Source organism: Mustela nigripes, chromosome 3, assembly GCF_022355385.1.
Source record: "Mustela nigripes isolate SB6536 chromosome 3, MUSNIG.SB6536, whole genome shotgun sequence".
In the NCBI taxonomy this organism is placed as follows: Eukaryota; Metazoa; Chordata; class Mammalia; order Carnivora; family Mustelidae; genus Mustela; species Mustela nigripes.
The window spans coordinates 8,700,918-8,773,006 of NC_081559.1; the positions used below are offsets into that span (position 1 = coordinate 8,700,918).

At 39.9% G+C, this 72,089-nt stretch overlaps 2 protein-coding genes across 3 annotated transcripts; both read right to left on the reverse strand.

Annotated features, from left to right (window-relative positions):
- Positions 1 to 4,469: 4,469 nt before the first annotated feature.
- GTF3C3 (general transcription factor IIIC subunit 3) lies at positions 4,470 to 43,261 on the reverse strand. 2 transcript variants are annotated; one of them, XM_059393111.1, is made up of 18 exons: positions 43,053 to 43,261; positions 41,860 to 41,971; positions 38,920 to 39,110; positions 37,650 to 37,773; positions 29,710 to 29,901; positions 29,043 to 29,208; positions 25,203 to 25,350; positions 24,583 to 24,652; positions 22,656 to 22,759; positions 21,577 to 21,748; positions 19,154 to 19,356; positions 18,522 to 18,623; positions 16,711 to 16,846; positions 14,679 to 14,916; positions 13,904 to 14,094; positions 11,858 to 11,982; positions 8,171 to 8,323; positions 4,470 to 6,582 (listed from the first exon to the last, which is right to left on the reverse strand). In XM_059393111.1, the coding sequence occupies exons 1-18, from the start codon at positions 43,152 to 43,154 to the stop codon at positions 6,460 to 6,462; spliced, it is 2,652 nt and encodes an 883-aa protein (XP_059249094.1). In that variant the 5' UTR covers positions 43,155 to 43,261; the 3' UTR covers positions 4,470 to 6,459. The 2 variants fall into 2 exon arrangements, with proteins under 2 accessions (XP_059249094.1, XP_059249095.1); XM_059393112.1 differs by lacking the exons at positions 4,470 to 6,582; positions 8,171 to 8,323; positions 11,858 to 11,982; positions 13,904 to 14,094 and having other exon boundaries at positions 14,740 to 14,818.
- A 7,155-nt stretch (positions 43,262 to 50,416) lies between these two features.
- Positions 50,417 to 52,756, reverse strand: C3H2orf66 (chromosome 3 C2orf66 homolog). The gene is made up of 2 exons (XM_059392630.1): positions 52,628 to 52,756; positions 50,417 to 50,596 (listed from the first exon to the last, which is right to left on the reverse strand). Exons 1-2 carry the CDS (start codon positions 52,745 to 52,747, stop codon positions 50,417 to 50,419), a joined length of 300 nt encoding a protein of 99 aa, XP_059248613.1. The 5' UTR covers positions 52,748 to 52,756.
- Positions 52,757 to 72,089: the final 19,333 nt, after the last annotated feature.

Sequence of the window (72,089 nt, forward strand, 5' to 3'; positions counted from 1 at the left end):
GATTTCAAACTAGATTACAAAGCTATACTAATTAAACAGTATGGTGTTGCCATAAAACCAGACCTAGAGATCAATGGAACGGAATGCAGAGTCCAGAAATAAACCCAGGAATATATGGTTATTTTACATTGACAAGAGTGCACAATGTAGAAAACACAGTCTCTTCAATAATTAGTGCTGGGAAAATTAAACAGCCACATGCAAAAGAATGAAACTGGACTTTACACCATACACAAAAATTAACACTTGCATGTAAGACCTGAAACCATAAAATTTCTGGAAGAAAACACAGGGGGAGGGAGCCTGGGTGGCTCAGTGGGTTAGGCCGTTGCCTTCGGCTCAGGTCATGATCTCAGGGTCCTGGGATTGAGGCCCACATCGGGCTCTCTGCTCAGCAGGAAGCCTGCTTCCCTCTCTCTCTCTGCCTGCCTCTCTATTTACTTGTAATCTCTGTCTGTCAAATAAACAAATAAAATCTTAAAAAAAAAGAAAACACAGCGAGTAAGCTCCTTGATATCAGTCTCTTGGTGATGATTTTTTTCAATCTGACACCAGAAGCAAAGGCAACAAAAGCAAAAATAAAACAAGTGGGATTATGTCAAACTAAAGAGCCTGGGTGACTCAGTTGGTTAAACATCAGACTCTTGATGTTCCATGCTCCAGTCATGATCTCAGGGTTCTGGAATTGAGCCCTGCATCAGGTTCCACCCTCAGCATGAATCTGCTTAAGATTCTCTCTCTCCCTCTTTCCCGCCACCGCTTACTCACTCTCTCAAAAAGAAAAAAAGTTTCTGTACAGCCAAGGAAACCATCAACAAAATGAAAAGGTGACCTACAGAATGTTTGCAAATCAGAAAGGATTAATATGCAAAATATAAAAAGAACTGAGAACTCAACAGTAAAAAACAAAACAAAACAAAACAAACCTCATTAAAAAATGGGCAGAAGCTCTGAATAGACATTTTTCCAAAGAAGACAGATAGATGGCGAATAGGTAAATAAAGAAATGCTTAACAATCCACTAAGTGTCAGGAAAATGCAAATCCAAACCACCATGAGCTATCACACCTGCCAGATGACTAGGATAAAAAATAAATAACAAATGTTGGTGAGGATGTGGGGAAAGGGGAACCCTTGTGCACTGTTGGTGGGAATGCAAAGTGGTGCAGCCACTATGGAAAATAGTATGGAGGTTCCTCAAAAAATTAAAAATAGAAATACCATATGATCCAGGAATTCCACTTCTGCATATTTACCTAAAGAAAACAAGAGCACATATTTGAAAACATATACACCCCTATATTTATTGAAGCATTATTTACAATAGCCAAGATATGGAAACAACCTCAGTGTCCATCAATATGTGTTTAAAGAAAACATGATATATGTACACATACAAAAATATTCAGCCATCAAAAAGATTAAGAGCTTGCCTTTGGTGATGACAGACTTCGAAGGCGTCATGCTAAGTGAAGTAAGACAGACAAAAAAAAGATAAACACTATATGATTTCTCCCACCTGTGGAATATAAAAAAAAAAAAAAACAAAAAAAGAATAGATTTGTGGTTTCCAGAGGGTGGGCAAAATTAGTTAACTGTTTTGGGGGTTTTTTGTTGTTGTTCTAATTAACTGAATAAAAAACCAAAACACACAGGAGAACACCAGCATGATCTGGAGGTAAGCAAAGATTACAGAAACAGGCCACAAGAACCACTAACAATCAAAGCTCGGTATTTGAAATAATACGTGTAATTTTTAAAGATTTTATTTTTAAGTAATTGCCACACGGGGGGCTCGAACTCACAATGCCAAGATGGGGCTGCATGCTCTACCATTTGAGCCAGCCAGGGGCCCCTGAAATAATAACAATAATATGATTATTATTATTTTAATGAAAAATAGGAGTTTCTTGGGCCTCTTGAGAGACCGGAAGCTGGCCCACAGCTGCCAGTCCTTACTCACCGCCCCCGCCCCGCCCCTGCCCCGCCCCGCCCCTGCCCCGCCCCCGCCCCGCCTTCCTCAACACGGAGCTTCCCGACTGGCCCACCCGGCGGCTTCCGGCCTCGCGGGGAAACTAGGGTCACGTGTGCCGCACGGCCAAGCCGGAAGTCCGCGCGAAGCCGTCAGGGAGTGGAGCGCACCGACCAGTGCCCTCTCTGTCCCCGCACCTGGTCTCAAAGGCGAGCCGTGTAAATCCGGCAGCTTCCACCCGTGCTTCGGGGTGTCCGAGGGCTCCACCACACCTTCCCGGCCGCTGCTGCGCTCCCAGAACTCGGGAGCGTCCCCCCCACGACCGGACACGTCCTGCTGTTCCCGACTCTGGCAGTCCAGACGGAGATGGGGCCAGTCGGCCTTCCCCTGTGATCGTCCTAAGAACCACCGGGTTTTCCAGAACTTTCTCACTTTCCTAAATACTTTGTTCTGAAGTTTCACATCAGCCAAGAAAGAAAACCGAGTTTTACAAAGAGACACCATAAAAACGGTGAAAACACAAGTGACCAAGACGTACTTCCAGATCAGGTGAGGGGTGCCTACACCTCAGTGAGAAAAACAGGGCCCAGTGTTTTTAATACGGGAAACAAAAGCGATTGGAAGGGAAAGCTCGGCAAGGTCTGTGAGCACGTGCGGAGGCAGGTTGCAACCTCCCAGGTCTGCAAATGCAGCAACCGCTTCCACCTCGCCGCTGGGGACGGCACAGGGCCACGGTGTCCCCGCGCAGCCGGTGAAGCACGGGCGAGAGCACCGCGGCGACTCACGGCCGTGCTGGCCCCAACGGCGCCCCGACTCCAGGCCGACAGGCGCGCGCAGAGCTCGATTTCCCCGCGGGGGTGACAGCAGACCCTACACGTCCGTCGCCTCCGGGCAAACCTACGTCCTGCCCCGCGAATCACCCACAAGACGCACAGACTAGTTGTCAATAGTGACGGGCCCGGCGGGACATCAACACGGCCCAGCCGAGCGGGTCTCCTCGGGTCGGAGGCTCGCCGGAAGCCCCCTCGGAAACGGGGCCAGCGCCTGCTCGAGGCGGCGGGTGTGGCCTCCTGGAACCCGCGGCATCGGAACTGCCTCCCCGGCCCCTTGCACGCAGCTGCGGTCGCCGAGCCGAGGAACCCGCGTCTCGGCGGCCTCTCCTGTGCACGTGTTTGAACTCCTTCTGCGGAGCGCGACACCGGACTCTCCTGAAGTGGCAGGCGGTGCGGCTAGTCCCCGTCCTCAGCCTCTTGCCGTGAGCCTGCAAGCAGGGTACCCGTCGGGCACGGCCTTCCGGTGGCGTTGGAGACTGTGCGCGTGACGGCGTTACCCCGACCTCTGCCGGACGTGTTTCGGCTCGAGGCGAGACCATGCGCGGTGACCCGCAGACGCTGCGGCTCCACTGTCCTCCCGTGTGACCGAGGGCAGGCAGAGGGGCAGAGTTTGGGGAGTGACTGCCAAAACTTAGAGATGGACTTTCTCCCCAAGTAAAAGATACTTGGAATGACAGTGTATCAGGAGTACTTCTGGTGCAAATAACAGAAAAACTCCAGCTAGTATGAATTTTAAAGTGGAATTATAGAAGAGGGCATATCTTACACAAAGAATACAAAGGTAAGAACACAGCTGTAGAAAGGATGGGAGTGGAAACTGGAAAAATCTCTAGAACCACGGAGTCTCCTCTCCATCTCAGTCCTGCGTAATGCATCGGTTCTATTTTTCTTGCTCAACAGGGGTTAACTGCTAGTTGGCCCACAGGGAAAGCAGTAATTTTCCTTGTTCCAAACCTACAGAAGAACTCCATCTCAATCTAAAATTCCCAGGGAAGGTCCGAGGAAACTCTTGATTGGTCCAGCTTGGTTTAGGAGACACTCCGCTGAATCAACAGAGACCAGTAGAAAAAGATCTTACTGTATAAAGTGGCTGTCAGGATCCCGTGGCTGGAGTGAGGATGCCTGCTAATGAGTATCAGCTTTTTCTTTGACCAAGAGCGATCACAAGTAGGCAGAGTGGCAGGCAGAGAGAGAGGAGGAAGCAGGCTCCCCGCTGAGCAGAGAGCCCGATGCGGGACTCGATCCCAGGACCCTGAGATCATGACCTGAGCTGAAGGCAGAGGCTTAACCCACTGAGCCACCCAGGCATCCCCAGAATCAGCTTTTTAAAAGACACCTCCAAAGATGTTTACTACAGGGGCTTTTTAAACAGGCTGATGGCCTAGCAAACAGAAAAAATACTGCCATTCTCCTTTTTCTTTCTAAAATAAACTTACGCTCAACTTCTATGTTGTTACTCTGAATTGGAGTAAGTATGTTCCTGTGAACGAACTTGCCAGTGATCTTGAAAATGACATTTCTCATACATAAGAGGGAGAAGATCAGCAATAACCTGTACCTTGCAGGTGATTCTCTAAGAGGAGCAGAAATACCGTATCTGGAGTATCCAGCACTATACTTAGCATACAGTAACATAGTAAACACACAGCAAGTGGTAGCTTTGATTTTATTTTATTTATTTATTTATTTATTTATTTTTTGGGTGGCTTTGATTTTAAATGCTAAACAAATTCATGCAACATCAACATTTTTTCTTAAAAGACTGCTAGAGAGGGATGCCTGGGTGGCTCAGTCAGTTGGGCACCTGCCTTCAGCTCAGGTCAGGATCCCAGGGTCCTGGATTCAAGTCCTGCATTGGGCTCCTTGCTCAGTGGGGAAGCCTACTTCTCTTGCCCCTCCACCTGCTTGGAGTGTCTCACAAATCATTCAATAAACTCTTTAAAAAAAAATGAAAGATCAAGTTTCAATCAACATTTATTTTAAAAAAAATACTGCTAGGGAGATTTATTGTTTCCTACAAGGCTGTTAAGCACTTCAACTGGAGTCATAGCCCAGTGAGGTTTTTTTTTTTTTAATTTTTTGAAGAGCCAAGACAGAGGGAGAGCACAAACAGGAGGGAGAGGGAGAAATAGGCTCCCTCCTGAACAGGGGCTTGATCCCAGGACCTTGGGATCATGACCTGAGCTGAAGGCACACACCCAATCGACTGAGCCACCCAGGCGCCCCAAGAGCCCACTAAGTTTAATTCAAAAGAAAAACTCAGAACACAGAATATCCAATTCCATAGGATTCAAAGATATAACTCTAACTTACAAACTATCAGCTTTATTATTACCTGCAAATGGCAGGAAATAAAATATGTAAGCATGTGAAAGAATTAATTTTTAATTATAAAAATAGAATTTATTTAAAGTATATATACATTTAAATACACACATGCAGAGTGCATGATACATTTACTTAATATATACAAATTTTGCTTTTCAACTACAAAGTTGTATACAAAGGATAAAGAGCAGTTAAGAATTCCTAAAAAGCCCTCACTGTATGTCTTTGATCCTAAGTCTCTTGTTTCCCTCCCACAGTTAGACTAGGTCTCATAATCCATATGTACATTTATTACAACATTTTTCCCCTAAAAAGAAAGGAGCTGTTAGTAAACCTGTAGTGTATCTTAAAAGTATTGTTATCTTAGATTCAAAAACATACCATATTTAATAAAAAAAAATAATCTAGTTCTTGTAGTTTATCACAGCAATACTTTATTCCATACATACAATTCCCTAGTCTTCCTACATTCCTAGTAATCTTGAAATGCAAACTAAGTCACATTATTGAACACTGTCCTCTTTTTCCTATTTTTTGGTCTGAAAACCACCAACACTGGTAATGCATGTTTTTAATCTGCCTTGGAACAGGATGTTTTGAATTATGCCAGTCTCCCAGGTCTCGATCTATACAATTAAGATACATGCAGGTGGTAAGTAAAAGATTAACTCAATTATGTGTCTTCCTACTACATAACCATTTCAAATCATTTTCATAGGAGCCAAGTGAATCACACAATTGTGTTGATATGAAAAAGAGCCCCAACTGGTCTTTCCTTCAATAAGCAACACCCTTTTCTATTGTTATCTGAGAAACTGCCCGTGCAACAGCCGCGGAGCAAAAATAAGAGGACGACTCAACAATGAGAATGTCGGCGGAAAACGCAGCAAACATCTCTTTCAAATGAACGTATACTCAAGTTCTGTAGTTAAAGAACCGTACTGAGAGGTCACGTCTGCCCTACTACTGTATTCCAAGGACCCATCACAGGGCCTGGTACACAGGTGTTTAGTATATAGTACTGAACGCACAGATGAATAAACGGTATGAGTGAAAAATCAGCACAGTCAACCCAAGCTGGCTTAAAGGCTAACATTCTCCATTTCACTTTTGGGGACAATTTTACTAAAAAGAAAATGACAGAAGAATGTACAAATTCTTAAAGGAACGATAATTTTGCATACCGAAAGATCATTATCACATATTAAAAGTTAAATACACGGATAATTCTGAAATTGTCATTTCCAGTTGGGGGTTAATCCTAAGCCCTTGGAGAACACTGGTCCACACACAGAGCACCGATGATTCTCTCTCAGTTGAGGTACTTTATACACAGCAATAGGTATACAAAAGCTTTTGAGCCATTCCAATATTCCCGCTGCTCTGATAAATGAGAGACAAATTGTAGGCAATATCTCTTCGTAAGTCTAACTGGTCAACTTCTATACCCTAGGAGGAAAAATATGTATTCATATAAATGAGTTATATTTCAAACTGACAACCAGGACAATTTCATGAGAATACTAAATAAATAATAAATAATAAAATTCATGATACTATAAAAACCATATAAAACTAGGCATATACCTTGGATCTAAATTTTTATTAGGTAATGCTGATTCAGTTAATCGCTGTAATAATTATATTATTAAATAATTAAAAATGTCTAACCAGTAAGTTAAAAAAAAAAGTTTCACCCCAAAATAATAGCAGAATAAACTCCAGACGAATTAAGAATCTAAGATTAAGAAAACGAAACCATAAAAGAAAAAAATTATGGCTAAATAATATAATAATATAATCTTGGGTAGGAAAGGCACTTCTAAGTATAATAGCAAAAGTAGAAACTATAAAGGAAAAGCTTAATAGATATGAATTCATTAAAAACATAAAACTTACTCATTTAAAAAAGAAAATATTATAACACAAATGACTAGATGGGGAAAAAATACCTGTACTATATAACAGAAAGGCATTTAAAGGATAGGTATAAGAAGACATATACCAATTTAAAAAATAATAATTACCCTAGGGGTGTTATTACCTTTTTTTCTACTTAAATAGCAAAGCAATGAACTCAATGGAGTAAGTTAGATCTATGTTCTAAATCTTCCCCAATACAAAATTTTGGGGTCAACTGTAAAAATACCTACAACAACGAAAAATGACCTATAAAGCTTAAGGAGCAATACCTAAAGGTATTTATGAAATAAAGAACACAAAAGTGTATGTATCTCATCAGCATAACTATAAAAGTATGTATTCATTTGCTTAATGACTAACATTGAACAAGGGGGATACAAAACCGTTGGGAGGGCATGTGAGGATGAAAACAGTATTTTTCTTAGGAAATTTAAATAGGAATGAGACTTTAAACACAGATTATCGTAGTACTAGCAACACTTTACCCTGTATTACCTTATCTTAAACAAAACTATATTTATACTGGTCTTCCATCTTTATAAAGAAATACTTCAGTTATATTTGAACTTGAAAATGAACAATGGCTACATTACTCAATACTCGGGCTTTGTGTCTACCAGCTCATACCTATAAACCACAGGGGCTACCTTAAGGGAACTGAGATGGTCATAACCACAAGCTGTGTATACCCACATGGTTGCTGATCAGGTCACAAGGCCAGAATGATGAAGAGCTACTTGTTGCTGAACACAATTACATAAATACATTCAATAAAGAAAAAAATGCATTCTAATACACAATTTATTTCACTGTCTGGACTATGACATGGGCTAACTGTACTTATTGATAGATGAAATGAAGTGACTCATCAGTTTTTAAAATTAATCATACAGAGGCCCCTGGGTGGCTCAACTGGTTAAGCACCAACTCTTGACTTCGGCTCAGGTCATGATCTCAGGGTCATGAGACCAGGCCCCACGTCAGACTCTGTGCTTAGCAAGAAGTCTGCTTGAGATTCTCTCCCTTCTTTTCCCTCACTCCCCCTGCTTGTGAGCTCTCTCTAATAAATGAATAAAATCTTTTAAAAAAAAAGCAGAAGTAAATCATAAAATACCTCTACCACAAGTGGAGGGAGTTCCAGGGCCTTCTGATAATAGTGGATCGCAAGATGAATCAGCCCCAGTTGGTGAAGACCACGGCCCAAATTGTAGAATGATTCCTGGCAAGGTCCACGTATACTGAGGTATCGATTAAGAAAAGAAAAGCCCTACCAAAAAGATAAACAATTCAGTATTGTAATCACTGGACAAATACGTATTTGAACCAATATAAGTGCCAGGTATACTCTGCACAAAATACAATAAAAAAAAGAGTCCCATCCTCAAAGAACATAGGTCTGTAGTGTAGTTCCATATCACAGTATAGTCAAGGTATAAAAGATTTTTTTTTAAGCTAAGGATAAAATATTCACAGAAAACAAAGTCAAATGTCACAATTGTCAAAGATCCATAATCTCTAATAAGACAGGATTTTTTTTTCTTGAAGATTCCAAGTTGGCTTTTGTGACGTTAGAGGCCAATAAACTTTTTGATTCAAGATGTCTAAAACCTTAAGCAAAATATAAAATCTGAGCCCTTAAAATAATTTTAGAAAGGTTTCTTCTCAGGGAGAAGCAGCTTTCTGGGTAAATAGTACCTTTTTGTAAGTTGCCTCTCTTATTAACTTCTTAACCAAAAAAAAAAAAGTCATTTTTTCCCCCTGAATGCTTCTGACTCAGACTTTACAGAAAAACTGGTTATTTCAGAGTGCAGCTATAATAATGCAGACTCCATGTGTATTACAGTGTCCAAAAGCAACTTGCTTCTTCATCTCCCTGTATTAATTTCCACCTTTCATGTAGCTTCCAGTTACCAGCCACAGAAAGTTACAAACTGCAAAAGTACAAGCGTCCTATGTTAAGTAATTAAACAAATATATTATCTGTGAATACGGAATATAAAATGCAACTATTCCCTGGGTGATCTGCTTTCAAATATATAGTTACAAATTTTTCTTCATAAACAAATAATAAAAATTAATTAATCTTTAGAATTAAAGCATTTTAGGGATAAAATAATTATGCTCACTAAAAAAAATCACTTGCTGAATAACAAAAGAACCTACTTCTATATATAAATATGACCTCTATGATACTGAAAATTATGGTTCTTAGTTAAGTAAAACAGACAAACTATTAGTCTCAAATATCAAATCTTATTTTAAAGTAATAAATTGCAAAAATCAGAGGAAGAATAGTAAATAATCCCAAAAGAACTGCTGCAACGTAAATAAACTTGCAAGGCTTTTGATACAATAATAGGATTTGAGCTACCTGCTACATCTTAAGAAATTTTTAACAAATTTAGGAGACCCCTGAAACACTCAGTAAGTAATTAGTGATTTAAAAACTAGGTAATGGGGTCGCCTGGGTGGCTCAGTGGGTTAAAGCCTCTGCCTTCAGCTCAGGTCATGATCCCAGGGTCCTGGGATCGAGCCCTGCATCCGGCTCTCTGCTCAGGAGCCTGCTTCCCCATCTCTCTGTCTCTGCCTTCCTCTCTGCCCACTTGTGATCTGTCTGTCAAATAAATACATTAAAAAATAAAAAAATAAAAACTAGGTAATGGGGATAGACACTTATCTCTTAGGTACTATGAATGATCAAATACAAAAACTACAAAAATATGACAAAAAATTTTAATGACATAGAAACAAAAGAGTTTTAACATTAAGAATGTTACATTTCAAACATTTTTATCACATTTTTCACTAAAGGGCCCAAGTATACACTGCTTATAAAATATTAAATACAGAGAGAAGAAATCATAAAAGATTTTAGTAAAACATATGAGATTTTTTTTTTTAAGTACTCTAAAGGGAAACAAACTGGTCACATAGCATGAAGAAATAGATTCACGAGAAATTAAAACAATTTAAGAATCATGGTATTTACGATAAAATTTGTTTTTGGAAACTTTTTTAATGGAAATGTTTAAAATACACAAAAGTACAAAGATTAGGACAAAAAACACCTATATACCCATCTCTTATTGCTTGATCTCTATCCCCAACAAATAAAAAACTGCTGTTTAATGCTAAGTGCTTTGAAATTTCGCTTCTAAATTACTTTGAAGTATATAAAATTTTTTCCTTACCAGGTCAAAAAACTACGTATTTTAACTATTTAATATAAGTCAATCCATAAAAATTTCGTATCAGGATTTACCAGAACATAAGCTTAGTGAGGGCAAGGAATTTCGGCCTGTACACTCACTGCTACCTGCCCATCTCCAGCACAGCGCACCTTCATTACATATTTAATTTATACGCAATCCTACATACTTCATACAGCAAAAGTATCCGTTAAGAGAGAAAAAAAGCACAGAGCAAGAAGTAGACAAGTATCACAAATAAATACCCAAGAAAAGGAAAATTTCTGGGCTTTCATTTTTACTTTTTATTATGAAAATTTTCGAATATACAAAAGTAAAGAGAACATTATAACAGATCCCAATACCCAGCTTCAACAGTTATCATCTTTTGAATTTAGGCTTTCTATTAACCATTTTACTTTTGAAAAACAAAACAAAAAATCCTTACTCAATCCTGCTACTCCATTCAAACCAACATATTCTTTCCTTCCACACTACTTGAAAAAAAGTCTTTAAAATGCATCAAACATATAACCCTCTCTGCAAATAAATACATCCAGTGGTGAAAAGAAAATAAGTAATCAAATAAAATGCATCAAACATACAAACATAAAAACAACACAAAAGTTTTAAAAACAGAACTTTTAAAAAGTTTTGTTCACAGTGGTGAACAAAACAGATGACTCCCTCATCTTTTGAAATATATATAAATATATATATATATATATATATTTTTTTTTTTTTTGCGAAAGAACATGCACCTTGTGAAGAGGGCAGAGGAAGAGAGAGAATCTTAAGCAGGCTCCACTCCACTTCTCCAAGATCATGACCTGAGCTGAAATCAAGAGTCGGATGCTTAACCAACTGAGCCACACAGGCATCCCTGGAATTTATATTCTTATTAGAGAACACGAGCTACATAAAAAAGTAAACAAGAATATGAAAAGACTAATTTCAAATTTCTGTTAAGAACCAGAAAGCTTGGGGCGCCTGGGTGGTTCAGTGGGTTAAAGCCTCTGCCTTCGGCTCAGGTCATGATCCCAGGGTCCTGGGATGGAGCCCCACATCGGGCTCTCTGCTCCACAGGGAGCCTGCTTCCTCTCTCTCTGCCTGCCTCTCTGCCTACTTGTCATCTCTGTCTGTCAGATAAATAAATAAAAATAAAATCTTAAAAAAAAAAAAAAAAAAGAACCAGAAAGCTTTAAAAGCAATCTGTTGGTGATGATGTAAGGAAATAGTCACACAGCCACATACACTCACATTATTGTATATATTTTCATACATGTATTTTAAATGGATTTACAATAAATCAGTCTTCAGGACCTAGAAGGCTGGAGGCCTCAGGGGCTCTAGAATTTACGGAAGCCTCCAGATTCTGCTATCTTCTTTCTGTTATGATCTGGCTGTAAACCCATTCTACATGGCTACTTAAGTCTTAGCCAGGAGCACCACCACATGTTAAGTCCGTGAGTGCTGAACACAGGGACAGGTGTTGGGAACTCTCATCATGTACACTAAGCAGGTATTACTTTTGAAGCAAGACAACAGAAGCATTAAGTATATTCATTTTTAAAGAATGTAAAACCAAGAAATGAGAAAGCCAAATGAATTACCTGCACAGTGAGAGCATGTCTCCTTAAGACATACTTCTGAGACGCCATGTGAATAAATGTCAGGCCTATACAGAGGCTGTAGAGAGGTTCATGGGGATGGGTGCGAAAGGCTTGCACATATTGTCCTGAAAAAAGAACAGTGATGTCAAACGGTGTGACATGAGCATGGCTCCTTGTTTCTTCACTTATTCAAATGTATTTTATGGCTAAACAGAACTGATTTTTAACATATGCAAGGTATGTTTTCTAAAATATCAATCAGATGCACATTAGTTTGGATTTTAAAACAATGCATAAAATATAATAAAATTTGGAGGTTTTACATCTATAAATGTATCCTGACTACAAAGATGAAATGTGAGCAACTGAAAGTAACTTTCTTCTAGGCACAGCTAGACACTTCCATGTAGAATAGTATTTATTAATTTATTAATTGTGATAATTTATTAATTATGATCATAAACAATTTATTAATTATGCTACTTTATGATCTTAAATCTATTTTAAAAGAAACAAGAGAAGGTGTCTTTTGGCAAATTCGTCTGTAAAATTAAATGACCTGTTTTTTATGAATTCAAATATGATGGATCATGGAGGCGAGAAAAAGAAAAATAGTTCTGTTCTGTTTTTTAGATTATGGTGTTGTTTCCTGAGAAAAAGATGTTTTCCGTGTTTCCATGTATTCTATATATGCAATTATTTCATGTCAAAAACTTAACCATATGAGACAGGGGAACTGAAGAAAATTTTTAAGCAGATTTTTCTTCTAAAGGGATGATCTAGAATTTGTCATACATAAATAAGAACCTCCATTCTCTCCAGCTTCTATGCCAGAAGGTTCTGCACCCCAGAACCTCTTTAGCAGCACAGACGGTAGACTGCCTTTTGCACTTCCTATTTTTACCCTTGTAAAAGGTCCTAAATATAAGACAACAACATAAATCTCTCCTTTATATTTCTTAACATTAAACAATTCCCCACACAACAGACGAGTTTCAACGTCTGATGTGCAAGGTTATTGGCTGAACGATTATAAAAATTCCGGCTATACGTGAAGAAACACTGAAAGTATTAAACAGTCAACATCCCAGTTTATCCAGAAGTAAACCTGGCATCATTAGCTTTTAGCCAGCAAGAGACACATGCCTCAATTTAAGTTTTAACATTTGGCCAAATATTTTTCTACTTACTTGCTTCTGACTCATTATTACAGAAGATTTCAAGTGATTAATTTTCCCTGAGTTTAATTATAATTAGCAGGCACCATGTAAATAAATCTTGACATAAAGACTTGTCTCCTCAAGGAACTATCAGCAAATCTTAAATCCTTTTTTGTACTACAGCAAATTGAAATCAGGTGGCAATGCATCCATAATTAATGAAAATTATTTTAAAAACAACCCGGGGCACCTGGGCAGCTCGGTTGGTTAAGCTTCTGTTTCTTGATTTTGGCTCAGGTCATGAGATAGAGCCCTGTGTTGGGCTCCATGCTGGGTGTGGAGCCTGCGTAGGATTCTCCTGCCTTCTCCTCCCCTCTCTCACTTGTACATGCTCCCTCTCTTAAAAAGGGGGGCACCTAGGGTCCCGGGACTGACCCCCACATTGGGTTATCTGCTCTGCAGGGAGCCTGACTCTCCCTCTCCCTGCCGCTCCCCCTGCTTGTGTGTACTCTCTCTCTCTAATAAATTTTTTTAAAAATCTTCAAAATTAAAAAAAAAAAAAAAAAATCAAGCCTCAGCAGGGGAACTGTTAACCTTTAAAATGAATTATGACTTACTTCAGCCTTTTGAAACCAAAGCTTCATAAGGAAAATAAGTATTAATATTATCATTGTTGCTAAGAGCTCCTTAAGTATATGGGCCAGGCATTAAAAAAATACTTTATATTACACATTTCATTTTCACAATAATTTATAAGGTAGGTCCAAATATTACCTTCATTTCAGAGATAAAGAAACTGAGTGCGATTTAAACACAGGCAGTTCCACTCCAGAGGCCGACCTGTTAACCACCACTTCATCCACAAAGTCATGTCGAAGACACTTACCAAGCGCATGCTTAAAACTACCAGATACAAATGCATTGTGTCCATTTAAGACACACAGGGCATGATTATCTGGGTTTTTCAGCATTAGACGAAGACAGAAGCGATGATGTCGTACTTCTTGGGAGTGCATGGTAACCTGATTGAAAATGTTCCAGAGCTGAGGTTTATTGACATTTTCCATTACCATTACCCTAAAATTGCAGAAAGACGGTGAGGATAAAAAACTGTGTAAAAGAAAAACTTCTATTTCTAAGAATGAAATCCTTCAGTGCAGCAACATCTTCCAAGAAAAAGCACATTGTCTCAATGTATTTAAACAGAAACATTTACACAAAGATTTTTCCCAGAAAACGCTGCTTAAGTTAGTATTTCTACATCTTGTTTGTTCTTTTCAACACAATAACAAAAAAATCAAGTAGTTTAAGTTTCACCGTTTCTCCCCCTGACCCTAGAGCTGCAGTACAATGAACAGGGAATAATAGTTAATAATAATGTGTGCCAGACATTGTTAAAAGGCCTTATATATAATAAACCACTTAGCCCTCACAATAATCCTACCAGGTGGTAATATTATGATATCATTTTATAAATGGGGAGATTAAGGCACAAGAGGCTATATGAAAGGAGATGCCCCTGAGAATCACCAATGACCTGAATTAACCAGTGAGCATCAAGAGAGTTAAAACAACTTATTAATTCTTGAGCATAAGAGACTAAGCCAAAGTGAATACACATACTCTTTCAACAACTCTAAAATAAACTATTAGAAAATTACCTGATATAGTTGTATGCCTTTCTGAAATTTTTGTCCAGTATTGCAGCAGAAAGACCAAAGTATTCTAGTTCTTTGCGTTTCTGCTTGTCATCATAAAATGAGTAATATTCCAATGAAGAATCCACAAGTAGCTCAGCCTCCTGAAATCGGGATAGGTCACACAAGCAATATATGGCCTTCAATAGAAGGTTCCACCAGTCATCTTTTGTCAAGACACTCGTGAGTACAGCAAATATTGCTAAAATGATACCAGTGAAAATCAGTTAGGACACTGTACTTTAGGAAATAGCAGTATTAGAAAATTTCATATGATCAGTTTTACAGTTAAATTTAATAACCACAATCTATGGGCCTGAATTCTTGCCAACACTCTTCTGATAATATGAGAAGGGGATGGTTGCTCGTTTACACTACTTCAACACCACCCTTTCTGCTCTGCTTAACAATCGGCAACCCGAGATCACTCTTACTTGGGAGTTGTCCTCTACCAAGTCCAGCTACGGCATTTATACCTCGGGGCAAGCGAGGACACATGGTCCTCCACGGCAGTGCGAGCCTGTACTCCGTGACTTGAGGTCAGATACAGGATTCGACACATACAAAGCATTCAAATGTGTGTTTAACAAAGCACTCCAAATTTGTAATTTGAGATTCATATTGTTCTTGATCTTGTTATAATCTTAATTTTTTCTCTGCCTCAAAATTTCCTTCCTTAAAAACCTTGCCTTCTTTGTCTGTAAGAAGCCCCTTTTTATAAATTTGTAATTCTTGAGAAATATTGAAAGCCACAAAATTTTTTAGTCTTTAACCCAGAATTCTGAGACTCTATCCTATCCAAGTAGTCAAAAATATGGATACAGGCATGACGATGCTCACTGCAGTACCATCTATAAAAGAAAATTATCAGAAGCAACCATATATCAAAAAATAATAATTAAAATATGGAACTATCAATGGAATATTACACATTCCTTAATGGTAACAGCTATGAAAAAGAGCACCATGAGAAAACATCTGTGAGAAAATGCTGAGTGAAAAAAATCAGGATACAAAGATGCATGTAACGTCGAGAGGCCTTGCATCCTTTCCTGGTATACACCAGAGTAACGTGATGACCACCAGGAGGAAATGAACTCACAAAAAAACCCTTATGAGCCTAAGAAAAACGAACAATAGATCTGAAAGGAGAAAATAGTCAAAGAGAAAACCAGGAAGGATCTATAGAAAAATATACCTTAAGGAAATGGTCTTAAATACATGAAGCAGAGTTTCCCTTTGGGAAACTGTTGAGACAGCAGGGTTCTGAGGCATTTATGACTAGATTCCGAGCAGCTGACCCCCATTCGTCTCCTGACCCTACCCCCTGCAAAACCTTGCTTAATAATATGCTTACAGCGATTTAGCTCTTCTGGATTCGAAATCCTATCTCCTGGCACACTGCTATGACTGTAACAATTATTTAACAAAGTCTACTGACTTCATTAACAATGAAATAATTTTCTGACAGACCGATTAATTCCAATTTAAACTTTTTTCAAGTTTTCTGAGTAATAACCTCACCCAAACGTACCTGATGCATTACCAGCTAAAAACAGATGCCTTTTAAAGTCGTATTACTTGAGACTGGGTCAAAGCAATTTATTTCCAGAGTTTCTATGACTACATTTGTCAAAAATGAATTTAACAGAGAATGAAACATATAACTGAAGTCACTGAACAAATACAGTAATTTATACTGCCATCTCATCTTCACAGATTTCTTAAAATAAGTTGTATTTTCTTCTTAAAAAGTCAAAAGTTCCATTTAGTGTTTTCACAGGAAGATCCAAGCAGATGTTTTCCTTTCAATTTTCAAAAGTTAAAGTATTTACATAACCTTCCTTTTCTTTCTCAACATCAAATGAGTTTATTATACTTAAGGAATGTGGATTAGAAAATTTTATTTTATTTGAAAAGGGTATATTTTCAATTAGATTACTATCAGGTGATACTTCAGGAGTATTTTATGTAATAAAGCAAATGAAAGAATTACCTTTTGCATCACAATTTGCTGTCTCTTGGTCACTGTTGTCTGATATTTTGTCTCTTGACACTTTAATAAGGTAGAGATGCCTCTCTCCAGATTTGGAACTAGATATCAAACAAACTTGGGCTCTGTTCATTGCTACCTGAATTAAACATAATAATTTGAGATTTTTTAGTCATATTATTTCTTTTTAATATTTTATTTCTAAGTAATCTCCATACCTAATGCAGGGTTCAAACTCATAATCAAGAGTTTTAAGATCTAGCAACTAAGCCAGCCAGGCCCTCAGATCATATAACTTTTTAAAGAAAATCTATTGTGGGGGTGGTGTGACTCGGTGGCTCAGCCAGTTAAGCATCTGACTTTGGCTCTGGTCATGATCTCAGTCCTGGAACTGAGCCCCACATTGAGTGTGTCCTCAGTGCGGAATCTCTCTTCCTCTGTTCACACGCTCGCTTTTTCTCTCTTTGAAATAAATAAGATCTTAAAAGGAAATAAAGGAAAGAAAAAGAAAATCTGTGGGACACAAGTATTGCAGGTGTGCCTGTAATCTTCAGTAGGAAAAAAAAGGCCAAATTATTGTGCATTTAAACACCTAAAAGAGAATGAATAGATTTATTTTTTTCTTCCTACCAGAGGAATGTAGATCACATTTTAGGAGGGAAAAAGAAGTTACATAAATTCTTACGCACAAACACACACACACAAACTACTTCCCAACAAAAACACTAGACTAGAGGGGCGCCTGGGTGGCTCAGTGGGTTGAGCCGCTGCCTTCGGCTCGGGTCATGATCCCAGGGTCCTGGGATCGAGCCCCGCATCGGGCTCTCTGCTCAGCGGGGAGCCTCCTTCCTCCTCTCTCTCTCTCTGCCTGTTTGTGATCTCTGTCAAATAAATAAATAAAATCTTTAAAAAAAAAAAAAAAAAAACACTAGACTAGAAATGTCACACGTGGAAAACATTTTTGCAAAGCAAATAATTCTGGCACATAGACACCACTATCCAGAAGGCCAATATCTGATTATTCTATGGTTCTCACTTTTCTAGATAGGTACTAGCGAAGATTTTATTTCACTTACTCCACAGTTAAGTTTACGCTTTCATGTAGAAGTTTCAATTACAGTCGACCCTTGAACAACACAGGTTTGAACTGCACAGATTCATTTATACATGAATTTTTTATAGCATAGTACTATAAATGTATTTTCTCTTCCTCCTAATTCTCTTAACATTTTTTTAACATTTTTTCCCCAGCTTCCTTTATTGTATGTATATATGTATATATGTATATATAATACATACAACCTACAAAATATATGTTAATCAGCTGTTCACATTATCAGTAAGGCTTCCATTTAACTGCAGGCTATCAGTAGTTAAGTTTTTAGGAAGTCAAAAGTTACACATGGATTTCCAAGTGTGTTAGGCTTGGTCTCCCTAATTCCCATGTTGTTCAAAGGTCAACTGTACATACAATTAAGCTCTTAGTCTTCTGTCTATAGCTGACTTTCATTTTCAAAAGTTTAACACCTATACTGGGGCGCCTGGGTAGCTTAGTGGGTTAAGCCTCTGTCTTCAGCTCGGGTCATGATCTCAGGGTCCTGGGATCGAGTCCCACATCGGGCTCTCTGCTCAGCAGGGAGCCTGCTTCCTCCCTCTCTCTTTGCCTGCCTCTCTGCCTACTTGTGATCTCTGTCTGTCAAATAAATAAATAAAATCCTTAAAAAAAAAGTTTAACAGCTATAATCTATGTTTAAATCAAATTTGAAACATTTAAAAAGTCAACAGTGCTAATGTACGGAAAGACCATTACCCACCTTTAGAAGCATGGCTAACATGGTAAGTAAGGTGTCCACATAACCACACATTTTGCCTTGAGAAAATAGTAGAGTAGAACGATGAAGCAGTAACTTCAGTTCCTAAATAAATGAGCACATGATAATACATGTGACAAGATTCGTTTCTGCAAGTTGTTTTGTTTGCACAGAAAAATTTTAGAAATCAAACCTTAAGAACATTTGCTTTATGATCTTTCACAACTTAAAAATCCAATATTTTAGATACTGTAATTTATAATGTCTAACAAGAGGCTGAAACGTAAGATTCAAAATCACTTTTCAAAAATGCTGAGGGGTGCCTGGGTGGCTCAGCTGTTGGACATCTGCCTTCAGCTTTGGTCATGATCCCAGGGTTCTGGAATCGAGCCCCGAATTGGGCTTCCCCGCTCAGCTGGAGCCTGCTTCTCCCTCTCTCACTTCCTCTGCTTGTGTTCCCTCTCTCCCTGTGTCTCTCTCTGTCAAATAAATAAATAAAATCTTAAAAAAAAAATGCTGAATTTAATATACTAAAATAAACTTTTTGGATATACGCTGTAGAGACATCTTTAATGGAGGAGAAAGTTCAAAAATATAATCTACCAAGAAAAACTTCCTTTTATGTGACAGCCTACCTGCTGTGCAGCATTTGCATCTTGTGCTAAAGTATCTGGATCATACATGGGTTCCAGAGCTTCCAGAGCTTTCTCAGGACGACCCAGCTGCTGCTGAAGGGTTGAAAGTGAAATTCTTGCATCCAAATGAAGGGGGGCCAGATCAACCACTTTGCCATAGCTTTCTGCAGCACGTTCCATATAGCCTAAGGCCTTTAAACATTCTAAGATGATGTTAAAATAAAGCATAAATATGATCTACAGATCTGTTAGAGTGCCAAGATTATTTTTCCATCTAAAAAAAACTTTAGAGCAGTAAAAAAATACTTGTAATAATATTTAGTATAAAAATTAAAGTACTAGAAATAATATTTCTAGTACTTTAAAACAACTAACTCATCTAATCTCCATCTATCGACTGATCAATCTATCGATTTCTCTAACTAAATCCAAATAGGATTTGTATCTAAACAAGGATACAAACAACATAGATATACAGTTTGGAGTTCTGCTTTATTCACTTAGCATTACGCTTTCAACACTTCCCACGTCTTCCTTCCCATTCTGAACGTTTATAACATTCAACCAATTATTTATTTTACCATATTATCCGATATTTGGGTTATTTCCAAATGTTTACTTTAATAAATAACACTGCAGTAAACATTTTCATGTATATAAGCCGTAGTTTAAAAACTGGCAAGCCAATCTAGCCCACAGTTCCATTTTTTAAGCCATAGTGCTGTTAAAAACAATACACGGTCTATGTTTTTTAAAACTGGGATTTTTATGAGCTCCCAAGTTACTGGATTCTTTTGAAAAATACGGATTTGAGAAACAGCAGCAGCATCCTTCAGAGAGGATTCTCCAGTTCTCCCCACTACCTTGAGTCTCTTTACTTGCCTACGTCACTCACTTTGTTACTTGCCAGGCTCCTAGGTTCCATGACCCCCAATATAAACTATCTCGTGTCATACTCAATTATTTCCTCAGGGCAAGTTCTCAGAAGGGGATTCTTGGGCTCTATTCCTCAAATTTTATGTCAATTAATCATTAAGTCCCATCAGTTGAACTCCCCACTGTAATAGTGATAACACTAATCTAGGACTTTTTTAATCTCATTCCTTTTTCACTGCTATTACCTCCTAAAATGGTACTTTTGCCTCCAATTGCTTTCCTAAATCTCCAATTTCTCAACTCTCTGCTGAGTATCAGCCTCAGGTTAAACTTTGATAACAGGCAATAAAATCTCCAACTCCTCACTCATATCTTCAAAATTCAAATACCACAAATACTGTAGTTTTTATGATGGTATCACACCTGTATTCATGTTCAGTCATCCAAACGGTAAAGAGTTATCTCTAAGTGTTTTCTGCAATTTCCTATCTGTGATATGTCTCAAAATAACCCAGATTGTCAATCAATGCTTCTCTAGCTATAGAGTACCTTCAACCATTATGTAATATTTTAAGAACTATTAGAACTTTCTGCCATCATGTAGTATTCTAGACAAAGACTACTCAAATTTTAATGCATCTTTTATGTGGGTTCAATATAAAATCCTATTAGAGTATATTTTGGCTTTCATACATTTAAGAAACTGTTGTTTTTCTTAAGTTATTTTTTCTACATTGTTTCAGATTATTATAAATTTAGATGAAATAAAATGAAGATACATAAAACCTAATCTTGAGCATATCTGCAGCTCAAAGAACACTCAAAAAACATTAACTTTTCCCCCAAAATAACATATTTAATATCAATTCATTAAAACTCTTGAAAATTAGACTGCACCCCAAGTCTGACAATCTATTACTAAACATCGGAGCCTATGGTTAAGACAGGTGGGGGCACCTGGGTGGCTCAGTGGGTTAAAAGCCTCTGCCTTCGGCTCAGGTCATGATCTCAGGGTCCTGGGATCGAGTCCCATATCGGGCTCTCTGCTCTGCAAGGAGCCTGCCTCCTCCTCTCTCTCTGCCTGCCTCTCTGCCTACTTGTGGTCTCTCTCTGTCAAATAAATAAATAAATAATCTTAAAAAAAAAAAAAAAAAAAAAAAAGACAGGTGAAAGACACATACAAGATATTTTTTAACACAAACATGTTAGTCCTACTTCATGCTGGTACCATTAAATGAATCACTCTTCCAAAGCATTAGTGTGGGGGAAATCAGGTAGTGGCATACCAAGACAACTGACAATACTGACATTTATAGGATTACTGAGTCACTACGTTGCACATCTGAAACTAACATAACACTGTATGTCAACTATACTCAAAAAAATAAGCAAACAAAAAACCCCGACTTTCAGAAACTGCGCTGAAACCAGAAACTTTCACTTTCACCAAGACATTAACATTTTAAAATAATTATTACCATCTTAGGAAAGTAAGTTCTTGCCTAGTTGTATGATTAAACTTCTCCCTCCCACAAAAAAATTATTACCTGCATGCCGGAGCCAAACTACGGCAAGGTTGTATCTTTCAGAGCAAACCAGTGCACTAAGGAGGGGAAGTGCAGAACTATATTCACCGACATCCAAAAACGCTTCAGCAACATCTAGATAGAGGTCTCCCATATCTTCAGGATTCTGTTCCACTAGTGTTGTCAGGAGAGGCTACATCACAAAATAAAAGGCTAAAGTCAAATTTTCATTACAAATACGCATATCTATTTTTATTTCTCTTTTTACATTCCTATCAGTTACCCAGGGCAAGCCTAAAAGGAGCAAGGCTTAATAAAAACAGTTTTAAATAATCATTTTCCTATTCATTTCCGTATCTCTATTAAAAAGACCTCATACTGCCATCATTCACTCATTTAACACATTACTTCTGAAGCCTGTAACAAGCAGGCAAGGTAGAAGCTAAGCTAACGCTGACTTACTGTGCTCTTCCTCTGCCAAGTTAAACACACCCAAGCCTCAGGGCCTCTGTGTTTGCTGATACTTCTGTCATTAATCAAATGTCACCTTTCCAGAGAGGCCTTTCCTGACCACCCTATTTACAACTGCAACTCCTCCTACCCCAATATTCTCTCTCTTCTGTTTCATTTTCTTCCAGAGTATTTATCTCCAACTCAAATCTCCTATTTTACATACTTATTTTATGATCTATTTCATCCCATTAGAACAAAAGCTCCAGGATGGCAGGAATTTGTATACTGTTTTCAATACCTTATCCTAAGGTCTGCCAAGTAAATTCCCAATAGCTTTTTTTATTCAATGAAATACTTAGTCCAAAGTTGGCAGAAGAGAAGAGCTGTCAGAACTTACCAACTATCTAAAAAGCCCAATCTCAAAGTCTGATCTCTGGATTGTTCTCATCAAAAAGAGAAATTACTGCAAGCCCCGCTCAGCTTTTATAAGATATTCACACACAAATGATTTACGCTTATGGTGACTTCCTGGTTATTGAAAAATGTGAAATTTGGGGTAAACTTACAATTTCTTAGAATTTCCTGTCAAAGAAAATAATGCAGATTTGATCCGAAGTACCTGAAGTGCAGATCTTAATGTCACTTACATTAAGTGGTTCGAGGATGTTGAGATGTACGAGGCAGACCATCAACTTCACGGTGATGTCTATGGGCACACCATCAGGTATGCTGCAGCTAACATTCTCACCAGCTTTGGATTAGATGGACAGACAAAAAGCAGTTCTACATGCAAGCTTAGGAAGTAGGACAACTGAAGCAACTACACCCTCTATGTACGATCTCCATTACTTCATTCAGGACAAAGGATTCCACAGTCAATTCTAATTTGACCAACTCTATTGCTAGGTTTTTATACTTCCTTCAGTCTGTCAGTAAGGAAAGAAGGAAGGAGGGGTGGATCTATGAAACACAGCAAAATATATTAAACAACAAAAGGACTAATATATCTATAATTAAAACCCGAACATAAATTTTTCCTTAATATTTTCAAAACAATGGACAGCAATAATTTTTAACAGGAATATAACTTTTGGGATGAAAGATCCTAAACAGAAAACACAGCTGCAAAACAATTGGAGACTTAGCTCTAGGCAAGATCAGGTCCAAGAAAACTATCAAAACTGGCAGTTATTCAGATGCCCTAATTCCTGCTTTCATGGCATTGCAGTTCCTCCTCCGCTGTACTAGAGCTGTACTCCGACCCACGCATTCACAGCACCCGTAACACTCAAGATCCTCAGCCAAAGCACCCTATCTAATCCTGTCTGAACCAAGTAGTGCTCTCACACCCGTAACCTCTCAGTCTGCAATGCACTTCCACCCGGGTTTTACTTAAATTATGCTTCTAGAAACCTTCTCCGATCTTTAGTATATTGCTCTTCTCTATTCTCCCATAAGGTCAGGCTTACTACAGAAATTATCACACTACTCCTCCTATAATTAAACTATATACTTCATTTGAACCCCACTTTCCCTCCCTGTGGGGAGGAAGTATCATTTTCATCTGCATATTCCCCAAACAACTAGCATAGGACCTTGTAAGAAAACTCTTTTCAAAAACTGGGATTTTCGTACCCCAACAACTTTCCTCTTTGGTTCTCTTGTTCCCTACGAATTAGCACAGCAACTGGTTTGTAAAAATGAATGACTACTTTCCATTAGGATGGTTCGTTTAAATAAAAGGCTTTTTGGTTTTGCATACTTATGCCTTAACCCAAAGGATTCTATGATGATGGAATTTGTAGGCACCATGACAGGCCAGGGAGGGAACTATTCTGAAGCGGGCAGTACTCAAGTAACAAGTGCCTCTCCCCACCCCCGCCCCCCACCTCTACCCCTCATGGGGGAGAGGCCGAAGGAAGGTATTACACAGGAATTTTCATACAAGAACAGGGATGTCTACTCTGCCCACAGAGTTCAATTTTGCTACAACCTCAGATAGGGTCTTGCACACTAGTATTCTTACAGAACAGTTAATGGGTGTGATACAAAGAAAAGAGCAGGGATGAGGAAGAGAACTGAAGGCGACACTGCAAGCCACACCTCAGGTATGACTCCCCAACTAGACCCCTAACTGTGTATTTTAAGTTTTCAAACAATGGACAGCAATCATATTAGTTTCTACTTTTTATATGAATGCTTAAGTTTGAAGTAAGAAATTTTTTAATGAGAGTATTTTGCCTTTTTTGAAAATTAAATTGCTTTAGATCTAAAGGTTTCTGATACGCTGTTCGGTAATCCATTCTTTTTTCACGTCACTAAAAAGACCCCAGAAAATGAGAAATGCCATGTTCAAATGCATGTATACACTGAGAAATAAAAAGGGACTGAAAAGAATTTTTCAAGCAGATTTCTCGTGAGTAAATATTCACAAGAAAAAGATACGAAATCTCTACAAGGAAAAAAATGCTTCTAGGAAAACCTGCTATGAGAACATCAACTATCAGTTTCAAAATGCCAAATTATAAACCAGAGAGGATTATGTGCACTACCCTATGCAGAGAAAACTACAACCTTTATTCTCCTCGGAAGGTCCTTCTTCTGTATTTTTTTCCAGCACAATTCCAGAAAAATCTGTAATCACCTAAAAGAACAGAGAAAAAAAGGAAATGATGCAAGAGTTACACACAGGAAACCTTTTCATAATGCAAAGGTTCGTATAATTCGTTCAAATAATCCTTATAACATATAAATGGACTACAAAAAGCAATAACAGTCTCTTTAAAATAAGGAACCACTGTGATATATTAACATTTTTTATCATATGAACTAATGCTTAAATAAAGATATAGAATTCATCTATATCAAACTGAACTACTTTTCCCAACAGCTTGGAAACTGAATCACAGCAATTCATCTGGCTGCTGAGTGCTGCTACCCTCAAGTACAAATATATCTGGCATCTGGGATAACTGTGAGAGATTTTATCTCTCACATATATATAACTATATGCTACATTTCATTTGGAATTACCACCGAATCTAGAAATCTGTTTCAATACAGACTTTAAGTAAATAATTTAGCATATAAGTAGCTTAATATATATAACTAAAGTGAGGAATTGTCAATTTGTAGAATTTCTAAAATGCAGAAATGTGTCCAAAATCTAAGAGAAACCTATTACATTTTCCTACCTCCAAAGCTTTGTCATAATGCTTGTTAGAAATGTATAATTCAGCTGCTATGTTAATATCTTCCATGGAGACAAGGCCCTGGTGTTTTGAGAAAGCTTCTTCAATTATGTTAATAGCTGAAGTAACATCATTGGCTTCATAGTAACTCCTAAAAAAAAAATGACAAAATGGATGAATATTTATTTCATTCAGATTATAAAACTCTTATCTTTGCTTAGACCATCTATTACCTATGATTTTCATTTTCTTAAAATTGGGGAAGAGAAAAACGTTTCTTTAAAATCATAATCACAGCTGATGCAGAAAAAACCGGCAAACACCAGGAAGATGATGTCATCCTGCCAAGCATCTCACTCTCCAAAAGCTACCTCGTGTCGTTCCAGCTCGTTCCCCCATCATCTCAGTCCAGTGGACTCTACAAGCACTCGTCTACCTGTTCCGCTGTCCTGCTGCTTCCTGCCCTCACTTTTCCCCTTCTCCACAGACCAACATCACGAATACTCCCTTCATTATAATCTCCTCGCTTCTCCTGCCCCTCTCTCCCTTCTAATAAAATCACTTGATAAAACCCTAACCCTTGTTAACTCAAATATGCCTGCTCTACACCACCGCCTCTCCAGCCCACCACGCCGACTGCACTCGCTCTAAATGAACGACCAGAAGCCTCAAGCAGGCCCACGGTGCTGGTCAGCAATGTTACCAGTTACCTTGCCCAGTACTCTGCAAATCTGAACATACATGCAAAGTAAGTGGGGGTCTTGTACAAAGGCATATTCTGATGCAGTAGAGCTGGGATACAGCTGAGATCCTACATTTACAAGCTCCCAGGAGATGCAAATGTTGCAGCAGGCTCGAAGGACTCGGCAGCAAGGCTCCAAGGACTCGGCAATGACTTCTCATCTTCTCATCTTTCTCTTCAAACCTCTAAAGCACTCTGATCCTCACTGTCAGCTGACAACCTTGCTTTTTAGTTTTCCAAGAGAACCAGATCATAACGTCTCACATATTCCCTACCTGTCGTCCTACTTACAGACACCAGGGCCGTATCTTCGACCTTCTCCACTTACGAGGGCAAACCCCCACTAGACCCCATTCCCTCCAACCTACTCAAGGACTTCACTCAAGCAATCGTCCCTTCTCTTATTACTCTTCAGTGTGTTTCTCAACTGCAGATTATACCAACGGAATACAGATACACTATAATTTTTTCCCAACTTATAAGTTATCTCTTACCCCTACAACCTATACCAATGATCTCCCCATTCCTCTGCTCCTCTTATAAACTTCTCCAAAGAGCTGCCTATCCCCCAGGAACTCCCACCACACCTCCAATGTCAACATTCAGTCCTCATTTCACACGCTCTACCTTGCCTACTTCACAAAGATGATCATCCCTCCTCCTTGAAGCGCTTTCTTCAATATTTCTAGAATATCAGGCTCTCTTCATTTCCTCCAACTTCACTGTCCATTTCCTTTCAGTCTCCCTGCTGTTTCCTCTTCACCCTCCTGACTTTTAAACACTGCAGGACCTCAGGGTTTAGTCCTCAGAACGCTTCCCTTATCTGTCTGTGTCTGTCTCTCTCTCTCACCCCAACCCACACACAAACACCATTTCATATCACAAAATCCTGAGAGCTCAGCCTTCAAAATACTTCTAGAATCTGAGTACTTCTCACCACCTCCTGCACTTTTATCCTGGACCAAACAACTATCATCCCTTTCATAGATTGTTGCAATAATTTCCTAACTGGTCTCTCTGCTTCTGCCCTTACCACTCCTCACACTATACTCAAAATAACAGAACTGATTTAAAGGGTTTTTTGGTTTTGTTTTAAATTTTATTTATTTATTTATTTAATTGACAGAGAGAGAGAGACAGAGACAGAGACAGCGGGAGAGGGAACACGGGCAGGGGAAGAAGAGGGAGAAGCAGGCTTCCTGCTGAGCAGGCAGCCCAAGCAGGGCTCAATCCCACATGACCTGAGCCAAAGGAAGGTGCTTAATGGCTGAGCCAGCCAGGTGCCCCTGATTTAAAGTTTAAGTCAAATTACACCTACTCTTCTCAAAACCTTCCAATGACTTCCAAACTCATTCAGGGTAAAACCCAAAGCACTTACAATGGTCTGAAAGAGCCAAGTGACCTCCGGATGCCTCTCAGATCTCAGCTCCTGCTATGTTCCCTTAAACCTTCAGCTCGTTCCCAGAGCACACTTCTGCACTTGCCATTTACTTTGCCTGTGACACTCTTCCCTAAATATCTGTTCCCATACTTCCTTTAGTTTACTTTCAGGTCATTACGATCATAACATAGGGAACTGAGTCCTTCTCTAATCACACTATTTAAAATAACATACCCCCTCTGTCAAATAAATAAATAAAATCTTTAAAAAAAAAAAAAAAGGGCGCCTGGGTGGCTCAGTGGGTTAAGCCGCTGCCTTCGGCTCAGGTCATGATCTCAGGGTCCTGGGATCGAGCCTCGAATCGGGCTCTCTGCTCAGCAGGGAGCCTCCTTCCCCCTCTTTCTCTGCCTGCCTCTCTGCCTATTTGTGATCTTTCTCTCTGTCAAATAAATAAATAAAATCTTTAAAATAAAAATAAAATAAAATAACATACCCCTATACATCAGCTTCCTATCCCTTTTCTGCTTCATTGTTCTTATCAACATCTGACATATTATATATTTGGTTGTTTTTGTTTATTGCCTCCCTCAACTAAAATGTAAACTCCACAGGGAAAGGAAAATTAAAACTCATTCAAAACTGGATCCCCTGGTGTTTTATACACTGCCCAACATTTAATAAATATTTCTGAAAGAAAAGTAGCATCTGAGAGAAATCCTAATAAACTGAAGTTGTGGTAACATAATTCCATGTAGGAAGGACCTCTATGGCAGTGGCAAAACTATTCCTCCACACCGTTTCTCCCAAAAATATTATAAATAATATAAACGGAAAATAAATTTACTATCACAGATCAAGTAATTGTTCATAAAATAGAGGCTTAGTGGGCTAATTACATGACAGCTAGAGATGGGACTAATAGCATATAACCCGAAAAGTTCCTCAATGCTCAATACATCAGAGGATCAACTTAGGGTTGCCCTGTTTCAACACATTACTTAAAAATGCCTCTAGTATTCTTACATAACCCATCTTTGTGATAACAGGGAGTGATTTCACAGCTAAGCATCTTCTTGACAATGGCCACAAGGTTAACAGGGTTAACCCCAAGACACCCAGATGAAGATGGTTGATCCTAGGCTTAAATACTATAGAACGGATATCTCTAGATAGAGAGCTTATGACAAGACATTATTTAGCCAAATGGTTCTTGCTCTGCTTTGATGTATAGCATATTGGAGAAGTAAATGCAGTAGTACACAATATTTTAGAATAAAATATATACCACAGCCAGTAGCATGTGTCAACTACAAGGAACATTTTTTGTCTTAAAATGTTATTCTAGTACTGACTAAAGATAAATGATTATTAAAAAAAAAACCTGTATCACAAACATTTCATTAGCACATTTACAACAATTTAAAATAATATAACCACAAATTTACATAACTTCAACTAAGTTATGGAAAACTGGCAACCTAATCATCCTTTTAGAACATGCCCCATTATTAAGCTTCTGAACACTTGAAGGCAATTGTATATAAAAATTTTTTTAAGTAACCACCACACAGCTGACTTGAAAACAGAAAAGTACAAAATGTATTAAATAAAACACTTCTTTGAACCTCAATTAAAAATAAAATATATTTACTTCAAATATGTGTTCTGATTTGTAAAATAAGATGATTAATAGGAGAATCTAAATATTCTCCAAACTTACTTTGCCATATCTCTAGCCAACTGCATAAAACGTTCTCCATCAGATGGAGATAAAAGATTTAAAATACGCCTATAACCATCCATTGCCATCTTATGATCTCCCATCTGTTCATAAAGGCTTGATCGCTCCCAGAGATAACGGACATTAGTAGGTTCATATTTAAGAGCTAAAAAGAAAAAAAAGAATTACAGATTTACCACAAAAAGGGGTTCATGATACCTAGGTATGACCAATCCCCTTTTCACAAAATGTAATAAACACTCTAATTCTCTAATAAACCCAAGGGGGTTATTCTGGAACAAATCTACTTCCACAGGAAATCTCAACTAGGTTTAGTCTAAGACCAGACAGAATCTGAATCTCTATATTAATCTTCATTTGGTCACTCTAATGTGATGTTAACCCTTAAGGAATAGCTTAGAACCAACAACGATCTCAGCAGGAAATCGAAAGTACTGTTCTTCTACCAACTTCTGTGCTGTATTAGATCACAGCATAAAGTTGCTGATAAACATGAAAGCAGAGAGACCCCAAATGCTTACCTCTGGGATGCCAGAATATAAGGAATAACTATACTTCAGCTAACATCACCCTAGAGTAGTAAGTACAATTATGAAAATACCTATTATATAACATTATATCAAACAAAATAAGAAACTTTTTTTACCTTTCGTGTAGCAAAAAATAGCCTGCTTAATATTGTCTTGCTCCAGAGACATTTCTGCCAATCTAACCCATTCTTCGGTGTCACTAGGATTTAAATGTGCAGCAATCAACTCAAACTGAAGAGATTTTTCCATGTCACCTTGGTCCTCATATATCATAGCAAGAGTAGAAAACGGTTCATAAGCCAGAGGAGCTATAATGAATAAAAAAAAAAAAAATTCTATTGGCTGAAGAAAGAGGCATGAGATGACAACAATCCCATGTTCAAGCTATGGATCTTTTTTTAATGTTTACTCTTTAAAACACTCTAGCAGAATTATAGAAACTACTTAGCAGATTTAAGAATAAACATTAGATTAAATTTGCTTTACTTCATGTTCATACACGATTAGTGTTTTGGCATTACTGTCTCTGAGCAAAGTGTAACTTCATGAAAAACTCTACTCTCCACCATGCATCCCTTGTGAAAATCCTCATTTGCTAAGGTTAAATGCAGCTCAATAACTCAGCAAGTTCATCCCAAAGAACACCATCACATCTGTGTTTATTTAATCTTCATGACCCAACAACCATAGGCGTATGGATGAATGGACCAAGGATAGCTAACCTGCACCTAAATGGAGGATATCAAAGTGAATAGTTAATCTACATTTCTGAAATGTTTCTGAAATGAAGTTCGAAGATCACAAGGGCTTAAAAATCAAAGATAATTGTTAAAAATAAACAATTACAAACTGGAATAAAGGAACAGGTAATATTGGAAAGTAGGAAGCAAACAAAATATCCTCAAGGAAAAGTTTGGCTAAGCTTGTTTCTGATGGAGTAGAAAAGAAAAAGCAGTGACCTCAAATTATCCTAATGAGTAATCTAAGAAAAAAAATTTTTTTAAAGTAAGCTCTATACCCTACATGGGGCTTGAACTCATGACTCCAACATCAAGAGTTGCATGCTCTACCAACTGAGCTGGCCAAATGCCAAAGGATAGCTTTAAAGAAAGCCAACAAACCATGAAAGTGAGCAAAAGAAAGGATCAGAGCAAATCTACAGAAACAACCACAAAACAAGTAACAAAACAGCAAGAAATACATATCTATTGATAATTATTTTGAATGTAAATAGACTAAATGTTCTAATCAAGAGACAAGAAGATAACAGATGGATAAAAAAAAAATAAGACCATCTATATCCTCACTGTAAGAGACTCATTTCGGATTGGGTGAAAGACACCTGCAGATTCAAAGTGAGGAGATGGAAAAACATTTATCATGCAAATGGGTATCAAAAGAAAGCCAGGAGAGCAATACTTATATTGGACAAACACACTTTAAAACACTGACTGTGGAGGGACGCCTGGGTGGTACAGTCAGTTAAATGTCCAACTCTTGGTTTCAGCTCAGGTCTCAGGGTTGTGAGACTATGTGCTGATCTGTGCTGAGCGGGGAGTCTGCTTAAGACTCTCTCCCTCTCTCTCTGGCCCTCCCCTCCATGCAGGCTCTCCCAATCTCTAAATATAACACAAAGAAACAAAGACAGTGAGGTAGAGCCTGCAACTCATGATCTTGGGGTTTTAAGTTCAAGGTCCAAATTGCATTTTTAAAGCATTACTTTAAAAAACAAAATCTTTAAAAAGATAAAAATAAAATAAAATAATATAAAATAAAACAAAGATTGTAACAAGAGACAAAGAGGACACTATAAAATAATAAAGGGCCCCCAATCCAACAAGAGAAAAAATCAATTGTAAATATTTATGCACCTAACATGGGAGAACCCAAATACATAAAACAGTTAATAACAAACATAAAGAAGTAACAGTAATACAGTAATAGTAGAGGACTTTTACACTCCACTTACATCAATGGGCAGATCATCCAAACAGAAAATCTATAAAGAGTGGTTTTGAATGACACCCTGAACCAGATGGATTAAAAAGACATATTCAGTACATTCCATACTAAAACAGAATACACATTCTTTTCGATTACAGATGGAACATTCTCCAGAACAGATCAGATATTGGGCCACAAAACAAGTCTCAACAAATTCAAAAAAATCAAAGTCATACCACCCTGCTTTTCTGACCACAATGCTATGAAACTAGAAATCAACCATAAGAAAAAATCTGGAAGGAGTATAAATACATGAGGTTAATTAACATACTACTAAACAATGAATGGATCAATCAAGATACCAAAGAATAAATAAAAAACTACATGGAAACAAATGAAAATAAACTACAGTGGTCTAAAATCTTTGGGATACAGCGAAAGTGGTTATAAGAGGGAAGTTTATAGCAATACAGGCCAGCCTTTCAGAAGCAGAAGCAAATAAATAACCTAATCTTATACCTAAAGGAGCCAAAAAAGAACAAATAAAACCCACACCCAGCAAAAGGAAGGAAATAACAAAGATTAGAAGAGAGGAGCACCTGGCTGGCTTAGTGGGTAGAGCATGCCGTTATTGACCTCAGGGTTGTGAGTTCGAGCCCCACAGTGGGTGCAGATTTTATTTAACAATAAGATCTTTTTAAAAAGATTAGAGCAGAAATAAATTATATAGAAACTAAAAACAAAAACAATGGAACAGATAAATAGTTCAGAATAGAAGTTAGTTCTTTAAAAGGATCAATAAAATTGATAAACCTTTAGTAAGGTTCATCAAAAAAAAGAGGACGCAAATAAAGTCATAAATGAAAGAGGAGAAGTAACAACCAACACCACAGAAATACAAACAACTGTAACAGAATATTAGAAAACCTATATGCCAAAAAGCTGGACAACTTAGAGGAAATGGATAAATTCCTTGAAACATACAACCTACCAAAACTGAAGCAGGAAGAAACAGAAAATTTGAACAGACCAATTAGCAGCAATGAAATTAAAGCAGTAACCAAAAACTCCAAAAAAACAAAAGTCAAGGACCAGACAACCTCACAGGCAAATTCTATCAAATATTTAAAGAAGAGTTAACACCTATTCTTCTCAAACCATTCCAAAACAAAAAAGAGAAAAGAAAACCTCCAAATCCACTCTATGAGGTATCATCCTGATGCCAAAACCAGATAAAGACACCACACACACACAAAAACCCACAGCTCTATATCTCTCACAAATATAGATGCAAAAATCCTCAACAACATATTGGCAAACTGAATCCAACAACACATTAAAAAACATACACTAGGATCTAGTGGCATTTTCCCCAGGTTGCAAGGATGGTTCCCTATTTGCAAAACAATCAACAAGATGCGTCACATCGACAGGATAAAGGATGAAAAAAAGGGAAAAAAAGAAAATAAAAAAAGATAAAGAATGAAAACTACATGATCATTTCAACAAATGCAGAAAAAGCATTTGACAAAGTACAACATCAACTCCTGATTTTAAAAAAACCCACTGCAAAGTAGGTCTAGAGAGCACATACCTCAGCATAATAAAGGCCTTATAAGAAAAACCCACAGCCAACAGCATACTCAATGATGAAAAACTGAGAGCTTTTCCCTTAAGGTCAGAAACAAGATAACAATGTCCACTCTCATCACTTTTAGTAAATACAGTACTAGCAGTCCTAGCCACAGCAATCAGAAACATAATGAAATAAAATGCATTCCAAACTGGTAGGGAAGAAGTAAAACTCTCATTATCTGCAAATGACATGATACTATATATAGAAAACCCTAAAAACTCTACCAAAGAATTACTAGAATTGATAAGTGAGTTCAGTAAATTCACAGGATACAAAATCAATGTACAGCAATCTGTTGTATTTCTATACACTACTAATGAAGCAGCAGAAAGTGAAATTAAGAAAACCATACAAGGGGCACACGGCTGGCTTGGTTGGTAAAGCATGCAGCTCCAGATCTGACTCATGAGTTCAAGACCGATGCTGGGTGTACAGCTTACTAGAAAGAAAGAGAGAAAGAAAGAAAGAAAGAGAGAGAAAGAAAGAAAGAGAAAAGGGATGGATGGAAGGAAGGAAGGAAACAAAAGAATCCCATTTACAATTACACCAAAAACAATAAAATATTTAGGAATAAACTTAAAGAGGTGAAAGTGGTGAAAGGCCTGTATTGTGAAAACTATAAAACACTGATGAAAGAAATTCAAGATATTGCAAAGAAATGAAAAGATACTCCATGTTCATGGACTGGAAGAAATAATGTTGTTAAAATGTCTATGCTAGGATACAAAGTCAATGTACAGAAAGCAGTGGCTTTCTTATACACTAACAATGAAAATACAGAAAGGGAAATTAGAGAATCGATTCCATTTACTATAGCACAAAGAACCATAAGATACCTGGGAATAAACCTAACCAAAGAGGTAAAGGATCTGTACTCAAGGAACTACAGAACACTCATGAAAGAAACTAAAAAAGACACAAAAAGATGGAAGACCGTTCCATGCTCTTGGATCGGAAGAATAAACATTGTTAAAATGTCTACACTGCCTAGAGTAATCGATACTTTTAATGCCATTCTGATCAAAATTCCACCAGTATTTTTCAAAGAGCTGGAGCAAATAATCCAAAAATTTGTATGGAATCAGAAAAGACCCTGAATCACTAAGGAAATGTTGAAAAACAAAAATAAAACTGGGGGCATCACGTTACCTGATTTCAAGCTTTACTACAAAGCTGTGATCACCAAGACAGCATGGTACTGGCATAAAAACAGACACATAGACCAGTGGAACAGAGTAGAGAACCCAGATATGGACCCACAACTCCATGGTCAAATTATCTTTGACAAAGCAGGAAAAAATATACAGTGGAAAAAAGACAGTCTCTTCAATAAATGGTGCTGGGAAAATTAGACAGCTATATGTAGAAGAATGAAACTCGACCCTTCTCTTACACCATACACAAAGATAAACTCGAAATGGATAAAAGACCTCAACGTGAGACAGGAATCCATCAGAACCCTAGAGGGAGAATATAGGCAGTAACCTCTTCGATATCAGCCACAGCAACTTCTTTCAAGACGTCTCCAAAGGCAAAGGAAACAAAAGCGAAGATGAACTTTTGGGACTTCATCAATATCAAAAGCTTCTGCACAGCAAAAGAAACAGTCAACAAAACAAAGAGGCAACCCATGGAATGGGAAAAGATATTTGCAAATGACAGTACAGACAAAAGGCTGATATCCAGGATCTATAAAGAACTCCTCAAACTCAACACACACAAAACAGACAGTCATATCAAAAAATGGGCAGAAGATATGAACAGACACTTCTCCAATGAAGACATACAAATGGCTATCAGACACATGAAAAAATGTTCATCATCACTAGCCATCAGGGAGATTCAAATTAAAACCACATTGAGATACCACCTTACACCAGTTAGAATAGCCAAAATTAACAAGACAGGAAACAACATGTGTTGGAGAAGATGTGGACAAAGGGGAACCCTCCCTACACTGTTGGTGGGAATGCAAGTTGGTGCAGCCACTTTGGAAAACAGTGTGGAGATTCCTCAAGAAATTAAAAATAGAGCTTCCCTATGACCCTGACATTGCACTCATGGGTATTTACCCCAGAGATACAGATGTCGTGAAAAGAAGGGCCATATGTACGCAAATGTTTATAGCAGCAATGGCCACAGTCGCCAAACTGTGGAAAGAACCAAGATGCCCTTCAACAAACAAATGGATAAAGAAGATGTGGCCCATATACACTATGGAGTATTAAGCCTCCATCAGAAAGGATGAATACCCAACTTTTGTAGCAACATGGATGGGACTGGAAGAGATTATGCTGAGTAAAATAAGTCAAGCAGAGAGAGTCAATTATCACATGGTTTCACTTTGTGGAGCATAACAAATAGCATGGAGGACAAGGGGAGATGGAGAGGAGAAGGGAGTTGAGGGAAATTGGAAGGGGAGGTGAACCATGAGAGACTATGGACTCTGAAAAACAATCTGAGGGGTTTGAAGGGGCGGGGGGTGGGAGGTTGGGGGAACCAGGTGGTAGGTATTAGAGAGGGCACGGATTGCATGGAGCACTGGGTGTGGTGCAAAAACAATGAATACTGTTATGCTGAAAAAAATAAATTAATTAAAATTTAAAATGAAAAAAAAAAAATGTCTATGCTACCTGGGCGCCTGGGTGGCTCAGTCAGTCAAGCGTCCATCTTTGGCTCAGGTCATGATCCCAGGGTCCCAGGACTGAGTTCTGCATTGGGCTCCCTGCTCAGAGGGGAGTCTGCCCACCCCCCTCCACGCACTCACTCACTCTCTCAAATAAATCTTTTAAAAAAATGTCTCTGACATCAGTTGTAACATTTTTCTAGATATGTCTCCTAAGGCAAGGAAAATAAAAGCACAAACTACTGGGACTTCATCAAAATAAAGTTTCTGCACTGCAAAGGAAGCAACAGAACTAAATGAAAGGCAACCTAGTGAACAGCAGAAGATATTTGCAAATGACATATCCAATAAAGGGTTAGTATCTGAAACATACAGAGAACTGCTACAACTCAATACCAAAAAAACAAATAATCCAACTTAAAAATGGGCAGAAGGCACAATAGACATTTCTCCAAAGAAGACTTCCAGATGGCCATAGACAACATAAAAAGATGCTCAACATCACTCATCATCAGGGAAATAGAAAGCAAAAAACTCAATGAGGTATCACCTCACACCTGTCAGAATGGCTAAAATCAGAAAGACAAGAAACAAGTGTTGGCAAGGTAGTGGAGAAAAAGAAACCCTAGTGTACTGCTGGTGGGAATGCAAACTGGTACAGCCACCTGGGAAGACAAGTATGGGGAAGACAGTTTAACATAAAAAAATTAAAAATAGAACTACCCTATGACTCAGTAATTGTACTACTGGGTATTTACCCAAAAAATACAGAAACATCCCAATGTTTACAGCAGCATTATTTTTACTACCCAAACTAAAGAAGCAACCCAAGTGTCCATTGCTAGGTGAATAGCAAGAAGACATAAGATAAATATATAATGGAATATTATTCAGCCATAAAAAAGAATGAAATCTTGCCATTTGCAACAACATGGATAGAGCAAGAGAGTATAGTGCTGAGCAAAGAAAGTCAGAGAAAGACAAACACCATATGATTTCATTCATATGTTGAATTTAAGAAACAAAACAAACAAAACAAAACATAAGCAAAGAAAGAAAAAAGAGAGACAAACCAAGAACAGACTCTTAATTGTAGAAAACAAACATGGTTGCCACAGGGGAAGTAGGTGGAGGGATGGGGGAAGCAGGGGACGGGGATTAAAGAGTACATTTACCATGACGAGAAAAATAAAATTAACAAAGGGTAAAAAGACTTCTAAACGGACCCTTATCCAGATAAAAGAAATGCCAAAATATTGAAAAGATAAATTAAGAGTTTACTGTATTACAACTACCTAAGTCACTACGTAGGGCATTATTTGGCAACACATCAGGAAACCAAAATAATAAAATTAAGTGATTAGTCAGAAAGTCACTTATGAAGATATCCTTCAATATGCCCAAGATATGCAGATTAAAGAAAGATGGTAAGTATAAATTGTATCTTTTACAAAAAGTAGATTAAAATAATCTAGCTCTGCCTAATCTGGAAAGTGAAAGGAAAAAAAAAAGAACACTTTTTAAGTGGTTTTAACGTGGGCTTGCCATATTTAAAAAAAGACTAATGCTACAGAAGTCTAAAACCCCAAAATGGAACATTAAAAAACAAACAAAAACAAAAAAGAAGCCTGGCAGAGTTCAATAAATATTAGTATTTCATTGGGTCATACTCGGGTTTTCATTTTCTTGGTAATGACGTCTACTCAATGTGAAAGTGGCATACTGCTGGTACAACCACCACCTCCAAGCTTCTGAATGTATTTTCCAAGCAGTACAGTGAAATGGTCCTCCATTTATTTTAAAAGTCACACTATTAAACTGCTCTTATCAATAATCCCCACAAAAACCACCTTGTCTTATGATTTCCATGCACATCAATATCGCCTCCTCACGTTCTCCTCGAGCAAAGCGAATGTTGGCTTCACCCATGAGACCCCTCAGAGCTCTGGGAAGTTTACTTCGAGGCCTTTTCTCCTGTATAAAAAATAAACAACATTTAGCTAAAATATAGTAATATTTTAGATTTCAATTCCAACCAAATTAATAAATGCAGAAGATAATGAAAATGAAATTTCCCTTTAAAACTTCTCAACTTTCTAAATTGGAAACTAAGGAATAAATGACAATACTGACTCATTAACATCAAAGTCTGCACTTTAAGAAGAAGTCTAAAATTAATCTCGGGAAATTAGTCTAAAATATTTTCCAAAAAGGAATAATTCAGAAAACTAAAACAAAAAACAAAAACAAACTTCCTACAGTAGAAAGATCAAAGCAGAGTAAAAATATATGAAAAAAGCAAAAACCAATGTGGTCAGGAATCACTACTAATTATAATAATAACAAATGTAAAACCTGATGCTGCAAAATGGATTTATGTGTCAGGAAGCTTCTTTTATTAATATAACCTACTGAAAATCCTCCTTCCTTCAAATTTATCTACTTAGAATAAACTTCGTTAAAAAAAATATCAAGTTATACTAGGGTACCTGGCTGGCTAAGTCAGTTAAGTATCTGACTCTTACTTTCGGCTCAGGTCATGTTCTCAGGGTTGGTCACGAGAGGGAGCCCTGTGGGGGCCTCTGTGCTCAGTCAGTGAGGAGTCCACTCAAGATCCTCTCCCTCCCCACTCCCCCACCCCTGCTCTTGAGCAAGCACACGCTCTAATAGATAAATCTTTAAAAACTATGAGGTGCCTGGGCGGCTCAGTGGGTTAAAGCCTCTGTCTTCAGCTCAGATCATGTTCTCGGGGGCCCTGGGATCAAGCCCCACATCAGGCTCTCTGCTTGGCGGGGAGTCTGCTTCCGCCCCCCACGCCCTGTGCCTGCCTCTCTGCCTACTTGTATCTCCATCTGTCAAATAAATAAATAAAATCTTTAAAAAAAAATATTTAAAAACTATATATCAAGATATAATATGGACCACAGTACACAGTACAAAATCTCTAAGATTTAAAAAAAAAATCTCTTAAGATTAAAAATAAGAAACCAGGAACAGTTGTCTCGTATTTCCTTCCTCACAGTTTGAATTCTTTCTAAATATATGTATGATTTAAAGATTCTTTTTCAATTATTATATCACATTTTCATTCCATTTATCAATACTAAAGGAAGCATTTACTTTCATCATCTTCTTGGTCTCACGATTGAGAACCATCTCCAGCACAAACACGTCCCCTGCAGTGGGTTGCTCAGGTGTTTCTTCTTCCTCCTCCTCCTCTTCTTCCTCTTCCTCCTCGTCATCCTCATTCTCTCCAAGCATGGACGCAAAGACCTTGTGAACTGACTTACTGACTCCATCTGACATTTCTCCTGAAGAAAGACACGTTAAGGATGTTGGATAAATGTGATAGTTAATGCTTAAGGGAAGACAAAATTATTTTTAAAAACCCATATTCTGAGCAACAAACAGCCATTCTCATAAAATCATAAAAATCATCTTAAGAATTCTGAACATCCAAAATAAATATACAAAGAAATGTATGTTATAACACTGCCAATCAATAAAAAATTTATTCCAGTAACAGAAAGGAAAAAAAAAATCACAGGATCATCTTGATAAGGAGAAGCATTTGATAAAATTATTAGATTTTTAATACTCATTCCTAATAAAAATTCTTAGTCAACTAGAAATGGAAGGGAATATCTTTAGTTTGATAATCAGTATCTACAAAAAACTTTCCACAAACACAGTTAATGGTGCCTTATTCAGTTACTAGAAATGAGACAAGGATGCCGTCACCACTCCTTTCATCATTTTGTTGGAGGTCCTGAATAACGTAAAATGAAGAGAAAAGGCAAAAGATGGGAAGGAAGAAATGAAACTGTCACTATTCACAAATGATGTGATTAGGACACAGAAGATCTAAAAGAATGTACGTACAAACTGCCAGAACACAGGAGTGAAGCCAGGTTCTTGGATTCGAGGTCAATATACAAAAATTAACTGTAGTTTCTCTATCAGCAATCATGAACTGAAAATGAAATTAAAAGAAGGCCCTATTGGGACGCCTGGGTGGCTCAGTTGGTTAAGCAGCTGCCTTCGGCTCAGGTCATGATCCCAGCGTCCTGGGATCGAGTCCCACATCGGGCTCCTTGCTCTGCAGGGAGCCTGCTTCTCCCTCTGACTCTGCCTTCCACTCTGTCTGCCTGTGCTCGCTCTCTCTCTCTCTCTCTGACAAATAAATAAATAAATAATCTTTATAAAAAAAAAAAGAAGGCCCTATTTGCATGGTGTGTAGGAAAGCTACTCAAGAGCAAGAATTTAACAGCGATATTCAGTAACGTACAGGAGAAAAAAAGACAATTAATTCTAGGGGCCATATATTCCAATTAGCAGACTTTGTCAAACTTGTTCAAAACTGACACCTCTTTTATTCTGAATATATGTTCACACTCACCAAGGGTCCTGATAGAGCTCTGGTGGGATGATTCCTTCCTGGGGGAATGGGGAGCTTTATATCTTGAAAGGACGGATGGGATTATCTGAGCTGAGGAAATCTAATACACGTATGCCTACTGCTCCTGATGAGCAAGAACTGACTCAATTCATCACTTTTTTTAGAGCGGGCCTCATGGCCACTGCTCAGGGGCAGCGTTAATCAACCACACACTGGTGCCTGCCACTACAGTTACACATCGAAGACCAGATGTTGGAAGAGCTATTCCTCCCCTAAGCAGATAAAGGGAAAGAACAACTTCAGTCCTCTTTCCCACCCCACTAGCCTGACAAGGTAAGAAACAGTAACCCCAAAGTGCTCTTCTTTTTGCCATTCTTCTCCACTTGGGTCAAAGGAGGCGGGAATAAAGCTTGTTTTCTATCTTTCCTAATAGTATGTATTCTCTGTGGAAAGAAGGTCATTTACAGAAAGAAAAAAGCCTCTACTTCTACTCCCTAGAACAAGAAAGTTCAATGTAGTTAGTTCTCCATCAGACACTACACACAAAGCTACATTATAACTGATACTTCAGTATCACACATCACTTGTCCAGGTAGATGGATACTATGAACTAGTATGGGTATTCTGATCACTAGGAAGGTGTATGAATCACTAGAAATTAAAGAATTTGCATACTAGTTCATCAGTTAGACTCTGATGGCTTTAATTAGTTTGGGACTAACCAAATCTAGTATCTGGCCATGCAGCGCTGAGGACTGGAATGAGGCAGCACACCAAGACAACTACACTGTGTGTGAGGACCCAGCTGGGCAGCCAAGAGGACTTCCACTGGATTTCTATCTCATCTCCTACAACTAAAGCAGTAGTTTGGAAGCCACTTTACACAGAAGTACAACAATCTGGGGGAGTATAGTCTGGAAGTAATTAGTAACTGAAAGAGCTAATATAAAAAACAATAACTCTAAAAAGGCTCCCAAATACTGACACCAATTTGAGACACTTTTGCACAAGGCACCTGTGTGGCTCAGCCGGTTAAGCAACTGACTCTTGATTTTGGCTCAGGTTAAGATTTCAGGGTCCTGGGTTGGGTGGCATGGAACTCTGTACTCAGTGGGGAATCTGCCTGAGGATTCTCTCTCTTTCCTTCTGTCCCTCCACCTGACTGACATGCCCCCAGGCTTCCTCTAAAATAAATATATCTTGGGACACCTGGGTGGCTCAGTGGGTTAAGCCTCTGCCTTTGGCTCTGGTCGTGATCTCAGGATCCTGGCATCGAGCCCCACATCTTGCTCTCTGCTCAGCAGGGAGCCTGCTTTCCCCACTCCTTTTTCTGCCTACCTCTCTGCCTGCCTCTCTGCCTACCTGTGATCCCAGCCAAATAAATAAATAAAATCTTAAAAATAAATAAATAAATAAATAAATAAATAAAATAAATCTTAAAAAAATAAACTTTTCTACAAAAATAACCCACAAAACTAACCATCACCATATTCAGTAACTCCACAAATCTTTATTGAGCACGTTATTACACAGCATGCACTATGCTACTGATAAACAAGGCCATCAACAACAAAATACCACTGCAACGAAAAAGCACTGTTTTTATTAAATTGTTAGGTACCCTCGATATTTAATGCAGGTGACAGATGATTTTAACACACCTTCATTGACATCTTTGTCCCGCGATTTGGTGGAGTCAATTCCTGACGATGATGGAACTTCAGAGTCATTTGGATTTTCTTCGGCTGGTAACTTTCCTTTTTCCTGAAGACTCTGTGATTGAAAAATTTAAAAAAAAATAATAATAATAATGCAGATTTAGTTCTCTCCAGTTGGGAATAGGGTTATTTCCCTCATTTTCTCTTTCTATGAAACTCGAGCTCTACAAACACACACAGTATGTGGAATTCACATTTGAATAGTCAAAGCATTTCAGAGTACCTCGATCTCATCCCCCATGACTGTCTACATCAGTCACATAAACAAAATAATGTTAAGAGACGCCTGGGTGGCTCAGAAGGTTGAGCGTCTGCCTTTGGCTCAGGTCATGATCCCAGGGTCCTGGGACTGAGTTCCGCCCCGGATCCTGGTTCCTGGTTCGGCAGTGAGCCAGCTTCCACCTCTGCCACTCCCCCACCTGCTTGGGCGCGCGCGCGCTCTCTCTGACAAATAAATAAATAAAAATCTTTTAAAAATAACTTAAAATACCTTGATGACTTCACGAATCTACCCACTGTATCCCAGCTTTTTAAATGAAAAGAGATGGGGTCACTATTAGCTGCATGAATTGGGAGAGAACCCAGCCGTCAATTCCAAAGGGTGCGATCATTTTGATCTCCCTTCGGATTTCCTCTAAGTGAGAAGATAAGGGAAGTTCAGATGTTCTAAAGTATGAAAAATTATGTGAGTGAAAATTTGGGTACCAGACCAGAAAACGCGTTTTACGGAAGATGACCTCACAGCCGTGCGAGACGCCTCAGAAACCGGGCGTCGGCTGAAGGTCCGCAGCCCCCAGAAGGCGGTGAGGTGCTCCCCCCAACACACCGGAAACACCTGGCGGCAAAGCTGGGGCTAGAGTCAGAATGTGAGGGGCTGAGGGAGGAGGGGCCGGGAACGGAGGAGAGACGAGTTACCACGGTTACCACAGACCAGGCTACCACAAAGACAAGACTTTGGCGGCGGAAATCTTTAAGGGAGCGCAGCACAAGGACGAGAGACGAGGATCAGGGTCTGGGTAAGAAGCGGCGGACGACCCGGCCGCCCCATCCAGGCGAACGAGGCACGGGCCCCCCCACATCGAGGTGTACCCCGGCGACACGACAGTGAGAAGAACCCTGGCCTGGCGGCGCCTCACTTTCTTCTCGCGGGTTTTCCGCTCTTCTCTCCGTCTCTCGAACTCCTCGAAGGAGATCTTCCCTTCCAGGTAGTCGATGAGCTCCGGGCTGAAACCCGACATGGCTCCGGGGTGCGGATACACAACACCAAACACCGGGCCAGAGAACCGGAAGAGCAGGACTTTCTCCCGCGCCGGGGCGCCGAGAGCGGTGACCCGGAGTTCTCCGGCGAAACGGGCCCGGCCGGCGCTGCAGCCGCTGCGCTCTGGTTCCGCGGAAGCATCTGGGCCGGCTTCCTTCCGGGCGGCGGGAGCGGGGGCTTCCGGGCGGAGCCCCGTGCCCGGGACCTTGGCTGCTGCGCGGGCTTAGGCCTCTTATTTAGGATGATTGGGGAGTTTTTAAAAAATAAAAAACAAATCAACAATAACAACAACAAACAAACAAACAAAAGGGAAAGGAAAGGAGAAAAAAAAGAGCTTAAAGAAATTTTCCTTAATCTAGATCGTTTCCCTTAATTCTTCACTAGGATTCCTACTTCTAATTCTGAATGCTTGTTCCTTACATTAATTTGAACTTTGCTGTAGCGATTATTTTCCTACTGTTACCATCTGCACTGCCACGTGCCTGTTTCACTTTCCTGTGTCTCCTGCCACAGAAGGCGAAAGTCCCCTCGGGCTCTGAGCTCTGGATCTCCGTCCTCCACCAGCGGCACCAGCGGCACCAGCGGCTCCGTCTTCCTGGATCCTCAAACCCTCCCCTCCCTCGGGGGTCCTTCCCGCCCAGTCCGTACGCAAGTTTATCAGGACTCCTTGTCCCACCGATCAGTCCGACCCAAGTTTTCTTCTTTTCAACAAACTTTTAGAAGGAATCAAACGCTTGCTGTCCTTCCCATCCGCTCTTGCTCGTTGACTCAGGACGGGCGCTGGTTTATGCAGACTATTAGACGCACGGCCCAAAGTAATCCTTAAAAAAGTAATCCTTGAGATGCTGCTATTCTCAAAGCCAAAGTCTTACGTCTAATAAGTAGCAGAGCCAGGATGCGATCCCGGGTCTATGTGACCCCAAATCCCCTGTGCGGAATTAATATGGCACATGGCCTTCCCTCCATGGAACTGTTCTTCACCTGCTGAACTCTCCTGTGATCTGTATTTTACCTTGTATCCTAACGATTCCTCTGCTACAGACACTGTCAGCATCTTGAGAACAGTACTACCCGATGCATCTTTGTGAACTCTAGTAATCTGTGCTCAAAACTCACTTACGAATTAAATTGGACGGAACTGAAAGTGTGTTGGAAATGGGCAAGAGCATTGAGGTATGGGGAATGCATCTTGACATAAGCCTAAGTTTAAAGACAAGTTACAAGGAGCCTGTCACTTACCCATTAGTACCTCTTTGTTACAATCTGGATGAGGATAAGAAACAGTAGGATGGCAGGATGAGAACCACGACCCCAAGATTTCCAGTTGAGAGAAAAATACTTCACAGCTAGATGTCACCCCCTTTCTCATGATGAAGAATCCTCAGGACTCTGCCTGGGTGTAAAATATGGAGGCTTGTAGGGTAGGTTGGATAAGTTTCTCAACAGAAATCATTTACGGGGAAATTCTCTCCTAAATTCCTTCAGGCAGTCAGGGAACTGCATCCAAGAGGAAGTCAAGGATCTGTTTCTAATTCTCCTGGGGGAAAAGAAGGGATTGGAGGGCAGGAAAGATGTTCACCTCATAAGAACTCTCTACTAAGACCCAGATGGCTTAGACCAACCTGTCTCATTGTTAGTTCCCTGGAACATGGAATAACAATTGTGAGTCTGTAGATTCACATTGGAGAGAATAGAGAACAGGGAGCAGGGGTGGAAAAATAGCTTTTATGCTGTTGACAAAGAGACAACAGATCCAAAATTGAATCACTGGTGCTAAACCCACATCACAAAACCAAGACTTAATACCTAACTTAGTTATAGTTTGAACCCTTCTCAGGAGTGAAATCTTAAGCCAGTCCATCTGTAATTACCTGGTCAGCACTAGCAAGGTGACCTCACTGCATGATAGACCTCTGCTATCCCTAAGGGGAGGTGATCTTGCCACAAACATTCCACTCGTTGCTGGTAACTTCCTTGCCTCACCTTCTTCTAGCTAAAAAAGTCTTTCACTGTGTACAGCTCTTTGGAGCTCCTGTTTTTTAGATGAGGTTCGATTCATGGCTCACTGAATAAGGCCAATAAGAATTTATTCTCAAGTTGAATTTGGTCTTAAACATGGAACAACTTGTGGACGTGAGAGTTACAACTCAGACTCTAGCAACACATCTTATAAAATTGTAATCTTTCCGTTTTTCTTTTCTCCATTTCCTGGTAAGTGATTTCTCCCCTGGTGAGTCAGAGGCATCTTCATTACCTTGAGATGAAGTGAAATTGTCCCAGAAGTAATGAAAATAGTCAGAAGAAACCTTTCAGACATTCTGACTGCTTTGGGGAATCAAATGAAATGTCTGTAGAAAGAACATGGAATTTGTGCCAGGACAATAGAATTAAGAGTATACAGGGAGAAGGTGACTGCATCCTTTCTCCTCGTCAAGGGGAGGAAACAGAATGGGGTGTGACCCTTTTGGAGAGACAATTTTTCCATGATTCTCTCACTATTCTGCAAAAGCTTGTGACAATGTTCGATCTGGGCTATATTGTCAAAGATGTCTGTAGAGTAATCAACCTTGAAAGACAGAGAAATTATCTTTCTCTGGGGCAGAGGACAGATTTGCTATGTTACCAGTACCGTAAATATAATGTTTCTCTTGGGGCAAAGTTTGGACATGTTACTAGTAGCCCCTTGTAAGAATGGGATTTTCAAAGTTTGGAGTTCCTCAGCTGTGGCACAAGTGCAATATACAAAAACATGCCTCTGTGTGGCTTCTGTGATACTTCGGGGATAAGGAGAGCCAACATGGATATAAAATCATGCTGTCTGCAGCGCCATGAGTAATAAAGTCTCTTGCTCAGCCCAAGAGGCTTACATGTCTGACAGCATCTGTGAAACTGTAGAAGGATAGTGTGTGACTTACACGTAGAGCAGAACTTCACGCCCTGGTTCTTGACTCCCCTAGATCTGGGATGAGGGACAGCTGGACATGTCCAGAGAATGGAGTACTCCTCAAAGAGGAACAGAGTCATGGTTGAGAGGCTGTCAGAGACCTATGTAAAGAATCACCATGAGCTCCTTGGGAACCTGGATCACGTGCAAAACATTAATTTTCGTTGGAGGAAACGTGACACTTCTGCTGTTTTCCTAGCAATGGCTCTCAGCTCAGAAGAAAATCACTTCTGCAGTGGACTTTTAGCAATGGGTGTAGGGAAGTTTGGGTTTTCAGAATAATAGGGCAGGTGTGGGGGAAATGACTGATATACAGTGTCTGAGGACCGGGTGTGCTAAACGGTCATACAAGTGGAGACTTGTCCTTCCCCAACAGCCAACAGTACCACCATCCAGAAACTCTGGTCAGGACGGAGTCAGGCCTTCCATCAACAGCTGCCTTACAACAGTGAGTTTTCCAGCAGAAGACTGTGTGCTCCTGCCCTGAGTCTGTGTATACAGCAGGCAGAGCAGGCAGAGGGAGAAGCAGGCTCCCTGTGGAGCAAGGAGGCCGATGCGGGACTCGATCCCAGGACACTAGAGTCATGACCTGAGCTGAAGGCAGCCGCTTAACTGATGGAGCCATTCAGGCATCCTTCAAGACAAATCTATTGCTATGTGCACGGCACTGTGCCAGGTCCTAGAGAAATAAAAATGGCTTGGGTATGATCTCTGCTCACAAAGGCATCACAACAGTCCAGGGAAAACAGGCACATATACGGCTACTTAAAACAGAACAAATTAGGGGCGCCTGGGTGGCCCAGTCGATTAAGAGTCTGCCTTTACCTCAGGTCATATCCTGGGGTCTTGGGATCATGCCCTGCACTGGGCTCCTGGTCAGAGGGAGTTAACTTTTCCCTCTCCTTCTGGTTTGCCCTCCTCCTGGTGTGCACTCTTTCTCTCTCTCTCTCTCCCTCAATGAAGAAATAAAATCTTAAAAACAGGACAAATTAAACCAGATGCAGAAATCTATTTTTGCATAAATATTTTATTATTGATATTGAGTATCAATGAGCCACGAAAAAGCTCCAGAAGACTGTTGTGGAATATACAGACTAATGTTACTAGGACGCCAATGTTTGCCATGTAGTACAATGCTCTTTTTGTAGGAATCACAGAGAAAATGATGCAGCTCTACATAATCATACAAGAAAAGTAGCTATCCCAAATGAAAGTATGAGAAGCAGAGTGATTCAGCCTGCATGGGTAGGGAGAGAAGATTGGTTGTAAAGGAAGGGGATTCCACCCATTTCTACTCTCCCTTCTTAAGGATGTGTGTGGAGAAAAACTAGAGCCGGAGTGTGGCTAGGATATTCGTGTAGCACAGTGTCCCGCTCTGAATATGGTGGTGGGTAGTATCTCCTGGAGACCCTAGCAACTCTTAGAATCCCAAGTGTTTTTCCTCTCCATTTCCGCTGACCTGTGGATATTTATCACTTCTTCTTCCTTGGTATCAAACTGGGAGGTCTCTCAATAACGTAGGCTGAAAGTGGGGATGCATCTTCTTTTCAGGAAAAAGACAGATTTTAAGCCCAAATCTCCATTATGCTGAAAGTGGGAATGCATCTTCTTTTCAGGAAAAAGATTTTAAGTCCAAATCTCCATTACATAGAATGAACTATAGTAAAAATGAGCAGAGTCTCTTTCAGATAATTTATTGATAAAAGGTAATTTGCATACATGTTTTAAAGAGAAGCTTAAAAGAAATGTAATTTAGAAGATCCCCATCTCTTCTGCCTGCGGTGTTCTTCTAACTCTTACAAATAAGAGCTCTACATCGGAGTTTGTAGTTCACAGAACAGAAAAAAAGACTCCAAAAATATGCACATAAGTCACATATGTCCCAAAGGTCAATCTACTTATATGTAAATCTGGAAATGTAGAATAAAATCACTATTAATTGACAAATGAGTGGAGGGGGGAAACGGTTTAGCCATGACCATGATTGAATTTTTCTAATGAGAAGCTTCATCTGTAGTTTTTAAATTGCCAGACACCTGAAAGAACAAGAAACTGTTATCACGAAATAGAAAGTGAAGATTATGCAAGCAATACAATGACCCTCTTGCTTTTCTTTCTTTTCCTTTTTCTTTCTTTCTCTTTTTTAAAGATTTATTTATTTGAGAGAGAGAGAGACAGAGTGCAGTGGGAGGGTCAGAGGGAGACATAAAGAGACTCTTTGCTGAGTACAGAGCCCAGCCTGGGGCTTGATCCCATGCCCCTGAGATCTGAGCCAAAGCCAAGAGTCAACTGCTCAACCTACAGAGCCAGCCAGGCGCCCCTGTATTTCTTTCCTAATTGGAGATGTTAGGACGGGAGCACATGTAATTATGAACTATTCTCCAAATAGAAGCTTAGCTTCTCTCGCAAAATTCAACAATTCCTATTACATTACGATGCTACCAACTGGGTGCTTTCTCTGTTTCCTGCCCTTAAACATTACCCCATTCTGTGCTCACATGATGTTATTTATTTGATACTTTCTCTGACACTTTCTTTGAGTTAGAGATCAGTTTCTGCAATTTATAAATGAAGAAACCAAGGCTTCCAACCAACTCGTACGCAATTCTGTCTCATGCTGAAGCAGGCACTGCGGTATTAACAACTGTTCTGTTTTAGTGTCTAATAGCCTAGGGCCTCAGTGGAGATAATAACCAAGGGAACCCTTCATTAACATCCTCCTGTTTATTCTGATTAATTTCTCATTGTGGGAGCTGTCGAGTGCATATGCCACATGATAAATTGAATTTTGCTGTTAGAATAGCAATCATTATTTTAAAAAAGCATCACATTTAAAAAGGAAATAATAATCAAAACCCTTTCACATGCACAATAAAGTACAACATGGTATGCTTCCCCACAATTTCATCTCTACCTTGTGGAAGAATGGGAGTAGATTTTATTTATTTTTTAATTTTTTAAAGATTTATTTATTTATTTATTCAAGAAAGAGAGCAAGAGAGCACAAGCAGGGGGAGCAGCAGAGGGAGGGGGAGAGAAGTTGAGCAAGGAGCCTGATGCGGGGCTCGAACCCAGGACCTTGGGATCATGACCTGAGCTGAAGGCAGAGGCTTAACTGACTGAGCCACCCAGGAGCCCCTGGGAGTAGATTTTAATTATGATTTAATTCCCTTTTTTATTCAGTCAAACGAAAAGCTAATAGACTCAAATCACAATGTATTTACTTAGAATGCACCATACCTGGGTTTTTGTAAATGGTAAATATTTATTTGATAGGAATGCTAAGGTAATATGAACATCAAAACTCAAATCTTAACCATAAATAAATTTCTGGGTTTTTTTTCTATGAGGAAAATGCCATCTTTACTAGTATTTTACTCCCCCAACCCTGGGTGAGGAAGTACAATTTCAAATACATGTTTATTACTTTTTTCTAAGAAGAACCATTTTTTTAAACTTTTCTATTAAATCCAACTGCATTGTTTGACATTTTACTTTATATGTGATTTCCCACATAACTTAGCTATATGATCTGGTTTGAGAAAAGGTTAGGTAAAAGTGTATAGTATTCCACTATATTTAGAGTGATAATTCAAGGGAAGCCTGTCTGGCTCATTTGGTAGAGCAGGTAACTCTTAACATCAGGGATGTGAGTTCAAGTCCTATGTCAAGCATAGAGATTCCTTTAAAGAAAAAAAAGTGATAATTCTTTCAATATAGCTCTTCCCAGAAAACTGTGCTTAAAAAATCATAAGCTGTCATTTCTTTCTTTTTTAAAAAATTTTTTTGTATTTTTTTACATTTTTAAAAAGATTTTATTTATTTGACAGACAGAGATGACAAGTAGGCAGAGAGGCAGGCAGAGAGAGAGGGGGAAGTAGGCTCCCTGCCAAGCACAGAGCCCAGTGCGGGGCTTGATCCCAGGACCCTAGGATTATGACCCAAGTCGAAGGCAGAAGCTCAGGCCCCTGAGCCACCCAGGCGCCCCTCTTTTTCTTAAGTCCCAACATGAGGCTTAAACTCATGACCCTGAGATCAAGACCTGAGCTGAGATCAAGAGACATCTAACCAAGTCACCCAGGCACCTGAACTATTACTCATTTTTAAAACTAGACCACGAAATACATGAACCAAATCCAAATATTAATAATGATGATTATCATCAGAACTGAGAACATATTTCTTTGAGAAAATAAAAATCATTTTCTAAATAAATACTTTCCTCTTTTTGACTGAGTTGTATAATTGGACAGATTCTAGGGATAAAGGGGTAACTTACTTGTGTTCAGTGGAAACACTCAGCCTTTGACATAATTAGGAAAGGAGTTTTTCTGCTCTTCATAATCTGCAAATGCAGAAGCAAGAAGTTCTGATTGGAAAGAGAGAGGTCTAGGATTCCCATTCATGGAGAAAGTGTTTGGAAACCTCCCAAGATCAAGACCTCTTCCCTTAAAATATGCCTGAAGGGTTCTGAAAAACTGAAGAGAGAAAGAAAGTGTTCAGTGCCATATGTAAACGAAACATCAAAAATACTCAGAGACAGATATTTTTCCCCTCTGTGAATGGACTTGAGGGCTCATCTAGGAGACAGGAGGTGGAAACCCGGAAATAGAAATAGACTTTGGCTACTTCTCCTCTTTCCCCTCTGATGTGGAAATCAAAGGCAGAAGAAAAATGATTAAATGTCCTTACTACTTACAGCCTGTTGACAAGCCCTTGAAAGAGGCAGAGGGACATTCCTCTAGGGACTCAACTGCCTCGATGTTGATATTCTGCTAAGGGCAAAAGGCAATCTTAGCCCAACACCCATAATTCTGTAAGTTTACTTTAACATATGGGAATTCCTTTGGAAACTTCCTTTATCTCTACCCCCCAGGATACCTCTTGGCAATCATCCCCCAGGTATATGACCCACCCATACACATCTGAAGGGTCTCATGACTCAGGTTGTATTGGACAGTAATAAATGACCTTTTCCCAATAATAGCTAGCCCTCTCAAGATCCTGGAAACCCTGCTTACAAAGTTTCTTAGAGACTGATGCTGTCCCTACCCCCTCCACCTTGAAAGTATATAATGGGCCACTCCTCATGACCCCCATGCAGCTCTTTCTGCCCACGGGTCCTGTCCCCCTGCTTTAACAAAATCACCTTTTTGCACCAAAAACATATCAAGAATTCTTGGCTGTCGGCTTCAAACCCTGACATTCTTTCCTACATCACCCTCCACTGTCCTTTACCTGCCTTCTTTCTGATATTTCAACGCTAAACAAGATAATTCAACATTCTTGGTATAGATTGAAAGAGGAATATCATTTTTTTTTAACACCATCATAGTTAGAGGGTTTATTGTAAACCACCTCTGAAACACTTAAGTCAGGGATTAAACCAAATTTCACAGTGATCAGCGCTCCATGCCTCCTCTCTGACTAAAGGTGAGATCCCAGGCATTGTTTTCTATGCTAGAACTGTAAGACGTGAACTGTAAGATGTGCATTTTCCAGCTTTCCTTTAGGAAATGCATACATAGACGGTTGCAACGGGCTACTTGGTTGTTTTAACCTTACACTGTCATATTTCACATCCATTTCCTTATGGAAACTGTATTTTGAAATAGTAAGGTTAGCATGTTTATTGTATTTGGCATTTTTTTTTAAGATTTTATTTATTTATTTGACAGAGAGAGAGAGATCACAAGTAGGCAGAGCAGCAGACAGGAGAGGGGGAAGCAGGCTCCCTGCTGAGCAGAGAGCCCGACAGGGGGCTCCATCCCAGGACTCTGAGATCCTGACCAGAGCCGAAGGCAGAGGCTTTAACCCACTGAGCCATCCAGGTGCCCATATTTGGCATATTTTTAAAAGAGAATTTTTGCTAGTGTTTGTAATTCATTTTCCTAGATAACTTTTATTGAAAATAATTTGGGGAAGGGGGGTTCCTGGCTGGCTCAGTTAGTGGAAAGTGCAACTCTTGGTCTTGGGGTTGTGGGTTCAAGCCCCACAGTGGATGTAGAGATTACCTAAAAATAAATCTTCAAAAAAAAGAAAGAAAATAATGCCTGGTAAATCGATAAGAATGCAGATCAATTTTCAGTTTTTCCAGTTGAGCTTTGCATGTGTTGGTCATGTGAGACTCTGTTTTATCATCAGTTCAATCTGAACTGTGCAAAAATCAGTTCTCTGCTATGTTCTTGATTTTGTATACCTATGAGAAATCCAGGCTATAAGGTCAATGCGTATGTGAGATCATTTACAAATGTAATGTGCTGTATGAGTATAAAATCATCTCTAAATATAAATTTGTTTCTCCTTACAGAGACAGATGTAAATTGGCCAAAGGAACAATAGGGTACCAGCCACTAGGCTAGCAAAGCCCTTGACCAGTCCTGTTAAGGACTCGTCTTGGCACGTGGCAGCCCCCTCTCCACTGCGCCCCAGCAGACTGCAGCACCCATACGTCCAAAGACCTGCCAGTTTCACCCTGTAGCCCAGCAGGTCCCCGTGCATGCTCTTACCAGATCTCGGTTTCTGGGGTTGTTGAGTGACTTCCATTTCTCTCTGTTTCTCAACGTGGCTCCATGCACAAGCCCAAGTAGCACCAGGGCAACGCACAGCAGCAGGAAGGCTTTGGGCATGATGGAATGCAGCTGAGAAGAAGGAAGGACCAGGGAGATGGCAGTGGTTAGAGAGAGAAGACAGAAAGAGAAAGAAACGGAAAAGGAGGAGGAGGGAGAAGAAGGTAAAAGAAGGGAGGGGAGGAGAGAGGGAGGCAAAAGTGGAGAAGAGAAAGAGAAACTATTTTTGAAGAGAGACAAGAAGGAAGAAATAGTATATTTGCTTCCCTGAATTTTGCATCCCTCTTTTTTTTCTGTGTTGATTTGCAGATGAAGAGCCCCCCCAATTCAATTGATTACCTCAAAGGCGTCCATGATGATGAGAATATTATACAGTGATAAGCAAAGCAGTTATGATACAACCTAGAAAGTCCGAGTATGCCTTTTCATCTTTGGAAAAAAAAAATGCACTTTTTTGTCTCCAGAGAAAGCGCAATTCTTAAAAAGCAAAAAGAAAAAACCTTGAATTACTGAAGTGTTAAGATAGTAGTCTTGAACAATGAAGAAGGAGGAGGAGGAAGAGAAGAAAGAAAAGAAAAAATATACCCTAAACCGAGAAAAAACTGTACACACAAGTCTGGGACAGACCGTAGCACACGGGCATAACCACAGCTTGTTTCCCACCCCAGCGCGTGAAATGGAAATGAAACGCGCAGGAAAGGCTGAAGAAACTTACCCGGAGTTGGGTTTTGGCTGGCCCTGGTTGGCTACCCTGTTTACAATCTGCAGAGCCATTCACGGCTACTTATAGCCAGCGGACCAGCTGCACGTGGGAGTCAGTGACGTGAGCAGGAGCAATCGGAAACTAATGATTCCATTCTCATGCCTGGCACCAAAGACCCTTGAGATTCACGTCTTCAAGCTTCTTCAGGGGTGACAGTGAACTTATATGTCTTATAAATACAGTGGCCACTCCTCTAACCTCTGAACATTTTATGTGTTTTTTTATGAAACACACAAGGCACTTCTACACAGCAAAGTGGCTTTTTACTTTTTCACTCTTAAGGGAAGGGTATACACGGCAGCTGGCAATATGATGATGATTACCCACCTAATAGAAGGCTCCTTTGGAGATACCAGCTTTTTAAATTAACATCATTTTTGAACAGGAAATTCTATTGCAAGAGATAAAATTGTTCTTTGTGACCTACACCTTATAGTTCTTCTGAGAATCTCAAAAAGCATTACAGGTTTTAAATAGCAGCATGGTTTATCATAAAAAAAAAAAAAAACCCTTCAAAGTACAGCAAAACGAGAGCATGTGTTTCTTGGAAAAAAAGAACAGTTGCAAACCCATTCTTGCTGTATAAATGCCATCCAAAGTAAATGGTAGGGTAGAGAAATGGGATTTGAGTTATGAAGTTGCTTTGGTTGCAATAATTCAGAACAACCCAGGACAAGGTCTTTGTGACAAGGCTAGTAATCTGGACTAGAAATTAGAATACCCGGCTGTGGTCTGTCTTGCGTATTGACCCTGGCAAGTCACAATGACCCACATTTGTTCATTCCTTTCTTCATTCAGGCAGCAAACTTTTAGAAAATATTTATTTATTTACTTGAGAGAGAAAGAGTGTGAAGTTTGGGTGGGGGGAGAGGCAGAGGGAGAGGGAATCTCATGGAGACTCCCTGCTGGGCTGAGCACAGAGCCCAATGCGGGGCTTGATCTCAAGACCCTGAGATCATGCATGACCTGAGCTGAAATCAAGAGTCAAACGCTTCATTGAATGAACCACTCAGACTCCCCCAGGGAACAAAATTTTACTGAGAGCCCACTATGGGCCAGGCACTGCTTTGAGGATAAAATGTTAGGAATAATAGGTCCTGCCTTCATGAAATTAATATATTAGTGGGCAAGACAGAGATAAATCAAATCATTATACAACAAAATGTATAAATACAAATGATGAGAATATCCATGAAGAGAAATTGGGTGCTGTGAGAGGTAGAAGAGGGGGCTTTGATTCCGTCTCAAGAGTCAGGAAAGGCTTCTGTGAAGAAGTGACCTTACATCTTGCTAGGTGAGGAGGGGTTACCGAGGCAACGTAGGGAGACAGAGGGCGAGAGTTTCAAACAAGGTGAACAGCTGCGCTAGACTCTGTGGCCGAAAGCAGTATGGCACACCGGAGCCACGGAAGATGGATTATTGTGCCGGGAAGAGCAGGGGAGTCTGCTCTGAGACGTGGGGCCGCCGAGGTCGTCAGATTATGATCTGTCTGCTGCGAGCAATGCTGACTGAAGGGTTGTCGTATCCAAGCAGCGTGATCAGACTTGCAGTTTTAAAATACTGTTCTGGTTCCAGTAAGGAGGAGCGATTAACTAGGAAAGAGGGTTGTAGAAGACCAGTTAGGTGTCTACTGCAGTGACCCAGGCTGGGAGATGCTAAACGGGATGAGGACGGTAACACAGATGCAGAGCGTGGGAGGACCTGAGCGATATTTAGAAGGTCTGAATGCTGTGAAAGGCCAAGCTGGGCGGAAGAGAATTTCGAGAACAATCCCTGGGTGTCGGGATTAGGCCGCGGAGTGGACGACAGGGCCATCGGCTGAGATATCCAACACTGGCGTGGAGGGAAGAAGATCACGAGGTCCACTCTGGACGTGCGCTTGAAGGGCCTTTAAGATCTTCACGGGGTGGAGAGTACCTTGTTGGATACACAGTCCTGGAGCCCAGAGGGGAGATCTGGGGGGGGGGGGAATGTAAATATGGGAATCGTTAGCATGTAAATGGGTGAGATTGCCTCGGCAAAGGTTAGAAAATGAGAAGAAAATTCGGCCTAGGACTTGAGTTTTGAGACGTTTTTACTACGTCATCTCTCCTTAAAACTCCCAGAGTTTGAAGTTCAAGCACTTCACGATTCGAAATATGAAACTGTTAATGAGATTACAGCCGAGTCGTTATACTATAAACTCCTTAGACAGTGCTCAACCTTGTATTTCCTGTGCCGAGCACACCGAGCCCAACACGTAAATGATACATTCTCTAAAATGGGAAAGACGGAGTAAGCAAGGATAGATTCTCACAGCCATCTATCTGTGAATATTTTCTAACTTTATCCCCATGTACATAAAAAACACAGCTCATTTTCTCCCATTTAAGAGCTCCCCATTTATGAAATATTTATAGGCATACCTCAAAGATATTGTGGGTTAGGTTCCAGACCTCCCCAATTAAGTGAATACCACAAAAAAGAGAATCAAACGAATTGTTTGGTTTTCCAGTGCATATAAAAGTTATGGTTGCACTATACTACAGTATAGTAAGTGTGCAAGATCACTGTGTCTAAAAAAAAAAAGGTACATACCTTAATTTAAAAATGCTTTAAAAATGCTTTATTACTAAAAGAAAAAAAGAAAGCTAACCATCAGTGAGCCAACCTCTTTTTGCCGGTGGAAGGTCTTGCTTTGATGTTGGTGGCTGCTCACTGATCGGGGTGGTGGTTGCTGAAGGTTGGGGTGGCCCTGGCAGTTTCTTAAGAGAAGAGAAGAGAAGTTTATCACATCGATTGACTCTTCCTTTCCGGAATGATTTCTCTCTAGCATGCAATGCCATTTGATAACATTTTACCCACCTCTCAAGTTTTGCCATGAGGTTGCAGCAACTCAGTCCCATCTTCAGGCTCCAATTCTAACTCCGGTTCTCATGCTATGTCCACCACATCTGCAGTAATTTCCTCCATCGACATCTTGAACTCCTCAAAGTCATCTATGAGAGTTGGAATCAACTTCTTCTTCCGAACTCTGTGAATGTTGCCATTTTGACCTCGTCCCATGAATTACAAATCTTCTTTTTTTTAATTTATTTTTTAGTTTTTAAAAAAGATTTTATTTATTTATTTGTCAGAGAGAGAGAGAGGGGGAGAGAGCGAGCACAGGCAGACAGAATGGCAGGCAGAGGCAGAGGGAGAAGCAGGCTCCCTGCCGAGCAAGGAGCCCGATGTGGGACTCGATCCCAGGACGCTGGGATCATGACCTGAGCCGAAGGCAGCCGCTTAACCAACTGAGCCACCCAGGTGTCCCCATGAATTACAAATATTCTTATTGGGATCTAGAATGGTGAATCCTTTCCTGAAGGTTTTCCATTTATTTTGCCCAGATCCATCAGAGAAATCACTGTCTATGGCAGCTATAGCCTTATGAAATGTCTTTCCTTGACCCGTGGGCTACAGAATGGATGTCGTGTTTGCAGGCACGAAAACATTAATCTTACTGTACATCTCTATCAGGGCTCTTGGGAGATCAAGTGCATTGCCAATGAGCAGTAATATTTTCAAAAGAATATTATTTTCTGAGGAGTGGGTCTCAAGAGTGGGTCTTAGAGTATTCAGTAAGTCATGTTATAAACAGATGTGCTCCCATCAGGCTTTGTTGTTCCATTTTTAGAGCACAGGCCGAGTAGATTTAGCATAATTTTTAAAGGCTCTGGGATTTCCAGGATGGTCACTGAGCACTGCTTTCATTTACAGTCACCAGCTGCATTAGCCGCTAGTAAGAGAGTCAGCCTGTCCTTTGAAAGCAGGCATTGACTTCTAGTATCTAGTATGAAAGTCTGGATGGCATCTTCTCCCTGTGGAAGGCTGTTTTGTCTACATGGAAAATCCGTCGCTTAGTGTGGCCACCTTGATCAGTTATCTGAGCTGCATCTTCTGGACAATCTGTGGTTTGTACATTAACGCTTGCAGCTGCACCTTTGCAGTTTGATGTACTAGAGGTGGCTTCTTCCCTCAAACATCACGAAGTCACCTCTGCAAGCTTCCGACTTCTTGTTCAGCTCCGTCACCCATCTCAGCCTACAGAAAATTGAAGAGAATTAGGGTCCTGCTCTAGATCAGGCTTTGGCTTAAGGACATGTTGTGGCTGGTTTGATCTTCTATCCAGACCCCTAAAACGTTCTCCATATCAGTAACAAGGCTATTTTGCTTTCTTATCATTTGCGTGTTCACTGGAGTGATAGTTCTGATTTCCTTTGAGAACTTTTCTTTTGCCTTTACAACTTGGCTAGCCGGCACAGAGCTTTTGGCCTATCTCCGCTTTCAACACGCCTGCTTCACTAACTTCATCATGTTTAGCTTTTGATTCCCTTCCTTTTTCCTTCCCTCTCTCCCTCCCCTCTTCCTTCCTTCCTCCTGGGGAGATAGAGCCGGAGCGAGAGGAAGGGGAGGGGCGTAAGGAGAGGGAGAGAGAGACTCTTAAGCAGGCTCCATGCCCAGTGCAGAGCTTGATATGGAGCCGGTTGTGGGGCTTGATCTCACGACCCTGAAATCATGACCTGAGCCTGAGCCTAAAATCGAGAGTCGGTCACTTGACTGACGGGTCACCCAGCCTTTTGATTCAAAGTGAGAAACACGCAACTCTTCCCTTCACTTGAGCACTTAGAAACCACTGCAGGTAATTAATTGGCCGAATTTCAATAGAGTGTCTTGTGGAACAGGGAGGCCTGAGGAAAAGGAGAGAGACGGGAGCCGTTGGGGCACACAACGTTTATTGAATCTTCTGTCTTAAGTCGCTGTGGTTCATGGTGCCCCAAAACGATTACACGGTAACACCAAAGGTCACTGATCCCAGATCACCGTAACAGATATAATAATGATGAAAAAGTTTGAAATGTTGTGAGAATTACCAAAATGTGACTCAAAGACATGAAGTGAACAAATGTGTCCGGAAAATGGTGCCGACAGACTAGCTAGATGCAAGGTTGACACGCACCTTCGGTTTATAAAAGATGCAGTATCTGTTACTAGAGGGACGTACAGTGGAAGAAAGTTTGCCAGTGCCGTTTCTCCACGGAGCCACGGACTGACGGTAACACACACCTTATCTGTTCACTGAGACTGCGGTTCCGCTGACTGTTGAAAGAAACTATATATTTGAATAAAACAAGTGTTCTAAATTCTTCTAATTATTTATTAATCTTAGATTTCTGTTTTAAAGAGCAGAATGGATTATTGACAATGCTGATGATGACATTTTCTTCAGAATGTATCAGCACGGCACTAAGTAGATATTTTGCAAGCATTTGGTCAAGGAGTTCCATCAGGAGAAAACAAAAAAACCCAAATAGTTTAGATTCCCAAACCGTTCATTTCAGGTTTAAATGATCCTGTTCAGGCTCTCCGTTAAGCAGAGCATTTGTGAAAATAGTGGTCGGGGTATTCTAGGCAAAAAGGCTCTTCCACATGCAGAGGCATCTGAATGAGGGGCTTTGCTGGCGTTTCTCAATTAGAAATTGGAAAGAAAATAGAGTGCTCGGCTCAAGGCTCCACACATAAAAGAAACCCAATAAACGAGCTGATTGAGTTACCAACTAAGACAATAAATTCGATGTGCCGTTAAAGGCGAGGAAAGGATGGTAAATGAAGAGGTATTGTGAGAGGCAGAGAGAGGTTTTAAGATGATCCCTGTCAGACTCTACACCCTCTTCAAGGCCTTCCTGTCTCTATTAGGCAGCAAAAGACAGAGCTGATGATAGCTATTTAGCTGTATTGTGAACAGGGACAAAATTTAATTTCCTTTCTCTTTAGCCTGCTCCGAATGAGGGAAAGGGAAAATTACTGTCTATCGATTGCTTCCTCAGCCCCCACGAGAACTTTAAAGCCGGTGGGAAGATGGCTCAGGCGATCCGCAGGGCAAGCCGGGCAGCTCCTGGCTCCTGGCGACCAGGACTGTTTTTCCTGGCAGCGGGCAGATCGCTGCTTGAAGGTAGAGTAAAGAGAAGAGGGGAGAAGAGGCACACAGGCCTCTTGCCAGACACAGAACAGAAGCCAAGAGCCGTGGCAGTGATCATGATGCTTGGGAGGGGAGAGGCTCGCCCCTCACGTCCTGGGGCCACAGAACAGTTCTAGACCCTGTGAGACCTTGGGGAGGTGTGGGAAGGCCCAGAAACCACTGAAACTGGATTTCTTTCCTCTCCCATTCGGATGGGGGAGATGAAACTAGTTTTTTTTTTGTTTGTTTGTTTGTTTTTGTTTTTTTTTAAATCCAACATTCTCGAACTCCTCCGCAATACGGTTAGCCCTTTGTCCACTTTGGCAATACTGACACCACGGAAAGTATCTCCAGTTCTGTGGCGTCGGTCCTCGGGATTCTCTAGTCGCTCACCATGCAGAAATCTCTTGAATTCTTTGCTGGCCTCTGTTTTGTTCAGAATGTTTTTTAAAGAGTTGAAGGGGTATATTGAAGAAGAAAAAAAGATCTTCCACTTTTTAGAACATTTTACATCTGTTGACACCTCTTAAGGGCCAGAGTATGAGCCAATCCTAGGAGCCTGAATGTATAAAGGAGGAGGAAAGCGGCCGCGTGACTGACCATCTTTGTCCTTAAGAGCGCTTGCCCTCACCTCCCGGCCTCCTCAGGTGTCCCGGGCACCGGCTGGGGCCTCAGCAGCAGCCTTCCTTTCTCCCACGGTCCCTCCTCTGGTCACCTTCCGTGCCACCAGCTTTCCTGAGCAACCAGTGCTGGTCACCCGGGGCCAGGCAGCGTGTACTTTTTAATCCTGTCCTAAGTTCAAGCTTTCTGTCCTACAACTAAGCTGAAGGAGTGGAGGCAACACAAGGTAAAAATCACGATAACGATTCTTGATCTGAACCAGCTTGGACAAACAGCAAGAGAACAGTCCACACAGTGTCTGAGATAAAATCCAGACTCTCTCAACCTGGATTTGAGACCCAGGGTCCCAGTTCCCCGTCATGCCGGGCTATCCAAAGTCATAATAAAGGAGCAAAGGATTTTTCCTAATAGATGGCAAGCCAAAACAATACCTCAGGGCTTTGCCACAGCTTTCCTGTAGTCAGTCTCCTTTTGTAGCGGACAGTCGGAGGCGGTTGGCAATACCTTTGGCTTTGCCACTGACCCCGGGACAGAGGCAACAGAAAAACAAGGTCACGCAGTTGAAGAAGACATTACGAGATCACATCCGCCTCTACTGGCTTCTTGGTGCCTGTGAGATAAAGTCTAGGCTCTTGGGCAGGGCATAAAGGTCAAGGTCAAAGGTCAACAGAACCGGATCCCACCCTTCCCACCCTTCGTCCTCCCCCGCCAACATCACCCACGTGCCTTCCATTGGGCTGTTGCTTCTGCCTAGACACCCCTTGCGAGCCCTCAGAGCGTATCCCTGCCTTTCAGGGCTCACCTCAAACTCACTTCCTCTCAGAAAAGGAAACCATTTAGTCACTTCAACAGCTCTTAGCCCGTCAACTTAGAATGACTCTGTTGGCTTCCACGTGTTTTATTGTTCCCCAGGTGAGCTTCTCGAAGGAGGCAACGCGTCCTTTTCATCCCTGCTTCTTCGGGCTTTTTTATCACTGGCACGATGCCTGGTACACAGTAGCAAGCCTACCACAGTCATCTACGGAGTTAATCATTCTTGAGGTCAAAGTTCAGCTTAGATTCTCATAAAGCTCTTTTGAAACGTGAGCCGTGTTACATATCTATCTTGTTTTGTTTATCTAAAGATTTACCACCTGTTGGGGCGTCTGGGTGGCTCAGTTGGTTAAGTGTCTGTCTTAGGCTCAGCTCATGATCCCAGGGTCCTGGGATCAAGCCCCATATAGGTTTTCCCACTGAGCGGGGAGTCTGCTTCCTCTCCCTCTGTCCCTTTCTGCTCTGCTCTCTCTTTCACTCACTGTCTTTTAAATAAATAAATACAATCTTTAAAAAAACCTTACATCCTATCATATTTTAATGGAAAGAAATAACTGTAGGTGGCCAATAAAGATTTGTTGATTTGACTTGAATATTCAATGGATCAGTAAAGTATAAATTACTATTCACTCTAGCTGTTGCAAAAGAAAGAAAGAAAAAAGAAAAGAAAAGTGAAACGGACAGAGTGTGGCACTTTTATGACCACACACAGCATCCTAGTTAAGTTGTGCTGCAGTTGCAACCGCAATCCAAGGAATGTGGGCAGCCCCCAGAAGCTCAAAGGAGAAAGGAACAGATTTTCCCTTAGAGTCTCCAGAGGAAGCAGACTCCTGTCCACACCTTGATTTGGGTTCAGGGATACTGATTAGAGACTTCTTGCTTCCAAACCTGGGAGAGGATAATGTTTGCTGTTTTAAGCTACTGACATCTTGTCAATGTGTTGCAGTAGCCACAGGAAATGAACACAAGAGGTGTTGAGGTGCTGGGCCAGTCATGAGGGAGGAAGCCACAGAACTCTCTGGGACGACTTCAGCTTCTACAGGATATAACGGACTACAGACACACCAAGAAGTGGCTCTAAATTCTCTGTTCCCTTCTGAGAAAATGGAGCTTGTTGTTGTCCAGTCCACAAGACAAAATGGATTTGGATTGAAAGGTCTATCATGAACCTGAGGTTTTGTGTGAGTAAAACTAGACTTTAAAATGTTTGTCGGGTTTTTTTTTTTTTTAATATAAAAGGGATGAAAAAACTTTCCACCTTAGACTATTAAATTAGGTAAGACCCTAAGCCATGAGTCACATCATTTTGTAATGGACCACATATTTTAGTCCATTAATAAAATTATGTGAGTATGTGGAAGAAATGCCATTCTTAAAATATTACTCAAATTTCCAGGCATATATTTCATATGATAAAGGGAGTAGATTCAGAGAGGGCAGAAATTGAGAACAATTCAGACGGGCATTTCTTTGGATGTTTTTGGGCATAATGGGCAAATGATTCTCTTTCATGGTGCTATTTATCAATTGTGAGCTCTGACATACAACTAGTGAGCTTTTATTCTATTTTTTAAAAAGTCAACAAACTCCCCTCCCCCCAAACAAAACCAAAACAGCTCCCCCCACAAAACAACGCTTAGTTCCTAGTATTTCCAGAGCTCTTGAGTACTCTAGATGCCTAAGATATTACCCAATTATTTTAAACAAAATTGAATAGCAGACCTTTGCCTTCTCACTTCGAAAGTGCATTCAGTAAGTCTGGTCCTGGGAAAATCCATAAGAAATCTCGGCAGCAGAATTGATTTCATCTTAATCCTCTGATGATAATGTGTTCCCAAGTGACAGTGGGGACATTCGAATTTTCTGCTAAAAATATTACCTGCTGACCTTTAAAAAAACTCCATTTATAAAAGTTGGGTTATTGGCACCTGTATGGTTCAGTGGGTTAAAGCCTCTGCCTTCGGCTCAGGGCTCTCTGTTCAGCGGGAGGCCTGCTTCCTCCTCTCTCTGCCTCTCTGCTTACTTGTGATCTCTATCAAATAAATAAATAAATAAATAAAATCTTTAAAAAAAAAAGTTGGGTTATTGAGGTTCTATGATTGAGTTATACAAGTATTTTATATATTCTAAAAACAAACCCATTGTCAGAAGTATGTTTCTGACATAATGGTTTGCCTTTATATTTTCTTAATGATGTCTTTTGATGAGCAGAAGTCTTTAATTGGGAAGAAGTATAATTTTTTTTAAAGATTTTATTTATTTATTTGACAGAGAGAGACACAGCAAGAGAGGGAACACAAGCAGGTAGAGGGAGAGGGAGAAACAGGCTTCCTACTGAGCAGAGAGCCCGGCACAGGGCTCGATCCCAGGACCCTGGGATCATGATCTGAGCCAAAGGCAGATGCTTAATGACTGAGCCACCCAGGGGCCCCTGTGATGAAGTATAATTTACCAAACTTTAAGTCATGTTGTTTTATTCTTTATTCTGTCAAAGCACCCTTGCTTACCATCACATCACCAAACATTCTCTTATATTTTCTTCTAGAAGCTTTACAGTTTAGTTTTTACATTTAGACTTTATGATTCCCCTCAGATTAGTTTTGTGTTCGATGTGAGGAAGGGTCCAGGTTTATGTTTTTCCCCATGTAACTGTCCATTTATTCCAGCGTTACATGTTGAAAAGACTTTTTCCCCCATTGGAATGTTTTGGCACCTTTGTCAAAATCAACTGACAATAAAAATGTTACTTTTGGGGGCACCTGGGTGGCTCAGCGGATTAAGCCTCTGCCTTGGGCCAGGTTCATGGTCCTAGGGTCCTGGGATGGAGCCCCACATCTGGCTCTCCACTCAGCGGGGAGCCTACTGCCCCCCACCCCCTGCCTGCCTCTCTGTCTACTTATGATCTCTGTCAAATAAATAAATAAAATCTTTAAAATAAAATAGAAAAAAATGTTTCTTTTTGAACACTCTGTTCTCTTCCATTGATGTACGTATTTGTCCTTTTGCCAATACCAAACTGCCATGATTTGTGTAGTTTTATAGGAAGTCTTGAAATCAAGTAGTGTGAGTCTTTTTCAAAATTGTTGTGACCATTCAAAATTTTGTTTTCCCAGGTAAATTTTAGAATCAGCTTGTAGATGAAACAATAACAACCCCAAAACCAAAAAATAGCTCCCTTGGATTTTGACTGAGATTGCATTTACTCTACATATCATTTGGAAGAAAAATAACACCTTAAAAATAGGGAGTCTTCCCATCAATGAAAATTGTATTTCTCTTTATATTAGGGCTTTAAAATTCTCTCTAAAGCAGCATTTTGTAGCTGTAGAGGGTTCATACATATTTTAATTTATTCCTCTGTATCTTGTTTTTGTGATATATAAATGGCATTGTATAAAAATTATTTTATAATTGAAGATTTAAAAAAGTTTTTTAAAAGATTTTATATTTTTCAGTACTTTCTACACCCAGTGTGGGGCTTGAACTCACAACCTCAAGATCAAGAGTTGCATGTTCTACTGACTAACCCAACCAGGTACTCCTGATGCTTTTAATATATATATATATTTATATATGATATATTTATATATGCATTGCCAAGTGTAGGAACACAAAGCGGTGACCTATGGAAAGAGACACAGTTCCTGGCCATGAGGAGAAGAGAATCTATTTGGAGAAACAGAATGGTGTGGTGGAAAGGGTTTCAGAACCAAATTTAACCATGTTTAAAACTGAGCTCTGCCATTCCCGTGGGCAGTTTTTAATCTCTCTGCACCTCAGTTTTCTTATCTGTGAAGTTATCTCACTTTGCAGTGTTGTCATAAAATTTAGAAATGGTCCATCTAAAGGACCTAGCATGTGCCTGGCCCGTAGATGTTCACTAAATATCACTATTACGAACCGCACATGGAAAGCGCACAGACGGGACGTGATGACCCTCTTGGGGTACGGAACCAGGACAGTAAGAGCCGGAAGCAGAGACAGATAGATTAGCCCTGCCTGTGGCAGTTGACAATTTTTGTGAAGAAAATTTTGACAACCAGGCTATTGGAAGGAAGTTTTTCAGCGAGGGCGGAAAAGGAGCAACAGGGAGACAGACTCACAGAAGATTCCGTGTCCCAGCCTGCTTGTGTGCAGACTACTTGTGGCTTCCTTCTATCCCTTTTGCTATGGACTGAGTTGTGTTCCCCCAAATTCATAGGTTGAAGCCTTAACCCCCAGTTGATTTTGGACTGTTCAGTCTCCATAACTGTGAGAAATAAATTTCTGTTGTTTAAGCCACCCAGTCTGTGGTATTTGGTTATGGTAGCAGAACAGGTTAACACATTTTTCTTCTTAGACGTTGTTTGGGGAGGCAACGTAGCCAGCTTAACATTTGTTTCCACAGCCTCCCTTGTATTTCTTAGCCGCCAAGTGAGATCACTCTGGCCAGTGGGCTGCAGACAGAAGTCCCTGAGGTAGGAAAGGGTCAAGAGAAGGAGAATCTTTTCCAAACAAAAGCAGAGCTTTTGTTCCTTCCCTCTCTTTCCTCTTCAAATGGAAATATCATGTAGCTACCATTTTGTTAAGAAAGCCACACATTAAGGATGGAGAACTAATGGGCTAGAAGGAATTTTAGTTCTTGATGACCTCAGGGAGAATTATCCTGAACTTTTACTTGAAGAATTGATTGTTTCAGCAACTGTCAGGTTTATTGTTTCTTGCCAACAAATCCTAACTCAAGCAGTTTGTGTGGGGAGGAGATGGGTATCTTTGGAAAATAGTAGAAGCACTGGAAATGTCGGTTGGTCAAGCTGTCAAAAGAAGGAGTTTGGGCTGTATCTTATAGAACATGAAGGAAGACTAACCTTCTAAGGTTTTGGAAAAGAGAGTGAAAATATTAATTTGCTGTTTTAAAAAAGATTAATGGTGCGGATGCCATGGTGTCTCAGTCATTAAATGTCTGCCGTTGGCTCAGGTCATGATCCCAGGGTCCTAAGATCCAGCCCCGCATCAGACTCCCTGCTCAGCAGGAAGCCTGCTTCTCCCTCTCTGACTCCCCTGCTTGTGTTCCCTCTCTCGCTGTCAATCTCTGTCAAATAAATAAATAAATAAAATCTTAAAAAGAAAAAAGATTAACGGTAAACTCAAGAGCAGGATAGAAGTAAAGTGGGTGAGACAAGGGGAGAGATCATTCTCGAAGCTGCTGTAAAATGTGGGATGCTAGTAATGATGGTCTAAAGTAGGGTGAGGGCCAGAAAGGAGTGTTACCAATGTAAGAGTGACCCTGAAGTGCTGGACTGTTTAGGGCTTAGCAAGTGATTGCATGTAGTAAGCAAGGGAGAAATTGCTGCATGTGGTAAGAAAGAAATAAATTGTCTAAGTGCATTTTCAATTTGTGTAATTGGGAGGATTTAATAGAAAATTGGAAACTAAGAAGAATTGTTAATTAGGGAGGGAAAGAAACTGACAGTTGAAATTCCAACAGTGACTTGAAATTGATGTCTAGTTTAGAGAAAACTAGAGATGGGAGAGCTGAGAAGAAAGCACCTATCATTTCTCAGGCACCTACTACTATGTGCATTTGACCCATTATCCCACTTTGTCCCCATGCCAGGTTTACAAGATAATATTACTAGCCATAATTTAGGGATGAAGACTTAGTCTCAGGAAGACTAAAAATACTGCCATTGACTCTAAGTAACTCAGATATAGAGCCGGGGAGGTGCGGGGGGGAGAAACGAGTCTGTCCGACCTGGTGAATCATCCACCGGAAACATAACATTAGAGTCATAGAGTTAGATGAAATCTCAAAGGAAAAGTAGAGAAAGAGTAACAAAGAAGACTGGGGGCAGATCATTGAAAACTTTTTTTTCAAGCGAAGAGCAATAACTACTATGGTCAGGAAAGATTTTGACAGAGAGTAGGATGTAAACAAATTTAATTATTATTATTATTATTGGACATCTTCAGTGGAAAGAACTCTATTTCTTAGATAGACAATCTTCTTTGAATTCTACTATGGGCAAATTGTTTAATTTCCCTGATAGTAGGTCCTTTCTTGTAGTGTGGGAACAATAATCTTTCCTCTAAGGGTTTTTAATGGGGAGTGAAATGAGGTGCTGAGTGTGAATGTCTGGCATGGATTCTGGTATGATAGGTACTCGATGAATATCTGCTAAAAGGATAAATTGTAGGTGACAAGGCAGTCTGTCTGGAATGTTTCTAGTAAGAGAAATTGCTTATTTTCTGTTTTCCTATAACTTTTTTCTTTTAAAGTTGACTTACACACACACACACACACACACACACACACACACACACACACATATTTTTTAAAGTAGGCTCCATGCCTAGTGTGGAACCCAATGCCAGGTTTCAACTCACAACCCTGAGCTCAAGGCCTGAGCTGAGATCAAGAGTTGGATGCTTCACTGACTGAGCTACCCAGGTACCCCATAGCATATATTTCTGAATACAGATTCCAGTTAGTTGTATTCTGGCACCTAAAGAACTTACTGCATGGGGGTGCTTGGGTGTCTCAGTCAGCCAAGCATCTCCCTTCGGCTCCCTGGGATCAGCCCCACATGGGGCTCCCTGCTTTGCAGGGAACCTGCTTCTCCCTCCTCCTGCTCTTGTGCTCTCACTCACTTTCCCTCCCTCTCAAATAAATAAAATCTCAAAAAAAACAAAACAAAACACCCCACCAAACTTACTGCATTATAGTCTCATTGTAACAATGGGCTTCTTTTTTTTTTTTCAAAGTTAATTTCAAACTGTATGCTATTGCAACAAGACGAAGAAAGAACAAAATGGAGATTCAAAGACCTACTCTCCATTCCCTCCCTTGTAGTCGTGGTACCTAAAATCTTAGGAATATTGAAAATTAAGACAGGCCACTGGCTGGCAGCATCTTACCTTTTAACTGTTTTAATGATATCCTGTACATCGTGGGAATCAGTCGAATCTAACACAAAAAGAAACTTGCCTACCGCATCTAATGAGTTGCTAAGCCTTAAAAAGTCAATCACTTTAGGGTCGGACTTACATCGGTCCCTCCCTTCCGCTCCCACCCTAGTTTAGACCACTATTACTAGCATTCCAAATTTTTAAACTTTTTAAAATATATACATTTTTATTAAGTAATCTCTATACCCGACATGGGGCTTGAACTCACTACCCCATTATCAAGAGCACATGCTCTACTGACTGAGCCAGCCTGGCACCCCACTAGCATTCCAAATTTTATAGTGGATTCAAAAATGATCTACCTTTCCTTGTCTCATCCACTTCCCTTCTAACCTGCACATTTTATTACCATTAATCTTTTTTTTTTTTAAACCAAAGACCACTCTTCAATTATGTTATGTTAGTCACCATACCGTACTTCAATAGTTTTTGATGGTAGTGTTCCATGATTCATTGTTTTCCTATAGCCCCCAGTGCTCCAGGCAGTCCGTGCCATAAACGCCAGTGTTAGAAGAGCTCCCCAAAGCTGGCTCTGCCGGTTTCTTTCCTACCTACCCTACGAGCAGTGCACCACTGAGGGATCATACGTCATGATGTTTAAGTTGCCCTACTCAATTCATCTGGTCATTAAATGTTTCTAAGAGTACTGTCAGGAGTGAGGGAGGCATTATTTCTATACCCCATTAAGGCTATTGGCACAGCAATGCTTCATGGGTATTTTCATGTTTCCACATGTCTTCGTGCCTTTGTTTCCCGAGTAAGGAAACTAACAGGCTATAAAGATAATGCCTCCTTTTCCCAGAAACTTCTACTCTTCAGTGCTGTTTCCTCCTGCCTATTTGCCAGAGGCACGCACTTACATTTTATGGGGAGATAAAACCTGGAGCCATCTGCTTACATCCCAAAGAATTGTAAAACATTTAGAAGCAAAGGCTTCTCTTCCTCTCCCAGGAAGTGAAGAAGGCAGCATGTAGCTCATATAAACTCCCAGATTCATAATTTCAAGGTTCCTCTCCCATGGTTCAAAACAAAACAAAAAAACCTCTTTCGCACAAATAAGGTTAACCTGGCTCTCCTGACATTGCCCTGATGGAGAAAAAAATGGGGCAAGGGGAACCAACTGCTTTATGTAATAATAATCTGTTCACGATCCAGAAATCTTATTTTTGCTTTCAGGAGAATATAAATAAATATAGCTATTAGAGCTTTTCAAAGACAATGCCAAAGGATTACAAAATATATTCTAAATGAAATTTCTCCAAAGGGGGTTGTATGCTTTCTAAGTGGTGTGCAAGGCAACATATTAGGATGTGTGAGCAAAATGTAATTCATTTTCATCTTTTAATCAGATTAATACAGATTAATACATGAACATTTTACACATGGATTGATAACAGTGCTCTCACATACTCAGCCTTTATCAGAGCTGATTACACAATGTGTGTGGGATACAATCTGGGAGAATTCTATAGCGTGTAGAAAGATGACAGGGCACAATTACTGGTTTCATTTGTTCACTAAGCATTCTGTAACATTGCAGGATACATGAGCCAGTTAAAGGATTCATGGGTCATGTTATCAAGTATTTATTATAGAATCTCATTTTAACTATCACAAATAAGGAGTTTAAAAATACTTATAAGAAACTACAACTTAGAACAAAAAGTTGAAAATAATACTAGTAATATAAGACAAACCAACAAAAGGAAATATCAGTGCTGACATTTCTACCCTCTTAACAGGCTCATTAGGAATTAAACACAATAATTTAGTAAGATTTGACAAGACGTTACTCTTTTCTATGAAAGACACCAACTATTCAAGGCAATCTTGAGAAAGAAGAACAAAGCTGGTGTTACCATGCACCCAGATTTCAAACTATACTATAAAGCTATAGTAATCAAAATAATATGGTACCAGCACAAAAACAATACACAGATTAATATAACAGAATAGAGAGCCCAGAAATAAACCTATGCTTATATGGTGAGTTAATCTATGACAAAGGGGGACAAGGATATGCAATGGGGAAAACCAGACATCTACACGCAAAAGAATGAAACTGGACCACTTTCTGGCACCAGATACAAAAATAAGCTCAAATGAAGACTTAAGACCTGAAGACCATAAAATTCCCAGAAGAAAACAGAAGTAGTAAGCTCTTTGACATCAGTCTTAAAAATATTTTCTTGGGTTTGTCTCCTCAGGCAAGGATCACAAAAGCAAAATGAACAAATGGAACTACTTCAAACTGCAAAGATTTTGGACAGTAAAGTAAGCTATCAACAAAACAAAAAGGCAACCTAGTGAATGGGAAGAGATACTCACAGATGATATATTCAATAAGACGTTAACATCCAAAATACTTTAAGACCTCGTACAATTAAGTATCAAAAAACAAACAGTCCATGGGGTGCCTGGGTAGCTCAGTCAGATGAGCACCCAGCTCTTGGTTTTGGCTCAGGTCATGATTTCAGGGTCATAAGATTGAGCCCTGCATCAGGCTCTGTGCTCAGCAGGGAATCTGCATCTTTCCCTCCCCCTCTACATTCTCCCTGCTTGTGTGTTTTTCTAAAATAAACAAATAAATAAGTCTTTAAAGAAAAAATCCAACTAAAAAATGGGCAGCGGACTTGAACAGACATCTTTCCAAAGAAGATAAACAGATTGCGAACAGGTACATGAGAAGATGGTCAACATCACTAATCATCAGGAAAATGCAAATTCAAACCACAGTGAGATATCACCTCACACCTGTCAGAATGGTTATGATCAAAAAGACAAGAAATAGCAAGTGTTGGTAAGGATGTAGAGTAAAGGCAGCCTTGTGCCCTGTTGGTGGGAATGTAAATTGGTTCAACCACTATGTAAAGACAGTATGAAGGTTCCTAAAAAAATTTAAAATAGAACTACCATATGATCCAGCAATTCCACTTCTAAATATTCAAGGAAAACAAAACCCGCCAATTTGAAAAGCTATTTGCATCCCTATGTTCATTCTAGTTTTACTTACAATAGCCAGGATATGGAAGCGGCCTTTATGTCCACTGACAGATGAATAGATAAAGGATATGTGATATAAACACACGCACGGGACATTTTTTGTTCAGCCTGTTAGTATAAACATCCTTACAGAACTATTTGATACTGAAGAATAAGCCGGTTTACATATATGAATATTCAAATGAGCAAACAGCTCTATAAAACCAGATGCAATCATTTAGATAGTCTACTATGATTTAAGCACACTTAGAAAATTTATAAAACTGAACTATTCTGAACAGAGTCAAGAGAAGCAAATCAACTAAAAGTATTTCTAAAAGCTCGACTTGATTTTATAGAATTTTCCTTGAGTTAGTATCATTACTCTACCCATACCCAATATAAAATAATCTATTAAGTATAGTAAAATGCTCCAATTTATTCAATAACCTATTTTTCCTTTATCTCAGGATCATGAGTTCAAGCCTTACATTGGGTTCCATGCTGGGCATGGATCCTACTATTTAAAAAGGAAATAAAAACAAAAAACAAGAACAAAACCATCTCTAATCAAAACCTCTCTCTCTCTCTCTCGTGTGTGTGTGTGTGTGTGTGTGTGTGTGTATGTGTGCACGTGAAGTAATCCAGGGATAAGAAATTGCTCTTGTCTCTTTTAAAATTCAATCAGGGGCACCTGGGTGGCTTGATTAGTTAGCATGGGACTGTTTTGGATCAGGTCAGGTCATGATCTCACAGATCCTGAGATAAAGCCCAGTGTTGGGACTCTATGCTCAGCAGGGAGTCTGCCTGAAGGTTCTCTCCCTCTGCCCTTCCCGCACTCACCCTGGGGGTGCGCTCTTTCTTGCAAATATATAAATTAAGAAAAAAATTTTAGTCAGGGCACCCGGCTGGCTCAGTCAGTTAAGTGTCAGACTCATTGAGTTCAGCTCAGCTCATGATCTCAGGGTTATGAGATCATGCCCCAAGTCAGGCTCTGTGCTCAACAGGGAGTCAGCTTGAGATTCTCTCTTATTTCATCTAAAATAAATAGTGCAGGCATGCGTGCTTCCTCTAAAATAAATCTTTTTTTTTTTTTTTTTTTTTTTTTTAAGATTTTTAATTTGCCAGAGAGAGAGAGGGAACACAAGCAGGGAAGTCGCAGGCAGAGGGAGAAGCAGCCTCCTTGCTGAGCAGGGACCCTGATGCGGGACTCAATCCCAGGACCCTGGGATCATGACCTGAGCCGAAGGCAGTCACTTAACAGAGTGAGCCCCCTAGGCATCCCTCTAAAATAAATC

Coding starts and splice junctions, on each gene's coding strand:
- C3H2orf66 (XM_059392630.1), bottom strand. CDS start 52,747: ATGCCCAAAGCCTTCCTGCTGCTGTGCGTTGCCCTGGTGCTACTTGGG. Junction 50,597..52,627: donor ACCCCAGAAACCGAGATCTG/GTAAGAGCATGC, acceptor TTCTCTCTTCAG/TTTTTCAGAACCCTTCAGGC.
- GTF3C3 (XM_059393111.1), bottom strand. CDS start 43,154: ATGTCGGGTTTCAGCCCGGAGCTCATCGACTACCTGGAAGGGAAGATC. Junction 29,209..29,709: donor TATTTTTTGCTACACGAAAG/GTAAAAAAAGTT, acceptor TTTTCTTTTTAG/CTCTTAAATATGAACCTACT. Junction 21,749..22,655: donor ACATCCTCGAACCACTTAAT/GTAAGTGACATT, acceptor TTTGTGATGTAG/CCTCTCCTGACAACACTAGT.